A 72089-nucleotide genomic window follows, 5' to 3' on the forward strand; every position below is an offset into this window, starting at 1 on the left:
ACATTTTGGACAAGTGCCATTTGTATCTGTGCCACAGTAGATACTTGCAAATGCCACTACACCATCATGGCTAAAAACTTTCAATGACATTTTGATGTCATGGTAGCTATTACTTGTGGCACTATCAAGCGCCATTAAAAAAAGAGTTAGTGACACTTATAAGTGTCATTACACCATCAAGACTAAAACCTTTCAGTGACACTTTAATGTCATGGTAGGCACTATTCATGACGCTATCAAGTGCCATTCGTAACGATAATTCGTTGTAGAACAATTTGATCCACTCTTGCGGAGACTCGAACCGCCAACCTCCAGCACCATAAACCTTATACACCACACTTTTCCCACTATACCTCTATAGCACCACATAATTATATATGCAACATATATTATTTTTATAGTATATACATCCACATTAGCATAAAAGTATATGTATAAACATAATTATTTTATTGAACATAATTTATGTAAAATAAACTATTTACTAGAAAAATAAAAAAAAAAAAGACCACTTTTGGCAACTAAAAATATTTTTTAGTCGCCAATTTTATACTTTTGGTTACTAATTGTTTTTTAGTTGCTAAAAAACTTAACTTTTGCTGACCAAAATCGGATTTGGTTGCCAAATATGCACTTTCAGCTACCAAAATTTTGGTAGCCAAAAAATTTAATTCCTGCCTTAGAATTTTAGTTCTCCCGCACTAAAAATGACCATTTTTGGCGACTAAACTTATTTTTTAGTCACTAATTGTAGATTTTTGGCTACTAAAATTTTTTTAGTCGGTAAAACCCATATAATCAGCGACCAAACTTATTTTTAGTCGCTAATTGTAGACTTTTGGCTACTAAATTTTTTTAATCGCCAAAAAGCTTTACTTTTGGCTACTAATGCTGTTTTGGTCGCTGAAAGCTATACTTTCAACGACCAAATTTTTTTTGGTCAGGAAATTTAGTCACCGAATGTGCTTTTTCCTGTAGTGTATATTGTGTTTAATTTATTTATTTTTAATCATTTACTGCATTTTAAAAATTTAGAAAATATATTGGCATTTTTTGTTTTTTCAAAAATGCCATTATAAGCTTGGAAAGTTTTTGGCTTAGTGGCATTTCTCAAAATGCTATAAAATATTTGTTTATAACACTTTTCAGTTAAGTGCCATAAAAAGTAATTTGCACCTACCTAGTGTCCTGATATTTTTTAAAAAATGCCATTGCTACTAAAGTTTAATGGCATCTGTTGACAAATGTCAAAAATATAATTTTTTGTGCCATTATTTTATAAAATGCCATAAAATTGATGTGACATTTCTTTATTGAAATGCCACTAGAGCCTTATATGTTTGTGGTTCTATGGCATTTTTCTAAAACATTTAATGCCAATTTTTATTTTTGTGGCATTTTCTAAAAACATGCCACTAGTGTAATGTCACTAAAGTGTAAATTTGTTGTAGTGACATTTTTGTTGTAGTGAAGTGACACTTTTTTTAATTAAAATGCCACTAGAGCCTTGTATGTTTGTGGCTCTATGACATTTTTCTAAAAAATGCCACCAAATATTCTTTTTGTGACATTTTTTAAGAACATGCCACTAGTATGGTGTCACTAAAACGCGTTTTTGTTGTTGTGGGAGTTAACTATCACGATTTCATGTATAAAAATCAAAGTAAGATTTGACACAAAGTGTAAAAATACAAAGTGTAATTTACTCGCAAAAAATTTGGTTCATTTAACCATTACCGTCATATTTTTTTCTTTCCTGGCCTCTTATTAACCATATTTGATTGTCCATAATTAATATGGGTAAATTAAACACACCTCCTTTAAAATTTGAAAAAATACAGTTAAATTCATACTTTTAATATAATTATACTAATTTGTTTTTAATAAGGCTAAATTAACCGAAACTAATACTGGGTAAATAATGCAATAAACAAAGATGAATATACTTTTTAGTAGAAAAAAGTTAACAACATCATTTTTTCATTTATATAGCTAACAATTACAGATGAAAAAATGCCTAACTATTATAAGAATTAGACCTTCAAGGGAAACTAATATAATTATGTTAAAAGTGCGAGATTAACTGTATTTTTTTTTCAAATCTCAAGAGAAGTTATTGTAATTTCCCTAATTAATAAAAAAGCATTTTGTTCTTGGTTTTTTAAAAGAGGGAATCATTTTGAAACCCATCTAGTGGAAGTATAGACAGGGATGCCTAATCGTCTGATAGTACCAACAGATCATCTTCAAATCCTTTTTTAAAGCAGATTAAGTGAATTTAATTACTACTCTAATCATACAATATATATATATATATATATATGGGTTTGGTTTTTTTCAAGTTAGTTATCTCAATATGAGAAAACGTTTGGGCTTGGTAGGCTAATTTTTGGATTGATTTCGGTAATTCAAACCATTTACTCTTTTGAATTTAGTGAGTAAAATATTCATACAAAAAATAAAGACAATCAAACTTTAGTAGCTATATTTTGAATCAAATTTGTATTACAAAAACTGAATGACTATTTTTAAAATCATATTTATTGTCTATTTTTTTTTAAAACAAATATGATTTATACATATAGCTACTAATGTTTAATCATCTTAATTTTTTACATGAATATCATACTCAATATATCCTAAAAAGTGAACAATTTAGATCACCAAAATTACTCCCACAATGAATTTACCAAGCCCAAATATTTTCTCAAATTAAGACAACAACTTAAAATAAGCAAACCCTACATATATATACATATTATCTTAGGTAGCAATCACAAATGTGATCCTTGATCATGATCTTATAATAAAAAGTATATATTATATACCTATTGTTAGGTCAACTGATCATTTAAAAATTATAATGCCGACCGAATATTTAATAAAGTAAAGATCACTTAAGATCACTTAACTTTTATGCTTTGTTAAATAGATCTATTTATTATGAAAACCCTTACAAGCCAGTCTTGGCTTGAACTTGAGATTCGCTTTACTTGTCACCACAAGTGAATCAGTGATGTATCTCCCACTATGCCTAAAAGTATGATTTTTATTTTTATTTTTTATTATAAATTATACTGATCACCTTTGAACTTTAAAAAAAAATATAATAAGTGGTACGATTTTGATATAATTATATTGGTATCTCTTTCAATAATATTAAAGAGACTAAAAAATAATATATATGACATAAAGATACAAAAATACACGAGATAAAATACATATTTTAAAGTGAAAGAGATGACAATATCATTTTTTTATTCATACTACTAATTTTTTATAAAAACGGGGACTAAGTGTTATATGAATTAAAACTTTAAAAGAGTCAAATGTAATCATGTCAAACTTATGCAACTTAATATATTTTTTTAAACTTCAAAAAAATCCAATATAATTTACCTTTTTTTTTTTTTGTTCACTCGTTTCGTTACAACTTACAAAGGGATGGGATCACCCCAAATGCCCCATATGGGGCTTGAACCCACAACTTCCACTACGGGGGTTGGAGAGTGTAATCTAAAAAATTTTCTTAATTTGATTCATAATAATATGACAGGATAAGTATTAATTTATTATTTGTCACACATTCAAATATATAGGGCTCAATTCTATATCATATCATTGTAAGTGAATTTGCGAGTCAAAATTATAAATTTCTAACATTTTTACGTATTAACTAAAAAGTGTATTTTGTTAAATAAATGAAGTCAGCTCGTTTCACAAATTTATTTCTTGTGAAAAAATTCAATGCAACATTTTTAGAAAGTCATTAGAAAAACACAAAAAGTTAAATTTACCAAATAAACTAACTTTTTAATATTAATTTTTTTTTATAAACTTATTTTTAATCAATATATAAACTAAATTTTTATCTTCCGCAAAAAAGAAAGCCATTGTCAACGAAACTCAAACTCCCATGGTATTATTTTCATTTTTTGTTTTTTGTTCATTGGATACACAAAATTTGTTAGACCAAATGCTCTTTTTATTTATTTATTTATTTATTTGTTTGTTTGTTAGACCAAATGCCCTTTTTTATTTATTTATTTTTTAAAAAAATTGTGTCTAAATCTATGACTATTTTTATATTTTTGAACTTTTTATTTACTCAAGTAGGCCAATGACAGCTTCATATGATGACCATGGTTGAGCAAACTGCCCCATGAGGGATACACTGGACCTTTCAGCATTTATGCTAATTAAGTACTTTTTTTTTTTTTTTTCCTCACCAAACTGAGGTGATTTCAAAATAAATTTCTGAAATTCAAAATTTTGGAACTATTTTTTTAAACTCGTATTATTTTCAAAATACAATTTCAATCAATTTATTGTAAATTATATTTTAAAAATACTATTTTAAATTTGAAGTAATGCTTTCAAAAGATAACTCCAAAAAATAACTTGTTTTGGAAATGCACTAAGTGCATTTATTTAGATTATATCACTTATCTACTTTTCTACATATCTTTTCGTAAAAAGTCAAAAAGTATACTTAGGCTTGGTTTGGCATAACCAAAAAAAGTCAAAAAAGTCACTATCCTATTTAAATCACATCATCTTATTTCAGTCACATCACCTCTCTACCACATCACTTCAAACCTAACTCATACCCAATCCATATTTCATAAAAAGTCAAAAAGTTATCCCAAACAACAACAAACCCCAAACAATCCATTTTTGTTAAATAACTCTTTATTAAAATGATGCAAAGGCATCAATTTCATCCATAAACCACCCGACCAATCTTACAAAATACTTCAATCAAAATTGTAAATTAATCAAAGTTAAATCTTGTAATTTTCAAGTAGCATTACCTACATTAACTTTGAAAATTGGATAAACATTAGTCAAATGAGAGAGTATAATATTGTGAAATGAAAATTGATCTATATATAGAATTTTTTTTATAGAAAAATCATGGGCTAAATCCACTTCACCCTGTGTGGGTTTAGGTCATGATCATTTATACTTTACCTACCGTACTTTAATAATAAATAATAATATTATCCCTTGAAATTTTGATTCTTTAACATCAACACTTGTCTTCCAATAAAATCAAAATTCAAATTTTAACCCTACTCCCAACCCTAACTATTATATATTAATCAGTAATTAATATATTTTAGATAATGATACGCATTATAAAAATCTAAATTACAAATTAATTTAGTATTTGACTTAAGTTTAAGTTGAACTGACCTGCTATTTGATTAAGTTTGAAATTAGGTGAAGAAAGAAAGAGATTTAACAAATGAGAGGAAGAGAGTAGATAACAGTAGGAAGAAACAAAAGGGTAATTTACTCATTTAGTGTATTTCATTAACAAATGTTAATATTATATTTTAATTCAAAATCACAAGGAAACTCTATCTATTATTAAAGTACAGAGTGACAAGAGGGTAAGTAGATTTTGTTAGAAAAATCATTTATAATGATGTATCCGTGGTATTTTTAAAATTATGAACTATAACGATAAATGTTTCAATATAAAATGAAAAGACCATAAAAAAAATCATTTAATTTTGCGTAAAGTTCATTTCATTGCCACCGAAAGGAGCTCGTCAATGGGATGGCTGAAGATAGTAGATGGTCGAAAGTAGTGGCTAAGGGTGATGATTTGCGGTGATTGATGACTAGAGGAGATGAGAGAAACAGAAATAGATGAAAATTTGTTTTTAAAATAAAATGAAAACAACATTGTTTTGGTTACAATAATTTAATAAATCTTATAAATTATTTAAAATTTTAAAAATAAAATAAAAATAGAAAGTTTTTATTTATAACTTTCAAAAATTTTGTAACTGTAAAATATAATCCTTATCAAACCAACTTTTAAAATTTAAGAAATAGAAAGAGTGAAGCACAATATTCTAGAATGTTCAGTAAATACAAATCATCTCACAATAAGCATGTAACTTCTTATTTTTTTTTGATAAAAATGAACGTACATAAAATATTGAGATACACATCAATAAAGCATCACAACAAAACTCAACGATCTACAAAGCATGAACTCATGCTTTGGTGTTACATAACTTCCAAATCACAAACAAAATTTAAACAAACGGGCAAATTGCGCTGTTAGTCCTTATATTTTGATTATTATGTCATTTTTATTCTTGTAATTTCAATTTAATCAAATTTGACCTTAAATTTTTTATTTTGTCTCAAATTAGCCCAATTGATTCTACATGTGTCATACTTAGGAATAAAATTGCAAACTTGATCAATTTGTTGATTAATCTCAACTAATTGAGTGAAAATTTTTTGTCAAAAAAAATTAAATTGGACCAAATATGCAAAATATAAAAGTAAGGGTCAAAATTGAGTCAATTAAAATTATAAGGACTAAAATGACACAACTGACAAAATGTAGAAATTATTGATAATTTGCCCTAAAAAAATAAAAACAAAAAATTAAAAATAAATAAAAAATAAATTCTTCTACCAGAAGCAAGACCAAGATTTAATATTATTGTTGTTGTTTTTATTGTTGTTTGGGTTATGGAGATGAAGGAACCTCATCTTCCTAGTAGCATTGAAAAGGCCATGTTTCAGCCTGAACCAGACCATCTTCCGGACCTTCATGGTGGATCGGATCCTAACCCAGATGATCCCCTTGACCCGGAATAAAAAACCAGTAATCTTCTCTGATACACTCTTCTTCTTCCTGCAGAACTGGTAGCTCCTCAGAAACAGTTGCCTCTTCTCCATGCCTGTATGCTGATGATGATAGGGGTACACTATCTCTGTTCTGAATACTGAGCCCATACCCACTTCATTCACACCCATACTCACACACACACACACAAACATATATATAGAGAGAGAGAGAGAGAGTTGGGTAAGAGAAGAAGAAGGAAGGGAGTGGTTTTTAAAGAAGGGTTGAATTAACATGGAGCATGGAGTATGGATCTCCCAATCTTCGTTCCATTTTTTGTTTTATCCTTGTCTCCTAATCCCACGTAGTCATATATATATTAAGATAAATATTATACTAGTTATCACTATATTTTGTTTTATGTTAATTCAATCTTTGTTTTTTTTTTAATTGAATTAATATTATCCTCAAATAATTTTATATTGTATTAATTTAATTTAATTTTTAACGTTTTTTTAGAAATTCAACTGAAATAAAATAAATTATTATTGGTTTGAGAAGTGATTTTTTTTTTTGAATTAAAATACGAAATAAAAAAATTAAAGTGTTTAGAATGATTTTTTGACTTTTTACGAAATAACATGTTAAAAATAAAAATAAAAAAATTAGAAATTATTTAAAACTCCTAGAGCAATAATCTACTCTATTCATGGGATATACCAATACCTACTACTTTTGCAACACCATCCAAGAGCATTGAATAATTTCTCATAGAATGAAATATTTGACCTTTTTTGGTATGATTTTTAATTTTTTAAATAACTTTTGAGTAAATTATAAATACATTCTCTGATATTTGCTCACTACTAGAAATATGATCTTTTGCGTCTGTTTTTTTACGACCGATTGTTTGACCGTCGCAAAAAAGTGCTTTTTATATCCAAATCTCGTTCTAATTAATTAACACACAGTCGTTTCTTTAAAAAAAAAAAAATCATCCTGTATAACTTGCCCTATCCCCAAATCGGTATGAACTCTCTCTCTCTCAAAATCTCACTCTTCACTTTCTCTCGCTCTACTCTCTCTTTCAACTCACCACTCCAATTTTATTGTTCATTTGAAGATGTCGATCAATTGTTGATGAATATTTGCAGATTTTGATCGATCGTTGATGAAGATTTGAAGATTTCAATCTGCTGTTGATGAAGATTTCGATTGATTCATGATCGGTAAGTCTAATTTTTATGTATGCATCGAACTCTGTCTCTGTAATCCCTATATCTTTTTCTCAGCTCCCAAATTCTCTTTGGCTTTTCGCGACGATCAACATCAGTTCAGAGGAATTGGATTTCGAAATCAACATGAATTTTTTCCAATTCAATTTAGTTTTATCCATGCGGTGCAAACTCTGATTTGGAAATAGGTTTTTGATTTGAAAATTCATTTTATTTTTTTAATTATTAAATCTCGATTTTCTTTGGCTTTTAAATGTGGTTGAGTCTGCAAAATCATAAGTTCACAAGTAAATATTGTACTTCTTATATACCTTTTTGATGTAGGTATTCTTGGTGAAATATCTTTGACATGTATTTAAGAAGCTAAACGCACCTTATTTTTCATATCACCTTCTTATGTTAAAATTCAGTACAGAACAACATTATTTCCTTCTCCTTTTACATTTACTAATCTGGATGCACTTCTTAACTTAATGAATCACCTTCTTATGGTCCTCTAAGGCTTGAGATTAGCTAAAATTAAATGGGAGAAACTTCAAAAATTGGCGTGATCTTAAGGTGGGGCCTATTGAACTTCACATAGCCAAGTTCTAATGTTAGTAAAGTCCTATATTTGTAGTTACCTAAGCTTTTGATCAGTTTTATGTATGTTCTCCTATGATATATTTGTAAGGCTATTTTGGCATTTTTAAAATTTTTGATGGACATGGATTGTAGTGATTCCTCATGGTTGTAGTTTGAGTTTATTCTTGTTATTGGGTCTTCATATAGGGTCTATACTTTCCTGGATGTCTTTTAAAATTCAAATTCTTCAATTTCTAATTTTCGAGTTGGAGTTGGTCCTTTAAGAGTTGGGGTGTCTAAATTCTTCCAATTCAACAAACAGCAAGTTGGAGACGATTTGCTTTTCTGTTTGAATTTTTAACAATTGTACTCTTTGTCCTGTGCTACAACTCTAACCGTAGGTGTATTGCACAAGGAATGAAGGAGTGATTCCTCGATGACTTTTCTTATTCTACTCAATTAACTGTCAAAATGAGACCTTGTCAACCCTTTTCTCCTCATCCTTAAAACCCTGTTGGTAAGGCCTAACGACTGCCTACCTCATATACTCGTTATGTACGAAAGGATTCAACACGGGTACTGTTCACACAGCCCCTGAGCTTGCATTACAAAGCCTAAACCCCCATATCTCATCTACCTTCTAGCGACAAAAATTGAAAACTAGCAGTCTCAATGTCCCCTTAACAGCTTCTCTACGTCATCTGTTGTAACATTGCTTGTACAAGAGGGCTCAGCCCAGCACTTGTAACATTTTTCTTAAGGTAACAATATAAAACAAGTTTTAGTGTTTGACTTTGATACACTGTTTGACATAAAAATACGCTAAATATGCTAACAGAAGAACATGAGATTAGTTTTTCGACATTGGAAGAAAGGAAAAAGTTATATACTCTTGTTATGTAGGTTGCTGCTATTATTGTTTTTTTGTAATCAAATCTCAAACTAGCATTAATGCCCCTTCCCTTCCGGGTGTAAACTGAACCAAGCAGGTTGAGGCATTAAGATTGTCTTAATTATAAGTAGTTCTATCTGGCTTGTTAATGGTTCCTTTGATCATGCTGCAAAGCTCAAATGACCAAGCTCGAGGACCTTTTTTGTTTTGTTTTGTATGTTCTATAAGGCTAGCTCAAACAAACTATTGGTTATTCAGTTCAAATATGTATTGGTTATTAATTATGTTTGGTTATTCTTAGACATAATTTCCTATCTTATGGCTTATGCATTGTATAAGGTTTGAAATTCAGATGAGCCATATGCCTATGAAACATGAATGCACCCTACAGTTAATGATAGTTGTAGATATCCTGTCAAGGCTTGAGGTTCTGTCAAGCTTGAAGAATCCTTAAATTATGTTAAGGAGTGCCTAGATAACAGCCTTTACTTGCCATAGCTTGGTTTGGCTTGTGTACATACTTGATTTGCGGAGTACAGAATGTCACTCTTCTACGTGAAATTTCATTAATGCTTCTCTGTGGATATCTGTTTGTTTATGCTATTCTTCTTTCTCATTTTAAACCTTGATATCAATAATGGATATGAAATTCTTAATTCAATCATTCAATTCAGTCAATCACCAAAAAAGATAAACAAATAAATAAATCTCTAGCCTAGTGGTTGGCTGGATTTTAACAAAGGATTTCAATTTGAGTTATATAATTATTTATTAACTAACATAAAAATCATATGCATTGTTTAGCAAATGACATGTCCAAACCTGTACTTGGATGAACACTGCTACTTAATAATTTGAGTTATATAATTATTTATTTATTTATTTAATTTAAATTTACTCTTTGACATGGACCAACTGGATTTGTGACAAGGGTAAGCATATTCATGACGTAACAAAAATTATGGGGGTAAAGTAAAGAATCTTACCCAAAGCATATTCTTGTTATTGGGTTTCAACCCTTCATATTTGGGAAAGTTCACTTTTTCTGACAGTTTGTGGCTTCAGAGTAAGAAGAGAATCAAGTTTTTGGTGAATATTTTCAAATTTTTTATGTTGTTCCATGTAAAGTTGTATCGAATATGGACATGATAATATTAACCTCTTGTTTTCCTGAGAATTATTTTAACCATGGCCCCAATTGGTATGATGCACTTTAAGAATAGCTTTGTGACTACCCAAAGGAGATTGGGCTTTTGCCTTAAAGCTTTCGCTACTTAAGCACATTATAGCACCGCTGACTTTGAGACTGTTAGGGATATCAAAGAGAACCTTTGCTACTTAAGGTAAAGAAATAACATTATAGTTTGGTATGCTTTTTTGGGATTTGTTTCATTACAATTTATTAGATCTGTTTTCCTGCAGTTATGATTACAAAAGGGAATATCAATTGGGACTTGAGACTACCATCCTTGTTAAGAATTATACTGTAAGTTTATTCTCTTATCTATCTGTGTAATTATATAGAATCTTCCATCCTTGTTATTGTTGTACATATTTTTTTTTTTTTTTTTTGAAGAAAGAGAATTTTATTAAGGGAAGAAATGGAAAATAATGCATGAATGTTGAGATTTTTGCAAATATGTCTTTACGTTTTTGTATATAATATTTGAATATATACATATATGATTGTAGGTATTTTTTTTTGTTTTTTTTGCGACGGTAAGAAGATGGTCGCTAATACCTTGTAGGCATTTTTTAAACTCTTTTGCGACGGCAAAATAACAGTGGCTATAAGTAGGTTAGGCGGTCGCAAATAATTTGCGACTGCTGTTTTGCAGTCGCAAAAAGTTTTTGCCACCCCCACATTCGCAACCCTCATTTGCCGTCGCATGGGCCGTCGCAAAAAGTCTTTTGCGACTGTTTTTTTATTATTTGCGACGGCTTGTAGCGGTCGCAAAAAGTACTTTTTTTAGTAGTGGCTTAAAGTACAAATTGTTCCTTGTGATTTGGAAAATTACAAATACCCCATTGTTAGAATTTTTTATTTAACAAAAGTAACTAAAAAAATAAAACTCATAATTACTTTTCTATACATTAATAAAATTACTTAAATTATTAATTAAAATATATTTCTAATATCATTAAAAACTGTTAATTGACTTGATAATTTATTAATAAAATAGTCTATTTGTTATGAAATTATAAATCTCAATAGGTGGAACGCAATTTTCAAATCCATAAAAAACGATTTGTATTTTAATCAAACCTCAAGAGATATATTTGTAATTTACCCACACCTCCTTAACTTGATTGTCAAACACACCTTTAATCACTCCTCTCAATGTAATAGGCTTTTACTATACGGGGTTTATTTAATTCACACCATACTCAATTTGAATTTTTTTTTTTCTCAACTCACACTATTGATTTTCAAATAATACCAAAATATTTTTATCTTCTCCAATCTCAAACCCTAACCATAACTTCACCATCCACTGTCGCTGCCACCATCAATCGTCACCACTCTCATCTCTTTTTCTAGCCCCCATCCCTTCTACCACCTCTTCCCTTGCCCATCGCTCCATTGCCACCCTTTCCAATCCTCTCTTGCTGTCGTTATTGCTATCTTCTTTCCCAACCCAATCTATAGCCTTGTCTCCATTCTTTTGTCTCATTTTCCATTGTCACCCCCTCCCCAACCTGTCTCCATTCTCTATCATTCCTCTTTCAACCCATCTCTCACACTCGTGCCCCTTCCTTACCCACTGTCCCCTTTTCTCACTCTTGCACCATTATTCACCACTTCTACAACACTCTAGCTACAACCACCACCATCACCTTCCCAACTTCAAACCCTAGATCTAGAAGGAGGTTGAGGTTGAGGTTGAGACGAATATGAAGATGATGATGATTAGAAAGGAAACAGAAGAAAAAACTAAATAAGGGATGATCGAGTTAGGAAAGAGATGATAGCGGTGTTTATAACTGTGGCTGGTGGTGATGGTGGTGATGGTGGTGGCTAATAATATGTACTGAACGATTAGAACTTACAGTTTTGTCTAGAAGGGTAATTTGATTGAGGGATAGAATTGTAATCCAAAAATTAGCAAACGGTGTATATTAATAGAAATGGGCATGTGCAAAATCTAAATTTAAATTGTCCACTTCCTTTTGAATGGGTGGCTATCTTATCCTTGATTTATGTCTGATTTCTAGGTTGATGTTATTAATTGGACCAAATTGATAAGATATGTAAAATTAAGGATTAATTTGATACAATTGAAACAACAATGATTAAATTGACACGAGGTAAATAGTAAGGACTATAGATATAATTTGCCCAAAATATTATATAAAGTGGAATTTATAAAAAGACTCCAGCTTGTCTCCAGTCTATATTGGACCGTGTTATTTGGACCTGTGAGGCCCACTATAGGTCTTACCTCGATAATCCAAACTATTCATTTTTAAACTACAACGTGTAGATCATCCATAAATAAATCAAATCGATTTGATAATCGTAATCACATTAATTTATTTCCTATAAAAAGTATATAATTTTGTGGAAATGAATTTCTTTAATTTTCCATTCAGAAAAGCTAGTCACCCAGAAAATTTATCTAGAAACTTGTCCACAAAAGTCATATATGATGTAGATTCTAACTCTTATTATGATAGGACTTAGGCCTCGTTTGGGAACAGGCTAATTTAGTAATTTTTTAGTTATTTGGCTAAAAAGGTAGGTAAAAAAAACTTGTATGTTTGTGATGACTTTTTGGCTAATTACGAAAAGATGTGCAAAAAGTAGAGAGAAAAGAGAATCTCTGACTTTTTGGTATGGGTTGTTGGCTTTGTGGCTAATTTAGTAACTTTTTGGCTAATTGGCTAAAATAGCTTCTTGCCAAACGAGGCCTTAGTTTAAAATAAATCTCAATCACACAATATCTTTTTTATTTATAATTTTAAGTAAATTTTCTAAATTCCTACCATTATTGTTTTTCCTCTACCGTGAGAGGATATAATCAGGGAAATTTATCATGTTCGGTCATATTAGTGTTGTGCTATTTCGGGTTCATATCAAAATTATATTAATACTAATTCAACTTGTTTATTATTTCATATTATTGTATCATACCATTTTTAGTTTTTTTCGTGTCATGTCAAAAAAATTTATCCTTAATTAAAGATACAAAAAGTATGAAAAATTAAAAAATTTCTCCATGAGTAAAATTTCACAAAACTAATATCTATTAGATAAAATTATTTATAAAAATATTTGATTTTATCTCACTCTCGTTTCCATAATTTATAAAAACTATATCCTATTATTATATTTTTTTTTTACTAGAATAACTCTAAAATAATAGACAAAAATACATTATCTTAAATTAAAAGCATTAAATCTTATTTTATCTATTTTGTTTAATCAATTACATATATGATTCAAAAATTTCATCAACATTAAAATATAACTAACGTTTATTATAAATTAGGAGCAATTTATAAATAAAAAAAACTCTAAAATTTAACACTTATAACAAAATAAACTTTAAATTTTTTATTTTGTTAATTTAGACCTTAAACTTTGATTTGTTTTTAATCTAAACTAGTTGCCTATTTCGGCTAAGTAAATTTGACGATAAAATAGATATTTTAGTCATTAAACTGAATAATAATAGATATTTTAGACATTTTATGTGTATCTAAATTAAGTTTAATGACAAAAATACTATTTTTTCATTGGTTTACTTAATGAAAATAACTAAATAGTTTAGATTGAAAATAAATCAAAAATTTAAGGTTTAAATTGACAAAATTAAAGCTTCAGAATTTATTTTATTACAAAAATCAAATCCTAAGATTTTTTTATAATAATTAACCCAATAAATTATCTATATTAATTTCATACTACAAAATCATTTCAAATATATATGTGTTTGTGTCAAAAAATAATCAATACTAATTAGTGTACTAACACTAGTTATGACATTATTATTGACTCTGCTTATTATACAAATTATAAATACAAAAAATCTCTTAAATTATATTATATCATCAATTAATACATTAATTAGTATATTAATTAGTGTGTCATTATTCAAAAAATAATAAATCTAAAATTATTAATTTTGTATATGCGTCCAATCGTGTTATCATGTGTCAAAAATTCCCACCATAATAGTAGTGAGATAAGGTGTTTTTTGGACCCTCATGTGACTTTTTGTGTATTTGCTTATCCATTTGTCATTTTGCTTTGGTTTTATTGTTCTTGGTGGTTTTGAATCTCTGTTTTCTATCTTCCTTAATGGTTAGGAAATTGGGACATTGAATCATCCAACAACCGTCCACTCCACTTACTTCTCTTACTTTGGAAATTGCTCCCCATACTCACATTTTCACATACCACACACAAACAAGTGAGTACTATGGATCAAGATTATGTGTAATAGATATCTCCATAATAAAAATGAGTGGTAACTCGTGTTATCCATGGGCGTTTATAAATTTTAAAAAAAAAAAAAATCATTATAACTATTTTGAAATAATTTAATATTTTATCTTGCGGTATATATAAAATTTATAAGTTAACTTTTATATTTAAAACTTTTTAAATTATTAGTTTAAAAAAAATTAATATATATATATATATATATATATATATATATTTAGTGCAATTTTGATAATTTGTATTAAAAAAAATGAAACCTGATTAAATTAGATTAATTGAGTTATGACATACTTCTTCTTATTATGAAAATATACAAATTTAAAAGTTATAATTAAAATAAACATATAATTTTATTATTAAATATGAAGTGATGTGATATTTAACAATAATTAATATGATATTTCAATTACTAATCCAATAATTTATGTTACATTTCTTTTGATTTCAATTTCATAACTAAAAATACAATATGAATATATTACATACATAGATTTCTAGTCTTTATAAATAAGAAGGTTTCAAAATATTTTCAAACTTTTATCATTTTTTTTAAAAAAAATTATTTAATTTGATTTTAAATTTGAACAAAATTTTTGATTTGATATAAATTACTTTAACTTTTTCATTAAATTTTTATCAATTTTTAAAAGAATTTTCATTTTTATCCCAATTTTTTTTCTTTTCACTAATTTTAATGGAAAAAAATAATAATTTTCAACGTTTCATCTATTTAAATTTTTATCAAATTATAAATTGATAAAAAAAAATATATTAAGGGTTAAGGATTCTCTTAATTGGAATTATAATGAAATAATATCTTGAAATAGTCAAAGTTTGAGTATGCCGTTGGTTGAAATGTATAATTTAATTAATTTTCTTCTCATATTTGTATAAAAATTGACACTTATGACTACATCATTATAAGTTGGATTATGGGAAAAAATTTGGGATGTCAAACATTTTCCATTTGTAAATATCATACATATTAAAAAATGAAAAAAAATGAAAAAAAAAATGTGTAGCTTTTTGATATATGTTTATCAATTTTGTTTTATAGACATAAACAATTGTTGTTTCAATTTAAAAAATTAAAAAGTAACAAAAAAAGTAGATTGGTTTTTTTTTTAGATAAAAGAAACCATCAAACTCTTCTATATACTATTAAGATGGACTATTTTAATCACATAAAAAAATAGAAATTATATTTAGAGGTTATTTCTATATATTATGTTATTATATACAACTATAATGGTAACAAATTGACTATACTAGATATGAAAAGTTATATTAAGCTTTCATTTTCAATTAATTGAATTATAATTAACAAACTAACAAATAGCAGTAATAGTCTAACGGAATAAAAAGAGGATAAAAATAAAGAGCACGACGATATTTAAAATATTTGAATTTACCTAGTTATACAAAATCTAATGTTACAGTAAAATCTTAAATTCTCAATAAATTTTCACATTTTTTATAAAATAAAATAACAATAAAAAATAAAAAATTTGATACCCATATTTTTTACTTCAATTTTATGATTTTCACTAAAGAAAACAAAATCTAATCAAAATCATTGGCATGGAACGGACATAGATACTTCGATTGCAACCATAATCACCAATAATTCTTCTCTACCATGCAAACCTGTAAACAAACACATAAACCTTACTAAAACCAAAACCAAACCAACAGTAGAGAAAGAGAATCATACAGTGAAAAAATAAAATTAAAAAATAAATAAATTTATAGAGTGAGAGAATGTTACTTTCAACAGCTTAAACCTCACCTAACCCAATCCGTTAGCTCCTCTGCTAATGCCCGTGAAGTTTAGGAGTCGAGATGACTAATCAGATTATTCTTTAAATAAGACTTGAAAATTGATTAATTTGTTTCATTAAGTGATTTAAAATTTTGATATATATACATCAGAAAAATAGATAATTATATTGTTAAATCATAATTTAAATTTAGATATTGTTATATTTTTTTTAGTTCCATATATAAATTCTTATTTTTTTATTTTTGTGTGATATCTATTGAGAGGGTTTTTTTTTAATTTATTTAAAATGGAGTTATGGGTTTCTATTTTTTTTAATTTAATTTATCTGTGGTTTCTATTTGTTTTTAATTATTATTATTTAGGTAAGTTATGACGTGAGTTAAATATGTGACAGGCATGTGAGTTTTATTGATTTAAAGTATAATAGTGGAAGATATTTTCAAATTAGATTTGTTTAGATAAACTTTAAAGATTTTTAAAATTTAAAATTAGATATTGAGATGCAAAAAAAAGATTTTAACTGAATAAATAAAAATCACATTTACTAATTTTATCTGTTTGTATATCTGATTTTTATTTGTTTTTATTTTTTTGTTATGTTATAATACAATATATAAGATATAGATAGATATCTACAACTTTCGTGAAAAATATTATCTGATTTTTTGAAAAAGTGAGAAGGAAAGCAACTTTTAATACTTTTTTTTTTTTGAAATCGGTGAGAAAGATTAGGATTGAGAGATTATGAAATAGTTTTGTTATTCAATAAATAAATCAGTCAATAGTTTTTTTAATCTATTTTATAAATTAAAAAATCAATAATTTTAGAAAATTGATTAATTTGTCCCATTAAGTAAAATTGATTAATTTGTCCCATTAAGTGATTTAAAATTTCAATAGATATACATCAAAAAAATAGATAATTATACTTTATTTTTGTGTATAACCATAGTTTATGGGAGAAATTGAAAAGGATGCTGCAGTAATTATGAGAAAAGTCAAAAAGGTTTGTGGGTTGGGGGAAGTCAATAAATGTTGAGAGTTTTTTTTAAATCAAAAAACTAGAAAATTAATATTAGAATATTAGTGCTCCCACAAAACTTGTAGATTAGAAACTTCTTTTTTCCTAATATGTTATATAGATACGATAGTCTAAATTTAAATTAAAATAAAATAGCAATTGGTTTAAAAAAATTACGAAGTGTTTTAAATTCGAAAAATGCCTGGGACCTCCATAGTTGGAGACCTCCACGACTCCCAAAACGTTACGTACCAATTATGTGTTTTTGTTTTTTTGTTTTTTTTTTTCTTTTATTCCTGGACCAATTACAGGTGAGTGTGGGTTGTGAGATTGTGTTTTTTTAGGGTCTATAGCATTGTTGTTTAAATTATGTATTTTGATGAGTTATCTTATTATGATAAAAAAATACAGTGACATCATTACAAGAAAATCATAGTAGAGAATTATTATCCGTTACTAATACATGTGAATAACGTATAATGGTATCACTTATAAGTTAGATTTTATGATTATTATTTTTTAGATTATTAGCTTAACAGATTTAAAATAAGTTGAAATTTTGTTTGGTGCAACTTTTCATAATCTGTTAAAAAAAATTGAAGTTAAATAAATTGTCACATAACTTTTATGTTATGCAAATATCTAAGATAACCTCAAAAGTTATAATTAAGATAAAAGAAATGGGTCCTTTTGTCCATAATTATTTAAGGGTTTCAAATATTAAAAAAAAAAAAAAAAATTACAAATTGTAACTTAAGAAAATCTCACTTATTCGGACTAAATAAGTTAAAAAAATCAAATAAGTAATATAAAATTGCAACCAAACACCATTAATCAACTTATTTTTAATAAAATAAGTTAAATAAGTTGGTTGTGCTACTAAAGGAGACCAATGTATCATGTCATTGTGGGTTGTGAGAGGTTTTTTTTGTAAAGTCACAATCTTTTCCAATGTTTGTGACTATGCAATATTAGATTTTTCACGTAATTGAATTCTATTTTAGAGTTGGTTTAAGAATTGACTTCTTTTTAATGATTTTTTAACTTTTTATTAAACATTAAAAAAAAGTGCAAAAAAATACAGGGAATGAGTTAATTTTTTCTAATGACTTTTTAACTTTTTAGCTAAAATCTTCTCTTTCCAAACACCCCTTCAATCTCAATTTGAATTCAATTAGTGTTATCTTTAAGTTATTTAGATTCATAAATTTGAAATGAAAAAATTTGAACACTAATCATTCAAAGAGACTAATTCAAATTTAGATGAATTTATAGATTTGAAAATCAATGTAAAAGTAATTATTGAAATCATTCCCACTAAAACTTGCAGGTGTACAAAAATCATAACAAAATACATCTCTTTTAAAATACAATTTAAGGCCTACTATGAGTAAGGCAAGGTTGTATTTTTATTAAAAATTAGAAATGGTTATTCTAACCCTAGTTATTTTAATTCAAGCTTGGCTCATTAACAAACTTCAATCTTGATTTTGAGATCATTATATAATATTTCAATGAAATGAAGTCTTATCTTTTATCAATTTATAACTTCTAAAAATAAAATAAAATAATTGAGGTATTTTGATGAGTGATAGCCTCGTTTGTTAGCTAACATTTTTGTTTTTAGTTCTTAAAAAATTTGAAAATTGAAAATAAGAACACATTCAATGATTTTTTTTTTTTTTTAAATGTGGCAATAGTTTTTAAAAATTTTGGAAACAATATATATATTATTGTGCTTTTACTTTTGTTTTCAAAACAAATTTTTACTCCATTCTCTCTTCCCAACTACCTCTAGCCAGCACTACCACCCACCAATTATGGCCACCATTGCCAGCAGCCTCTGTTCACCCTCCACCACCGGTTACTACCTCTAACAACTCACCAAAAAAGCTTTAACTTATTTTCAGAATATTTATCTACACCAAATAAGGGCAAAAACTTTTTTTTTTTTGGTTAAATTTTTTACTCGTATATTTTCTTCTTCTTCTTCTTCTTCTTCTTTTCACTCAAGTCAGAGGTCCATTTCTTAAATGTCACCTATCTGTACACGTATCACCTATTTGTACTACTATCTATTCAAATGCCTTATTTTTTGTACACATGTCATCCTTATCTGTGCAATTATTTGTTCAAATATCTCACCACCTGTACACATATCACCTATCTGTTTAAATATCTAACTATTTGTTCAAATGTCTCATTATCTATACACATGTCACATATCTATTCATCTATTTGTCAATATCACCTCGCCGTCAACGACGATTTTTAAATGACTTTTTCAACTAATTTTTTAGCGACTTTTCTGATGCCAATAAATTTTTCAATAACTTTTCATCCTTCTCTCCTTGCCTTTTTTTATTATTTGGAAAAGTCGCTATAAAAATAAATTATTTTTATAGGCAAGGAGAGAAGGATGAAAAGTTATTGAAAAATTTATTGGCGACTTTTGAAAATATGAACATTTTCATCCTTCTCTCCAGTAACTTTTTTTTATTTTTTTATTTTATTTTTATAGAAGCATGTTCATATTTTCAAATTTTAAAAAATAAAATTTTTAGATTATATAATTTTATATTTTATAGCGACTTTTGAAAAATTTGAAAAATTACTGGTCCTATATATATATAAAAAATTATTTTTATAGCGACTTTTCTAAATAATAAATTTTTCAATAACTTTTCATCCTTCTCTCCTTGCGATTTTTTTAGGACCATTTTCATCCTTCTCTCCTTGCCTTTTTTCTGATGCCCATAAATATTTTTGGGCAAATTACATATACACCCCTTCAGGTTTGACAAAATTACAGATACCCCCCTGAGGTTTGAGAAATTACGAATTCCCCCCTGAATGCTATATTTGCATAAGAAATTAGGGGGTAATTTGTTATGAAATATAAACCTCAGGGGGTAAATTGTTATGAAAATACAAACCTCAGGGGGCGGGATGTAATTTCCGAAACCTCAGGGGGGTATCTGTAATTTAACCAAACCTGGAGGGGTGTATATGTAATTTGCCCTAAATTTTTCAATATATTTTGATCCCTGTTATTTATAAAAATAAAATAAAAAAATAAAAATAAAAAAAGGCAAGGAGAGAAGGATCAAAATATATATATATATAGGACCAGTCAACATTCAATGTGAGTGGTGGGCATCTCACACTTTTCTCTAAAATATAATATTGTGCATGTACTGCTGGCTGATAAATAATTAATTTTTTGTTTTAAACTTTGAGTCTTGCTACCAGAAAGAAAGAATAAAGTGAGCTTTAAATAAAAACAAACCAATTGCCTCAACATCAAGACTCAAAAGAGTGATGGGTACTCCATCTTGTAGTCCCAAAATTAAACCTTCATATGGCATAAATTAAAATGAGATTTTTTGACTAAAATAATTATAAAAAAATAAAATAAATTTTTTAATTCAATAAGATAAAATATCACATTCAAATCATAATCATTCTATTTTTTCTCTCATAAAAGTCAACAAAGCTAAAAAATCTATTCCAAACCAAACTTTTTAACCCTAAACTAAAATAGCCAAAAAACCAACCCACATCTCATTTTTTTTTAAAAAAAAAAGTTCTCAAAAAAAAAATTATGATTACCTATTGATTTTTTTTTTTCTTGCTTTCCTAAAACAACCAAAATAGAAAAAGAAACACCAAAACCGGTCGGTGCTATTATTTTTTATAAATAACAGGGATCCTCCACTTTTGGTCCGAACTATTTCTCTTCTTTGCAATCCTATTTTCGCAATCAATCATTTCTTCATAATGTCCATAGTATTTGAGGCAAAAAAATTTACAATTCGACAAAAGAGTGATTATTTTTATCTTCAAAAATATAATGATTATTTAAACATTTCAAAAAAATTCGAACATATTTCAATTTCCAAATTTAATCAAAGGTGAATGAAAGTAGAAAAGGCAAGTCACTTTAATTTAACAATCAAAGAAGCTAGATAATCTCAAGATAAATCAATGAGCAAATCCTACCCTGATGAATGGTAAAAAATAGTAGGGGTGTAACTCGGGCGGGCTCAACCCGAGTAACCCAAGCCCAGCCCGAGTTTTTTTAAGGCTTGAGCAACTATATCTTGTAATCTGGATAGACTTTGGCAGATTTTTGATGCCCGAATTGTAATTTAGGCCGGGCTTGGGCAGAATCAATGACCAACCCGAGCAACCTGAACCCGAATTGAATTGAATATATTATATAAATTATATAATATATATAAATTAAATAAAAGAGTTATTCTTAATTTTTATTTTTTATTTTTTTTTTTGGGTTAGTCTTTCACTGTTGGATTAGCATCTTTTATGTATACTCTTAGATTAAATCTAAAAAAAACCCTACTTACCTTATCTCTCTCTCTGACTTCTGCTCCCCGATAGAGTTGGAAATATGGAATTGGATTCTATTAGCCCATCTGCAAGTGAGCAGGGAAAGGATTCTATTAGCCCATCTGCTCCCCGATAGAATTGGAAATATGAAAGCACCTTTATATTCAAACTTTTGCACAGGTACTTGTTCTCATCAAAGTTCACCTTAAGAAATAAAATTTCTGGGTGCTCTTCATCTACCTACAGGTTTCTGAACTTGTGAATTTCGGGCAATTCGGGCAATTCAGACTAACCCGAGTTCAAAATACAAAGCTTGGTTCGGGCTTGGACAGCAATGCTCGGGTTCATAGTCAGGCTTAGGCGGGCTTGGGCACTACCAAATACAATTCGGGCTGGGCTTGGGCAAACCTCCAACCCGACCGAACCCGCCCGAGTTACACCCCTAAAAAATAGTACTGTCAAATTTAAATGGTTGCACCAAAAATTTGTGTAATGATGGGAACATCAGTCCAAACAAAGCAATTGCAACAGTTGCCACAATAATGTACACAATCTCAGAGAAACTTAAAGACCAAATTCAAATACACACTACTAGATCTATTATAACTGATATTCAGCACCCCCTTATGTCCAGCAAAAAAGAAAAACCAAAACCAAAAACAAAAACAAAAACAAAAAACTTCAATGCCAAAACCCTATTTTCACTTGTGATATAGTGGTCTCAAGTTAAATATAATCATGAGGCCACAGTTTGAGAACTCTTATATCTACAATACAAACGGCTAAAGAAAGGTGCAACAATCGACAAACAGACCAATAACAACAACTGTCATAACAGGGGGGGGGACACATATTTACCTACATGTACAGAGTCTAAAGTCAGCAACTTCAGTGATCGAGAGAACCAAGGGCTTCAACATGCACAAGTTAAAGAAAACCAAGACCAATACCATCAAACAACCAGGAAACTAAGGTTTCTTCAAAATGCTAGACTCCTCTTTGGAATTCTAGCCTCATTACCTAGTTCCAGGTTCTTTAGCTGCAGGAACCTTGGCAGAATAAGTGGCCATGTCTACATCAATGAGTGATAGGTCATAGGGAACATTGTGAGAATGCGAGACATCCATGAGCAAAGAAGAGTTCATTGCTTCAGAATTCTTGGTATTGTGCGTTGTACCAAGATTTTGGGGAGTAGTATTACCAGAAGAAGGAAGACTAGAAAGCTGTACATCATCCAACTTGTTCCCAAACAGATGCTTATTCTTTCTAACAGTATCCATCTCCGGACCAGTTGGAACAAAGGTCCGTGCCCGATACTTCCTTGGTCCCACCTCACCCTCACCATGGTTGTAGAGCACATAATCATGGTAGGTCGGCGCAAACTGCATGAAATAAAAACCGATCATCAGGCAGGTGGTGCGACTTAGAGGTGAAGCTTCTTACAAGCTATTAGCTGATAATTAGAAAGCAAAAATTGAAAACACCCATTCCCCTACTTCCTAATAATAAGTCTTTTTCAACTTATTTAAGTTATTTTTGCCTTGTAAGTTGAAAACAAAAGCGCACCAAATACTTTGGCACACATTTCCTAAATAAAAAAATCTACAAGCAACTCCATAAGATGCACCAAACAGAGCTAAAAAATGAGATACAGTCTCTAAGGAGCCCATGAGCAGAAGATAAGTAGAATAACTCACCTGGTGGACTGTGTCATGGTAAAAGTCATTTAACTTCAAAGCATGCGCAAGGCTCGCTGTGAACCCACGAGAGACACCAATATTGGCACCAGCATACTCTTTGTATGGAAATGCATAAAGGTGGCCCACAGCTGCAATAAGCATCTCAACACAAATTATAAAATTCTGGAATTCAGCAGCCTCCTCTGTATCCCTTATAAATCCAGATTTTGCAGCAAGAAAAACAAGAACACCCTAATGGAAGAGAAAGATAATAAGAAACATACTGGAAGTCTTACAAATCCCACATCTATATCAACGCAAAATCCAGCTACAATATGAGCAAAAAAATCAATTTTTATGCATATCCAACGGGAAACCATGCACACTGTATTATTTGTTTACACTTTACACCAATTTCCCTTGTTCAAAAAGAAACAAAGTGAAAAAAAAAAAAAAAAAGGGGGGGGGGGGGGGGGGGGGGACCCAGAAACCTGTTTGGGCCACATTCGGAAGGTATTCCAAGGTATGCATTGCTTCCAGCATTAAACATACAAGTTATTTAACTACAACTTTGGGGAGTTGGCATTCTTACAACTAATCAAGCACCAGCTGTTTTTTTAGAGAAGGAAGTGATCACAAAATTCACATCACAAACTATTTCACCTTGATTATATTTCTAGAAAAGGAAAATTACAGTGACCTCTCTTGAGGTTACAATTAGAAAAACTCTCCTGAGGTTTCTTACATTACACTTAGCTTCCCCAATGGTTTATTGACATATCAAACCACCTTCCCCCAACCCTTACAGGTTAGTAGATAAAGAATGCCAAGCGGCTCCTACATAGGCTATTTTAGTCAAAAAATAAGTATTCATGAATGTACAGGATGTCCTTCTCATCACTTATCCTCCAATTGTCTCACCACCAAACAAAAACAATCAATTACCATCTGTTTTTTTTTTCTATTCAAATATTGATCACCATAATACTGTTAATAGAGGAAAATAAAAACTAATTGGCATAGAGACAGTTTTCATTGTGGCAGCCACAAAAAAGCTATGGAAGATGAAGATGAAGATGAAATAGGATAATGGCAATAATTGCAGTGGGCACAATTGTCAGTTTTGAATCTACTACACATCAAAATGCTGATGTGTTCAGAGAGTTGCAGCAAGGTTTGACTAACTGTGGCAAGGGGTCCATCATGAGGAAATGTGAATGGTCAACAAACATGGAAAGATAAAAAAAACTGATGATAATAAGAGGTCATGGCAGCTTTCTTCCATTGTCCTCAATTCCATGTTATGAAATAATATGCTAGGTCCCATAATATATAAGTACCTTTTTGTAGGAAGATTTTATCAATTCCTTTCCATTTCTATCAAATTCCATGATTCTTTTATGATATTTTCTTAATAACATCTAATTCCTTTATTCAACAAAGGGTCCATTTGCATTCAATAATTACTTCTGGACTAATTGAATAGGTGTGGCACATCCTGGAAGCAAGTTTGTCATGGATACAAAATGTCAAAGGTTCAAATCATATAATCCCCACCACTTATTTCTCCTTCTATCAGTAACAAGGGATCAATTGAAATGGATGGACATAGCAGGTTCTAGAAAGTCATGTGGGAGGGAATGAAGAAAAATGAAACTCGAAGAAAACATAAAGAAATAGGATATTATTTATTTTGACTAAAGAGATGGACATGGTGGCAGGTTTAACTCTGCAGATGTGATGGAAATAGAGAGATAATTGATGGCGGTTCCAATACGTTGTCATGGTGGTGGCAACCATTTGTTGGATCATCTATGAACTTGATGGATGCTTTAAGGAGATAAAAGGGTCTGCAAAGACTAAAAATATTGATGGTTAAAAGTGGAGATGATAGTGTTTCATGTTGGAGCACAGTGTGAATTAAGGATAATATATTGGCTCTGGACATAAAACAAAATTGAACAATAATGTGAGTAGTGGTTCCACATGGATATTGGTTGTAGAATAGTTTTGTAAGGGCACAATAGTATTGTTATTTAGTCAAGAAATCAAATAAGAGCCAGAGTGTCATCTTAGTATTGAGAAAACTTTAATCACTAAAGCATATGTCAATAAAATAATGGTCGAATAATAGCAGGGAAGGAGAACTATAATAGGAAACAAAAAAGGAGGGAACTGTAACTTCAGAAACCACAAGAATGGTCTCTCTAATTGTCAAAAATCTCAAGGGGATAAAATGCAATTATTCTTGTAAATAATAAAATCCCAGAAAGTAGGGCATTAATATAAGGAATGCACCATTCTAGAATTAGGATTCAGAAAAGGCTAGGAATTCAATTCAGTGATAAAATAATGACAAAATTAGACAAGATCCTACCTGCCAATAGGTCAAGAAAACAACAGACTTGATTATGATAAACTTTGGAACTGGATTGAATGGCTGAAGCAAATCTCTGCACGCCACATAAAACAAGGCCAACGAATATAGCGCCACCGAGTACGATACTGTATAGACGACGGTGAGATAAAGGTATGACTGGTCCACACTGAAATTCCCATCATGATATTTCCCTTTTGCGTAAAGTATGAATGTAACTGCCACTAAAACAGGCTTGAGTATCACAAATTGCAAACAACCTTGCTTGCATCTCCGTATGAAGCGCCTGCATAGCTTTAACAGTTTCAGAAAAATGATTCATCAAACATGAACTAAGAGATGTAATCTTCAAATGTGGGATCACTTGAATGAAACTGGGGATAAAATAATCTCCACACTTGTCCTTAAAGATCTAAACTATACCCATCATATTGTCAGGCAAAAAAAAAAAACATGTACCATCCCATTCAACCATCCCAAATTTTCAAAAACATCATGGGTGACAGACAAGAATGAGGAACCTATAAGTCCAGTCAAATCATTCCAACTCAGGAATATAAAGATTGCACTATCCCTTCCAATCATTTCCAAAATTCATTAAATAAAACCTCAAATTACTTGGACCCTGAGGGTTGTCACCATGCATCAAAAACCAATCACAGTAGATGGCTGATTAATTTAAAACATACTCACCCATCTAACGGAATGGGAGAAAAGCAGCATGTCATCAGATACCAGCTTGGCTTTAGAACCCGACCACTTAAACTCAACACAACAGCTCCTGGTCCACCCACCCATGCCAAGCACAATGCCAAGAAATTATAAATGACCCATGCTTCATATCTGAAACAGTATATTAAAAATTAGCATGTTCTACCAAAAGCAGTGTAAAGCTCTTGGAAATTATAAAAAAAAAAATATAAAGTAAAGACCTCTGGTAAACCCATTGACCACATAACAAGGTGCTAAATGTGAAGATATCATATGATATATTGAATACAATTGTATATAAGAATGTAAAGAACCTAAAGACATCATTATGGCATGACAAGGCTGGCTTAATCAATGTTCTTGCATTTAAGCTGATAATCAATGTTCTTACATTTAAGCTGATAGGTTAGTAAACATAAAATTATGAATTAACAGCTGGATTACTCTTATTCTTATCTATTATGCTAGGTATTTGTTTCTTAGTGTGAAGAATGGGCATCAAACCAAGACGTGCCATAGAGTATCTGATATCTTGTCAGTGGATTACTCTTACTCTTATCAATTATGCCTGTTCAATTCAAAATTGTATTTCAAAATTCATCCATAGCATGTTTGTCTTATTCTTATCTATTATGCCTGTGCAACTTTTAGCATGAAAGTTTTCATTCTGATCATCAACATTGATCTATGAACACACTTTCACAGCATATCCCAAAATGCAGCATCTCTCAACATTAAAAAGACCAGAAACTGTTGTGTCAATAAAAAGCACAATGAATGATACCACAAGGCACAAATAAACCAATACTGTAGCCTGTAGTTTAGAATACTTGGATACTTACCACAAAAATACTAATCACTGGCCAGGCTTTACACCTTCCTTTATCTACTTCAAACTAAAACTGATTTTGACTTTTTACCCATTTACATATATAAGGAAGTGTGGAAATGTGAACATTATGGTCACTTCTTTTGAAAATCAAATTAATGGGGAGCAGACGAGCGGAAATGGATCATGAAATATAAAAGAAAAATAAAGATAAAGATAAATAATGATTATAGCAAGAACAAGAAGAGTTAAACATTAATGGAAAGTAAGTGCGCCACTTAGAATTAAACACAAAAACAGGCATGATGGTCAATACTTTCCAAAGATCAAATTAACAGGGAGCAGACATGACCGAACTCAACAATGGAACAGAAAAGAACAATAAGTTGAAGATAACAATGATTATAACAAGAACAAGCATTGTTAAACATTGATGAAAAGTAAGTCCATTTAAAATTAAACACAAAAAATAGGCATTCTTACATTTCCCGGATAGAATTAAAGTAGATTGCGCTCTCATTTAGGACGAGCGACAAGAAAGACATCAATGCATAAACCTGTCAAGGTAAAGAAGACTTACTATGGTCACTCACAGCAATACAAAGATAATTGTAATACAACATGAACTATTAGCATCAAAGTGATGCCTCTCATGGATTCGATGCGAAAAGCGGTCCAAGAATAAACGTGGGAATAAAATCAAAAAGGCAATTAAGAAAAAATAAGAAGACAGAGACACTAAACAAGAATAAAATACCACATTTCCACGAGGAGAAAAAAGAATCACATATGCAATTAGAAGTGCAAGTCCACAGTTAGAAGTATTGAACAAGAACCAAACATGCTCAGTGACAATAGAGATCATGAGAACTACAAATTTCCAAACTTTCTCTCCCCTGTATAGCACCCAAACACAAATTTACACAAGTAAACCAACACAATTGTTCCATAATCATGCTAACATGTTACAACCAATGCATATGCACTTCTACTAAATCTACATGGAACAAAGAATATAGCCAGTCTAAAATCAATTCATAACCAATGAACCCATATGTAAACTTGATCTATGAAGAGTATCACAAGCCAATAACCTTGAGGCATTCAATTGACAGAATAAGAAAGGTAACGGAACATAATGACTGTTTTTATTTCCAGCATGTGTATTCAGTTGTTGCATGAAAATGTGGGTTCCACCATAACTATTTTGTTGAAGGAAACATTTTCCCTCAAATCGTTTCCCATAAAAGTCTAGGATTATGCATCATGGGAAAGTTCAAATTGTTTTTGTACATAAACTTTTTGGTAAACTGAACCAAACCAAATCAAACTAAGCCTTATGTCCCAATCAAGTGAGGTTGGCTATATGACCTTTTTCACCGTTCTACACTGACAAGGGCTATATGCTCAGTTAAATTAAATAAATTCGTATCTTTTTTTACTACTACATCCTATATCAATTTAGGTCTTCCCCTCCTCCTTACATTTCCATTTATGATGATCATATCACCCTTCCTTAAGAGTTACATCTATAAGTTTACATTGTACATGATCAAACCATCATAAGCTTGTTCTCTCTCAACTTATTTTCAATTGATACTGCTCCTACCATTTCACGAATATATTTATTTATAATTCTATATTTCCTGATTTTACCACACATCCATTTAAATATCAACTAAACTCATTTTATGAACGCATTGTTTTGTAGTTGCCCAACATTTTGTCCCACAAAGCATCGTTGGTCTAAAGAGAGTGATAGCTTGGGACACAAACAACAAACAATAACTGGAACATATTATGTCACCAAAAATATGGCAATGAAAATATTGATTCCTACAGCATCGGAGCACCAATCATACATGCCTCTAACAATGAAACTCAAAAGTCAAATTCCTATTATTATGTTGTTTACCAAACAAATCAATGCATATTCTTATCAGCTACATAAAACCTCAAAATTTCCACTAAACTGGCCATGATTAAGAAAGCACACGTGGCCAAAGAAACTCATTGATGGATATTGTTCTGCATACTACATTCAAGTATCTCTCCACAACGCATCAACTAATGCACAAGATTCAAAAAAAAATCTTCCAAAGGCCAATGTTTAATGCAATTAAATCCCTGACAAATTATATAATTGAAAACTGTGTACAAAAATCAAAAAGAATTTTGAAAATAATAGAACTCACAGGAACCATAAATATGATGCGAACAATGTATCTCTGATAAGTGGGTTCAGTATAATTCAACAGGTGCCTGTAAATGTGGATAAGAGCTAAAGCAATGGCCCCAACTGTGCAAGGTAATGCAACAAGGAGATAGTATATCGGCGCCATTAGCTCGTCAAAGTCTCGAGCGAGACTACAATTTCATCCACCAAGCAACTTCCTGTTTTTTTGTTTTTTTCCTCTTTCCAGGAGCTGAAAAAACATAATAAATGATAGTAAACAAAAAGATAGGTAATAATATATAGAGAGAGAGATATAAAAAAAAAATGAAAAATAGATAGATCATACAAACCTCAAACACAAATGTTTCCACTGGCAGGCTCTATTACTGCTCTTCTTGGTTTTGTTTGTGATACCCAAATCCCAAAAATTGAATAACACACTCAAATTTTGGAAGTGGGTCCGATTCTTGAAAACCCTAATCCCCAAAATTGCTATTGCCCGTTACCCAGAAATATAAACTGTTACATCATTTGATTCCAAACTTTGCAATACGGAAGACAAATTACCCAAAATGGGTTCGAATATCAACAAAAAACGGAAGCTAAAACTAAAAAAAATCAAGAAATAAAGTTACAATTGATACCTAAAGCAGAACAAGACAAACCTATCCTAAATATGTGTATATATGTATCTTCCAAAGATTGTAAAAATGGGTGTGGAATTGAATTGGATTGGATTGGTTATCAATCACTGATGTGAATAGATGATAATAGAGAGAAGAGGGGAGTTGAAAAGTGACTGACCTTGAAATTGAATCGATAAGATCGGAGAAGAGAAATCGGATTGTCGGTGATGATGAAGGAAGATAGATCTATAAAGGGACGCAAATTCTGGAATCTGAATACTCTCTCTCTCTCTCTCTCTCTGTGCTGTGGCAAACAGAGAAGCGTGTGCTGTAGCTTACACGGTAGATAAACAATGATAATGGCTGCTTGCAATTCAGGCCCCCCACCTAGCAGTTTTTTAACCGAAAACACAACCAAGTTGCCACCCAACGATTAAAATAAATAAATAATATTTTCTATAGAAAATTATCTATACACATTCAAATTTTTATTATAAAAATATTCACAATAATCACTCTTATTGCTAAGACTTATTTATTTATAAGTTATATATATATTTTTAATTATTAATATTTTGAAAATATTCCCATCCTCTCTCATTCAGCACATCAATCATAATATTACTATCATCTTGCCTTTAATCACTGGAACAACCTCTAATCTCTGACGATGATTGTCAGCAGCCACCTCCGGTCGTAGCCTCTAACTACCAGCAACGACCTCCAATCTTCGATAACTTTCGACGACATTTTTTAGACCAATTTTAACAAAAACAATGTTCATCTGTACCATATTACTGCATCAACCACCTACTTAAATATAGTAACAATAATAGAGTGTAAACACCTCATTTTTTACTGTCCTTAAGACTTGGGTGCCTCCGATTGATCACCAAATAATGAATTTATACGCTGTGCAAATGTTTGATTTCCTCAGCAAGAAGTCCAAAAACCTTGCACCACTTTTGGACCAAAACAGAGTTTTTCCAAGCCTGACCACTCACAAGCCAACTAGTGGCTGGCTGGCCAGAAATTAGTGGTCGGTCATCTCCGTAGTGGTAGGTCGACCGACCAATTGTTCTGATAGAACAGATATTTTGCAGATTTGTCGGATTTGGACTCATTTATGTTTATCTATTTCACATTGCACTTGTGAAAATCAGATCAGAATCGCGGGAATCCAAACTGTAAGGGCTATTGCATCCGAAAAGAGCACGAAAAGCAAGCTACATAGAGATAGACAAAGAAAGATGAGGATAAAATCTTTACTGGAAGAATGTTTACATTAGTCTTTACTGTCATAGATCTATTGTGTGCTTTTTTTAAAAATAAAAAATAAAATAAATAAATAAATAAATTACAGACGTATTCACTCACTCACACTCACTTATTCACAAAACACCCCTCCCCCACATACATATACAAAACAAGATACACTGATAAATTTATCACTCATAAAAGAAATTTCCAGTAAATTTATTTTGAGAAATAAAGAGATAGAAGAGGGAAATGAGGGGCGAGATTTGAAAAAATACTCTTGTTTGGAGTTATTTGAAGTCAATTTTAACATTAAAACAATTAGATTAGTGTAAATCTAGAACTAAATCAATAGTTTGGTGAAGGTATTGTAGAGATTGGTGACAGTGGAGTATAAATTGGCGATGGTGGAGGTGTTTGGTAAACGTTGGTGGTGGAGCGACAATGTATGTTAGCGGCATTGGAGTGTAGATCGGTGATGGTGGAAGTAGTTGGCGAACAATAGTGGTGGATTAATTATGATGGAGTGTAGATCAATGGCAATAGCCAATAAATGGTGATAGTGGACGGTGACAATGATGGTGGCCAATGGACGGTAGTGGTTGGTGATGGCGGCAGTGGCCAGAAATAATGGTGGTATGAGGCTCTTGGAGAGAAAGAAAGTAAAGATGTAAGATCTTAATAGATGAGAATTTTAATGAAATTGTAAACGTTATTAGTATATTAAAAAAGTCAATAGAATTTATAGATATTTAAGTTTCCTTAATGGAATTAGCTGGTAGCTAATCTTAATAACAAAAGGAGTTTTCAATTCTTTTTTGTGGGTTTAATATTTTAAATAATTTTTTATTTTTTAAATCCACTAATTTAGATATATTTAAAAAGTATAAATTTTGTGAATTTCTTTTTAATAAATCAATTAAATAGAAAATAAAAAATAAAAATAAAATTCAATATATGTTTCTATTTTATTTGTGTATTTATTGAATTTTTATATATTTCTATAAATATTTTACTTTAATAAAAATAAAAATTCATTAAAATATCAAAAAATCGTTGAAGATAACAAAACATCAAGAATTTAAAATTTTATTTTTAAAAACTTAAAACCAAGCAGGTGTTGTTAGTTGAGAAAATTGGTGAAGCGACTATTTCCATGGGTGCATTGATTTCTTTTGTTTTTAAGGATAAGATAATAAAATGTTTTGTTGAAAATAATAAATTACTATTTTAAATAAATTTTCTTTTCATTTTTACCCTTATGTTGTTACACCCCACACATTACCACCGTTGAACAATCATTGATTGTAGTTGCAAGAGTTCCCAGCAATGACCGGTGGTGGCCTGCAACAGTGATGATGATTTAGACATATAGCTAGATTAGATGGGTAGATGAATGATATGCGAACAAATAAGTAAATAAATGAGTGTCGTGTGAATAGATAGATAATATTTAGATAACATGTGAATTAAGAGTACAATTTGAGTGAGTTTAGGCGAATTGAGAGGTTATCAGCTCAATTCGAGTTGTGCTGAATGTTATCTAGGCTCACCTAAATTTGAATTGTAACCCGAGATTGTATATCTAAGCTTGACCTGATTTACGCCTAAATTGCACATAAATTTGAATTATTTATTTTTTGTGTGTATAGCTAAGCTAATTAATTTGTTAAAATTAGATTCTACTAACATTGGGGGGGAATTATAGTACAGTAGGATAGAGAAAAAAAAATTAAAAACACATGTAGGGTGCAAGTTATTCTGTGGTGGAGTATAAATAAAAAATTGTGCAATTGTTACTTGCACACTTGCACCCCTTCATATTTGTGTAAAAAATAATAATAATAATTTATTTCACTAGGAGGTAATTCTCCCTTAACATTTTATTGTAAAATTATTAATAATATCAAATCAAATAACTTATATAATATGTGAGAGAGAAGAATTAAAAATCGATGCATCGCTATGATGGTCTTTACAATATTTGAATAACAAAAGAAAAAGATAAAATTTTGAGTTGTATTACTTATATATTTAACATATATTCAATATAATCTAACAATTTAAATTATTTTAATATCATCTAACGATTAATAATTTATATGTATATTTAATATTTTTATATAGTTCAGATTTTAGATTGCTCGGATTGTATGATATTTTTACTCAAACTTGTCCAAATTTTATTTAGGCTTTTAAATCTTTGTTCAAGGCTGCACCAAATGCAAAATTATTTTACTTAAATCCTAAAAAAATTCGAGCATAGTTCAAATTGTTCGGATTGAAATCGCTCAAAGTACACCCTTAATGTGAACATATGGCAATTGAATATATAATAGTAATATGATTTTCTATATTATTGTTGTCCTCGTGATTCGAAAAAGAATATAACTTTGGTTCTAATGAAAAATTATTTGGTAATCCAGAGACACCACTTGGTAATGTTTGTGACCAATCACCAAATACCAAGACCCTATTGTTTCTCGTGATTCAATACAAAATTATAATTTTCATTTCTCCATCAATCATAATACATCTGAGACACCATGTGATCATACTTTAAGATACCAAATAAATTCTCATAGTTAATGACCCAGATTTAGAAATGATCTTCTGAATTGAGTGCCTCGTTTCAATGTATGATGGCCGAAAGAGATTTTATTTGTACCCAAAAAATTATTAAATATATCCACTTTCTTAATACACTTTATTAAATTATTTAGGATTATAATTTACTCTCAATACAATTTATATTTTTTTTCGAATTATTTTTCAAAATGCACCCAAATAATAAACAAATTAAAAATTTTAAATTACACCACTTTAAAAAACACCCTTTGCAGCTGAATTGGGGTTGCAAAGCATCCCTATGGAGGGGGGACTCTCTTACCGCGGTGAAAGCTGTTACCAACACTGTAATACCCCTGTTCCGTAATGTGTTAATTGGTCCTTAATATGAGTATGATTATGTGTTTAATATGATTTTGTGTGCCATTATGTGGTCTTGGATTTCTATCTGTTCACCGTAGGAATATCTGTTTGAATAATCTGCTTTGGAAATTAAATTGAGGGCCTTATCGGCCACAGAACCCGAAATTGATCACGCCATTGTGATTAGCGTAATTTTTAGAGCCTACGGTGAAATTTAATTGAAAATTTATTCGGGTCAGATTAAACTGATTAAATTGATGAATTGAGTGCCCAATTATTTTATATTAAAATAATATGTTAATGGGGCTTGTTGTATGTTAGCACTACACTCTCCTTTAACTCTATTGAACTCAAAATCTGAGTTATACAATTGAGATTGAGAGAGAGACGGCTGTTAGAGAGAGAGAGAGGAAAGAATTGTGCATTTGTGGTTCAAGACTTGGACCTTTTGGAGATTAAGCTCAAGTATTGCTAAATTGGGGAGATTAAAGCTCCTTGGTGAGTGATTCATGCATTTATAGTCATCACCTTGTGAATTCAAGTTTAATAGATGGTCAAGAGCATGAATTAGTTTGAATGTAAGGGAATTGAGTTGCTTGTGTTCAATTGAAGGTCAATGAAAGCATGCATGTATATAATTGTTGTGGAAATGTATAATCTAGCATGTATTGAGTTGAACATGGAAATAAAGGTGTTAAATCTTACATGCAAGTATGCTTTTGTTGTATTCCATGAGAATGAACACCATTTGCATTGTTTGGGATGGAAATGAAATCAAGATTAGCATGCATGTTTGAATAATTAAGATATGAGCTTTGAAAGTATGATTTTGTTTGTATTAGAATGAGTTGATGGGGGATTGGGGCATACATGTGAATTAATTGTGAATTGGGCTCCATTGTAATGTGTTTTGGTGTTTATGGCATGTTAGCATAACTATATTTGAGATTTGAGCCATAACATGCATGTTTTGTCGGTTGAAATTCGAATTGGAGCTCAAGAACTCAATCTGGAAAACCCAGATTTTTTATGTCCGCTCGAGCAGGAAAATCGTGCTCCCAGCACTTTTTGCAGAGTTGGATGTCCGCTCGAGCGGTATATATCACGCTCGAGCGGGGAGTTTTTGTAGACAGGCCTTCTGCTCGAGCGCTCTATCCCACGCGCGAGCGTATTTTTCATGCAACCAGTACTTTTACAGGCCCTAAGGGTCCGCTCGAGCGGTGAAGTTGACGCTCGAGCGTGGACCCTGTTCCCTGAAATTTTGTATGCTCGTTCTGTGTTTCGTTTTCCGTTCTCTTTCACTTGTAAGCACTCTTAGGCATATGTTAAGCATTGTAAATGAGTTAATGAGATAAGAATAATGCCTAAAGAGGAATATGCGAATCAAAGAACGGATTGAACTGTTAGTGACCCCCTTTGTAGTCATGAAATGTGTAGGGTCAAGCTCCAGGGGAAATCCACAAGCCGATCACTGTGAGTAATATCTTAACAAAAGATGTTTGAATATGTTGTTGTCCTATTGCTTACCTCTATGTAAGTCTGTAAGTTCATTAATTTGAATGGTGGACAATGTCTGATATGAAAATTTGCAATGGGCCAGAGGCCGTTTTGACAAGAAATAATGAATGGGCCAGAGGCCGTTTTGACAAGCATGAATGAATGGGCCAGAGGCCGTTTCGATATGAATGATTGGGCCAAAGGCCAGTTTGACATGAAAGTGTGAATGGGCCAAAGGTCGTTTTGACATAAACGAATGGACCGAAGGTCGTTTTGACACAAACGAACGGACCGAAGGTCGTTTTGAGATAAATGAATGGACCGAAGGTTGTTTTGAGATAAATGAATGGATCGAAGGTCATCTTGACTTAAACGAATGGACCGAAGGTCGTTTTGACATGAACGAACGGACCGAAGGTCGTTTTGAGATAAATGAATGGACCGAAGGTCGTTTTCAGATAAATGAATGGACCGAAGGTCGTTTTGAGATAAATGAATGGACCGAAGGTCGTTTTGACATAAACGAAAGGACCGAAGGTCGTTTTGACACGAATGAATGGGCCAGAGGCCGTTTTGACACGAATGGATGGGCCAGAGGCCGTTCTGACATAAATGAAAGTATAAATGGGCCGAAGGCCAGCCTGATACGAACCACGGTCACTTGATTTAAATTGTGTATATATATATGTTAAATAGAAGTATGAATTGGGCCCAAGGCCATTTGGAGTATGTTGTTTTACATATCGTTTGTATGACTTCTTTGTTTGATATTATTCACTAGGCTATCGCTCACGCTCATTCATGTGTTTGTAGGTGAGCCAAGAGAGGTCCAAACCCAGCCTCAGTGAAGTTTGTGTGGAACAACCAAGGTTTTGAAGAGTCAGCCCTTGTGTCTCACGCACGAGACCCGTCTTCGTCCTTTTGTTATGTATTTACATTTTGTCAGGTTGGCGAAGTTTTGAATACGTCTGTATATAGTTTTCATGGGTTGACTTAGTTTGGATGATCCTGTCTGTATAGAATCTTATGTCATTACACTTTCCGTTGTGAGTTATTAACATATGTACATATGGAATGTTATGGTGTGCATATAAGCACGGCTCTATGGACAAAGTTTTAAATTTGCTTCCGTTTGGCCCCTTTTACTCTGATGAGTCTTATCTTATTTGGTTTGAGGCCGTAGGTAATCTCGTGATTACTGGTCGGTTATGGCCTTAACCCATAGGGGCGGGTTCGGGTCGTGACAAACACTGAGGAGGATTATTCTGATATTGGAGGGCTGGTGGCAGATATTCGCATTTGACCATGTTCGGTGCACTCAAAGGGGTGTGCGGTGTAGTTCGGGTGATTTGAGAGTAAAATTACAAATTGAATGACGGATTGACGGATTAACAGATTGACAAATTGCAGTTTGGGCGGTTGATGTGGACCGAAAGGTACCGCATTGAGGTCGCTTAAGTTACATTTATAGTCTTTCAATTTTGTTTATTTGGTGGAGATGATGTGTGTTGTGCATTTGTACAAATTTGGCAGAAAATACGCAAATTCAATCAAAAATGACGTGAAAGCAAATTCTCCGGCGCGAGAAGCAAAAAATCCAAGCCAACCACCTCACCGCACGTGCGGCCAAGCTTCATCGCACGTGCGGCCCTCCATCGCTCGAGCGGCCTACCTAGGGTTGCGTGCGTAAAATTTTAAGGCTCTTCTGCGGAGAATAAAAGGAAGAAGAGGGTTCGAAAATTATTCTAAGGAAAAGGAGTATAACAACCCCAACCCATGATTAACATTAATCCATGCTTAAGTATGCCTAACAAGTAATTAAGAAGAAATCCTAAGTTAATTACTTGTGCATTGCATTGTTTGTGTTTATATCTGTTAAACGTAAAAAGATCTGTTCATGTTTCCACTTTGATTTGTGAATTGAAGGCCTTATCGGCATTCAATTCATAAATTAACTTGATATATGTGTTATTCGGGATTTATAAAAATTTGTAGTAGGTTTAATTGAAATTCGATTCGGAACGATTTAAATAGATTAATTTGATGTCCATGTAATTAGCCTTAATTAGCTATCATTAGGCAAGCCTATATAAGGCACCTTTTTGTCTCCACTCATTCCTTTTTCCTTCATTCAACACACTCTTGAGCCTATACACACATAAACGTGAGAGAGGGAGAACAAAGAGGAGATTAAGCTCACCTAAGAGACTTATTAAGGAGAGATAGAATTGAACTTAGAGATTTAAGAATTAAGTCTCTAGCCCTTAATCTTGGGAAGTCTAGGTAAGGATTCAACCTTTATATTGTCTAAATATGATGTGTAGGACTTGAACTCTAAGGAATTAGGAAGGTTGATACAAGATTTGAGTTAAACTTGAAGAATTGTAACTCAAATCATGCATGTATGCATGTTTCATAGCATTTTGAAGTTGTTTTCAAAGATTTTCCATCATGCATGTTGTAATTCTAGCATGGTTTGAAGAATTCATAACATTTCTCACCATTAGACCTCCTTTGATCTTGTTTTGGGAGGTTGAAGTTTATAACAACTCATGCATGTTATGTTTCAAAGCTTTGAGTGTGAATTTTGTACAATTCACATGCTCTTGAACCTTGATTTTGCGAAACGATCCTAAACTCACTAAGTTTTCCAAGTTTACATAAGTTGTTTTAAGTTTTCCACCCAAAAGAACATGAATTTCATCATTGGATTCGAGTTTGGAGCTTGGGAGTGCAATATGGAAATTCCAGATTTTGCACTTCCGCTCGAGCGGAAGACCTTGTGCTCGAGCGGCCACCTTTGTTTTCGTATCTTCGCTCAAACGACCAGAAGTCTGCTCGAGTATGAGATGCATGCTTCCAGAAGGTTCATGTTTTACAAACAACTCGAGTGGCAAAAGTTGCACTCGAGCGAGGAGTTGAGTCTCACGCTCGAGCGACCGTCGAGCGTAAAAATCACATAACCAGTACTTTTCCAAAGTTTGCAGACCGCTCGAGCGAAGAAGGTTGAGCTCAAGCGGCCCCTCACATGTTTGCTAGTCCACTCGAGCGCGGAAAGCTACACTCGAGCGGGGACTTTATTTTCAGAAATTTCACCAAGTGTTTTCCAACGCATTTTGGCATCCTCGTTGCATCCTAAGCATTCCTAGGTCATATTTAAGACACCATAATGAGGACAAAGAAGTAAAAACACACCAAGACTAAGAAAAACTAAGTTAATGTTTCCGGGTGTGTAATTTTGTATGTATTCGTTTTGTACCCGTATAGGTCACGCGCCTCAAGAGATTTGAATTGCCTACTTTATTCGACTATTTGGAGCCATCTGTTATTTGTGAGTAATAACTCTGTAAAGTTATGTTTAAACTTTAATTAGTTTTTGATGATATGAAATGATTAATTTTCTGTAATGCTATGCTTTGTGTAAATGAATGATCGTCCAAGTTTCTGGAAAGTACTCGTAGCATTCATAGCATCATGTGATATTTTGTGTCCCTTATGAGTCATCAAGTCCCTCTGTGGGTCATCGAAATGCCTTTATAGCCATCCTTTATGGGTCATCGGATACATCTTTGTACACATGAGTCATCAGAATGCCTTATGACTGTCTCTTATGGATCATCGGAATGCCTTCACGGTCGTCCCTTTTATAGGTCATCAGATTTGTTAATGCTAATGGATGTGCCATGTACGATGATATGAAATGTATAAATTTTGATAATAAAAACGAATATGTATACGAATCTGTTTCTAATTTGAAATCTGAATATGCCTAAGACTCTGATTTCTGACTCTGTGATGGACATCATGCATTAAAACCCTTTACTTGGTTATTATTCACTGGACTCCCGCTCACTATTTATATTATGTATGTAGGTGATTAGGCGCATGACCAGGCTCAAAGTTGATGGCCTAGAATTCTGTTTTGTCAGCTATCTTTTGCACCTCCCGAGGAGGTTCCGGATTATGTCAAGTCCAGTGGCCATATTTGTTTTGTATTTCAGAATTTGGTCCTTTTGTTTTGACTATGGACAAGTCCTACTTGTATGTATAGTGTATGAAGTGATGTGTAATTACTATACCTTTGACGTCACTTGTAAGTTTATAAAAGTTTAAAATTATCTGTCCCATGTATGTTTTCACAGCTCAATGGATTATGTATGTTTATATATTTGCTTCCGCAGCTCCTAATTACATGAAATTCTGTTAAGAGGCCTTTGGTAATCCAAGGATTACTGGCCGGTTACGACGCTAAACCTATGTGAGTGGGTTTGGGTCGTGACAAAGAGGCTAGGGTTTTGAAGATTTTCCTCAAACTTCAAAGAGAACTTTCATGGGGGCTTCCACCTTTTCCATCTCTTCCACTTCTTCCACCTCTTTCCATTCCTCCATGAGTGGCTAGGTTCTTCTTTTTTAGAGTTTTGATGAAACCCTAACCATGTAATAGGATTTTTCATAAGCTTTGATTGTGAAGCGGTTTGAATCAATGTGTGGATGATTTAGAAGTTTTTAATAATTGTTCTTTTCATCTCTTCAAGTATTTTACTATCTGTGTTTGTCTAGTGCTTTCCATACATTAGTTTTCTTTGTGTTTGTATTCAAAGTACGAAACGAGTCATGCTACAAGAGACGGGTTGTGTTACTACCATAGTTTAGAGCAAATGCCTCGTGCTACTCGGGATGATTTGTGCCTGTACGTTGAATGCAACAACCCTCTTGATCAATATTTCAAACTTATAATTGTGAAATATTAGGTATTTCAAACCGGATTGTAATTATTGGCCGATGTTAAATCTCATTTATGTGGTTAGTGGTGAATTCTTTATCCTAGGATTTTTTTCCAAAAGTTTATATCTCAAACCCTAATTTTAATTGTCAATTTAATTATTCAATTTCATTTAATTCTTTTTTAGTCATAATATTCATCAATCTTTTTAATCAAAATTAATTTAGGAATCTAGATATTAAATTAGTTTAATTTCTCGTTTGTCCCTGTGGATCAATACCTGGACTTGCCATTATTTTAAAAGAATTTGGTATAGTTTAATGTTTATATTTGGGGTGTGTAACGACCGGTCAGCGGTTTTTGATGGATTGGCAGATTGAAGAATATTCTAACTAATTATCATACATTTGCATAGTATATAACACTAATTTGTATAATATTTTTTAGATATAAAACACAAAGTAATTTTATATAATATGTTTCCTGTATATAACCACTAATTTGTAACAAAGTTCATATCTTAAATCTCTCTCACACTCATTTTTACATTGATATTTTATTGGGAGTTAAAAAATATATATGTACCAACTATAGCGGAGTTGTAGCTTGGTTTTTTCGCGCCCCCTTTCGGAAGGTTTGAAATGAAGGCCTCACAGTTCAAAGTCTCACGGTTCTGAATCTAATCTCACAAGTGCAATGTGAAACTAATAAACACCAAAGAGTCCATATCCGGCAAATCTTTTTGGAAAATCAATTTTGAATCAAATAATGCCAAAATTTGACTGCTTTGCCAGATACAGAGTCGCCACCTAAATATTTTTTGTTTTGGGAAAATTTAGGAAACCTTGACTCGTGTCGAAAGCCACATGTCCATCATCACCAAAGTTGTCTCAGCTCGGGAACTTGGGTACGAGGGGGAAGGTCATGAATTGAGCCCCCTCGCTCGCCCGATCAAAGATCGTCCTCTACTAAACATGATATGATATTTTATAAAAATTATGTGCTCTTGTTCCGGTTATTAAACTAGCTTTACTATGATGCGCACAAGTAAATATAGACTAGTTTGCTCAATTTGGAACAATTCAACTCATGTTTGTTTGCGAAAATGATTTGAATTTGCCATCTCAAGTGGGCTTAAATATACAGATTTGCCACCAAACAAAGCGGGCTTAAAACATGATTTGTCACTCAACAAAGTGGGCTTAAAACTCACATTCGTTGAATTGTTCTAATTCAAACAACAAGCATTCATCCACAGGCACTCAAGCAGTTTAGCATTTAAGCACATAGCCTCATGGCAAGCATGCTAAACATGGCAACATTCACATAAATGCAAGTATACTAAAGCGCTAAAAACTCACCTAGTACTCCAAGCTAGGAAAATATGGGTTAGAAAAATATGCATGATTCCTAACTATGTTAAGTATTTAATGCAACACATGCAATATGCAATTGATAGGCTCGGCTACTAATATGGCATATGAATCGATTTGATAACATACGGTTAAACACGTATTCAAAGAAGTATTGAAATGGCAATACAATTAGAATGATGTGTCGAGCCTCGGTGCATGCAATACAAGATGAATGGATGCAAGCATGCAATATGCTAATTGAAACATATCCCTAATCTAACCATCAAAAACGATTAAATAAAAGGGAGAAAGACGCAGGGTTGGAAAACATACACACACGCACGCACGCACATTTATTATAACATTACACACTTGCGAAGGACGGTCCGAATGAATAAGAGCTAACTAGCTAGCTGATTAAACTAATCTAATTAAGCTAATTTAGACTAATTATTACAAGCCGAATGAATAACTAGCTAAGCTAATTACTAATTATTACAATACTTTGACCAACTAGCAAACTAATTAATTAATTTACAACACAAATGTACACGAACTAAACAATTAAGCCATTAAACTACGCTGCCATTGCTCCACCTCGGGAAGTGGAAGATGCACATACTCGATTTTGGCTCGAAAAGACCTCCATTTTGCTCTCGAAAGCCTCTGTTTGCAAGGTTAAGCATTGCTAGAACCTTTTTGCTCCACTTCACCAAAATTCATCTGAGGATTACATCAGTGACCTGCCGGCCATGGATGGTTGCTGCCGGCCAGGAAGGTGACCTGCCGACCAGAAATGATGCACTGCCGGCCATGGATGGTGCACTGCCGGCCACTGATGCATTGGATCACCATGCTACAGTAGAGTACAAATAGAGCAAAAATGGGGTTTTTCCAAAGGTTGTTTGCACACTTTGCCTCTCCTTTTCATGGGGAAATCGAAGAAGAGACAAATTTGGTTCATAAACCATCAATTAAGCAATTTCATTGCATCATGGCTCATAAAACCAATTGTGCAAGTTTAATAAATGCAAAATGAGACCAAAATGACCATCGCCCTATCATGCATGATCAAGGGCAATGGAGACCTAAGAAAATGGTATATTTCATCACTTTTGAGTGTGAAATGTCTCATTTTCCTTGTGCTCAAACTAACGTCCGATTTGAACACATGCAATGCAACACAAAAAGATGCTTATCTTGCCTCTTTTGCTTGTCAATTTGTTAGTTACTCATTTTAATTACCAACCATCCTTTAATCACATTAAGTCCAAATGGTGAATTGAGTCCTCTAAGTAGAAAGAAATCTCAAATCAAAGGTTGTTTTAGGCATGAAAGAGACCTCATGCCGTTGGTAATGAACCCCTAAAGGGATTAAACCATTAAGACGAAATCTCAATTTGATGTTTTAAACAAGCAAATGGTTTGAACCACTTTCAAAACAAAAATAAACCAAGAAAGAAATAGAGGTTGCAGGCATGGTTTAAGTGCTGAAAATGAGTGATAAAAGCATTAAAAACATGCAGCCAAGTCACACCAATGATGTTTAAAGCCTTAAAACAACAAGCTAGTGCTAGGACTTACACTACAACTACACAAAACAAAATTCAAATGAACCAAACAGCCCAAAACAGAGCTAAAATAGGCTATTTCAGAGGCTAAAACATGCTGGATTTAAGCTAAGTTAAGCTAGAAAAACATGCTAACATGTAAGGCTAACTAGGCATGCAAACAAGACACAAGGGGGGGAAGCTAACCCCTTCAAATTAAGACTTCAAAATGAGTTTTTTGCCATTGAAAAACCTCTGAAATTTAGTGGTTAAAAGGCCCAAAAAAGTTGGTTTGAAAGTGATGATCAAAGGTACAAAAACTTTACAAACAAAGGCGTAAGATCGGTGAACCACCCCTAACTAAAAATGGCCTCAAGCCACCACCTTTAAGCCACAAAAATAGATTTTTTTACAGTTCAAAATTAGCTCAAAAACAATTGAAAAAGATAGAAAAACAAGTGTTGAAAATAAGATAACAAGACTAGTATTCTACCTCTTGAAGCAAAGAATACTTTAGGCACAAGTTCAAGCCAAAACCACCTTCAAGAGCTCCAAGAAGGCCCCAAGGAACCTCAGCTCAAAGATAAGACGATTTGGTTTAGGAGAAGTAGGCAAAAGTGTAGAGAAACTAGGCAAACACACATAATCTTGCAAGAGAGAGAGAGAGAAATCTAGACAGAGAGAAAATTTGTATATCTCAAATTTTTCTAACCCTTACACATGAGAGAGAGGGGTCCTATATATAGAAAACACAAATTTTCCTCACAAACATCCAGCCATACACGTGTAGGAAAATGCATGAATCTGTGCAAACAGCTGGCACAACATATCACAAAATATCTGTAATATACAATGGTGGCCGGCAAGGCTTCATTGATGGTAGACAATGTACACCAATGGCCGGCAAAGGAGAAGTGGTGGCCGGTAGCCTCCAAGGATGGCCGGCAGGCCATCAGGAACTTCAGGCTGAAAAGACTCAGGCATGGTCCAAAGATGAGACAAAATGGACGTAGGGTTTGAAATGTTCAAAGTTATGGCATTCCGCTAGAGACTTCGAGCGTTCGGCAATCAAACAGACTTATTATTGGATGTACTTGCAAGAACATCCAAGTCTTAAAGGGCCGTAAAAAATAGGGTGTCTACAGGAGCGGAGTAGTTCGGTTGGCAGATTATAAATTTTAAAATTTAAACCATAATTATTAGTTAAAGCAATGTAAATTGATACAAATTAATACGATTTTAACAGATTGAACAATTTGTTGCACAGCCATATATGAAGAGCAGGGAATGAAGCAGCTCATTTATTGGCTGGAATGCCTACTCGTGTAAAGAGGTTCCAGATGTGATGGGCAACTGTTTTTGTTGATGCTTTGGCATCATCTTAATGTTTTCTCTACCAATCTAAAAAAAAATAATTTGCCAAAAAAATTTTAAAAAAATCTAAAAAAAAGAAAAGAAAAGAAAACCTTTCAAAAATCATTAATTAAATCCATCACAATTAACTGTATATAATTTGAAATATATGGCTTCCTTCGGTTTCAATTAGAATTTTCCTAAGGAAAAAAAGATGATGATGTTGATAATAATTGTGAATTTTGACAGGAGAGATTGGAATTTTGAAGTGATAAAGAATATGAATATAAAATAATTAAAACTTTAGGAAGAAAATGAAGAGAGTTGAATATGAAGAATATGTATAAGTGGTTTGAGTGTACCATGAAAAAAAATAATATTTTATTTTAAAATTTAATGTGTATTGTCCTTATTAGTAAATTTACATTAGGGTATAATAGGAACTAAAATTTAAATCTTTAGTTGGGCGTAGGGAGCTTCTATTTACACACCATAGTTTACTTCAATACACACTATTTCTAGTTCACACCTTCACACCATCTTCATTTTTTATTATTTTCTCAATTTACACCCTTTATTCCCAAAATACCCTAACCCTACCTACCCCCAACCCAGTTAGCACCAGATTTGGCGACCCATCCTCACCCCCATCCACCCTCCACAACCCATCCCGACTACCACTGTCCCTCCCCCAGACTCCTTTAACCCTTCATTGCCTTAACTCCGCCTCACTCCGACACCTTCACAACCACACCTCGCCATTATTGCAGCCTTAGTGACTGTCACCCCCAACCCTTGCGATTGACTAAGGTCGATGAATGATCAATCGACTAGAGAAAGAGAGAGCGAGCAAGCGAAGAAGAGAAGAAGAGGTCGTGATGGGAGGGGTTCGTGTCACGACCCAAACCCGGCCCTATGGGTTTAGCACCGTAACCGGCCAGTAATCCGAGATTACCGAAGGCCTGCAGAACAGTAATACAGTAAAACAGAGTACAGGGCCTGGCGGAAGCCAATACAGTAAATAAATAGTGTCCATTGAGCTGTGACAGTCTGTATGCAAAAAGGCTTTTCATACATTATACATAAACAGTACAGAACAGTATACACAATATTCACATCATTTCAACTAGGGACTCAACCCTACAGAACAGTACAGAAAACACTCGGTCTATACAGAACAGTAAAACAGTACAGAAGGGGGAAAAACAAACAAAACACCCCCAAGCCATAGCATGGCAACTCGGAACCTCGCAGTGAGGCACAAAGGCTGGCTTGACAAAACTGGAGTAACCCTGACGCCTCTAGCTGCGGTCTGGTGCCTGTACACCTACATATATATATGAGCAGTGAGCTAAAGCCCAGTGAATAACACAATATGTAAAGGGGTTAAGAATGAATGTCCTTACAGTATGAAAACAGTTCATTTCAATCAGTCATTCAGTTGTTCAGTACAGTAAACAGTCATATGTGGTACATCCATTAGCATAACAGTAACAGTAGGTCTTGAAAGACCGAACAGTAATGATGGCCATCAGTCAGTAAACAGTAGTGGTTCCACGAGGGAACCGACAGAGATCTCTGTAACAGTAACAGTAACAGTAAACAGTAGGTACTAAGGATGCCACAGTACAGTTCAGAAATAAAGGACATACATTCATTCAGTAATACCAGTTCAGTAAACAGTTCAGTTCAGTATTCAAAAGATATCAGTTGAACATATCTTTACACAATTGTTACTCACAGAGTTTGGGCTACAGTAGGCTAGAGCGTGTCTCCCCAGTTGCCAACCCTACACAGTTCACAGGTTGAACACACTAAGCTACACAGTTGGTGTAACAACCCTCGTACTGTTTACTGATTTATGACCGATTGATTACCGTTAATCACCGATTACTGTTAAACGAAAACTGATAATGACTGATAACTAACTGATAATCGAACCGAATGAAATACTGAACCGACTGACTGAAGTTGAAACTGAATTGACTGAGTATATGTTAGTTAATTGCATTCTATCTGTTTGATTGTCTGATTATCTGTTCATGCTTATATGTTTAAACTGCTAATTGAAGGCCTTATCGGCGGCCGAACTAGAAACCGATTGATGTTCCGTGACCCTCATAATTAATGTGATTTTATGGTATATTTATCTGAAAATTGATTAGGTATGATTAAAATTAGATTAAATAAGCTAATTAAAGAGTTCGGTTTATTTACCATATTGCCACCCTTAGTGGCACACTACCTAGTGATGCTAGAACCTTGCACACATTAAATCAAAACATTTCCTCAGCCTTTTTCCTTCTCATTGCCGACCAAGAGGGAGGAGAGGAGAGAGAGTGAGAGGAATTGAATTCTACCTTGGGTTTTGCTTGGAGAATTGAAGGAATTGAAGTATAGATTGCATATTTGAGCTCCTAGTCTTCTAATTCAAGCTCTAGGTAAGGATCTTATCTTCTTATTGATGCTATTGAACTAGTTCTTGCATGGTTCATGCTTCATTGTAGAACTAAGTCATGATTTGGGTCATTAATGGTGAATTGAAGCTCATTTCTTGCATGCATGGTTGAATTAATGAGTTTTGAGTTGAATTCATGGTAAATGGTTACATGCATGTCCATGTTGTAAGAGTAGACCATGTTTTCATCTTGTTTTGAAAAGAATGAGCTCATTTGAACAAGCTTTGAAGCTTTAATTTGGTTTAAAACTCATCCATGCATGTTTGAATGTTGTTCTTGAAAATGGGTTTGATTATGGTTTTAATTGACTCACCTTGGGCTTTGATTTCTTAAAATTGAGCTTTGAAACATGATATTCTATGTGTTTATAAGAGTTTTCCAGAAAATGAGCCCAAGGGGATCGGTTTTGAGTTGTTAACAACTTGGTTTTGAACTTGGAGGTGCAATCTGGGTTTTCCAGATTTTGCACTTCCGCTCGAGCGGAGGAAGTGCTGCTCGAGCGTAGAATTCGAGCATCCAGTATCTCTGCACTGTTTTACCTTACGCTCGAGCGGAGGATTGGGCGCTCGAGCGGAGTCAGGTCTCACGCTCGAGCGGGCATCGAGCGGAGATTTCACCCATCCAGTACTTTTACAGTACGCTCGAGCGGGAAAGTTTACGCTCGAGCGTGTACCTTTGTTGCATGACCGCTCGAGCGGGGAAACGTGCGCTCGAGCGGGACTCTGTTTTTCTGAAAATGCTTTTAAATGTGCATCTTTGCATCCTCATCCCGTTCTAGGCATTCTTAGGCCTAGTTTAAGGCATCTTGTTGAGGATATAGATGTAGAACACACCGAGGCATTAGGGATTAAGTTATGAGATTTCCCAACTGTGTAGCTTAGTGTGTTCAACCTGTTAACTGTGTAGGGTTGGCAACTGGGGAGACGCGCTCTAGCATACTGTAGCCCAGAACTCTGTGAGTAACAATTGTGTAAAGATATGTTCAACGGATTATCTTTTGAATACTGAACTAAACTGTTTACTGAACTGGTATTATTTACTGAATGAATGTATGTCCTTTATTTCTGAACTGTACTGTGGCATCCTTAGTACGTACTGTTTACTGTTACTGTTACTGCGACAGAATTCTCTGTCGGTTCCCTCGTGGAACCACTACTGTTTACTGACTGATGGCCATCATTACTGTTCGGTCTTTTAAGACCTACTGTTACTGTTATACTAATGGATGTACCACATATGACTGTTTACTGTACTGAACAACTGAAATACTGATTGAATTGAACTGTTTTCATTACTGTAAGGACATTCATCCTAAACCCCTTTACGCTTTATGTTATTCACTGGGCTTTAGCTCACTGCTCATATATATATGTAGGTGTACAGGCACCAGATCGGAGCTAGGAGCGTCAGGGTTAGACTCCAGTTTTGTCAAGCCAGCCTTTGTGCCTCACTACGAGGTTCCGAGTTGCCATGCTATGGCTTGGGGGTGTTTTGTTTGTTTTCCCCCTTCTGTACTGTTTTACTGTTCTGTACAGACCGGGTGTTACTGTACTGTTACCAAGGGATTAGGTCCCTGTACTGTGTGACTGTAAATTTTGTACAGACGGAATGTTTTCTGTACTGTTATGTAGGGTTGAGTCCCTAGTTTGAATGGATGTAAGTATTGTACATACTGTTCTGTACTGTTTATGTATGAATGCATGGAAAAATCTTTTGCATACAGACTGTCACAGCTCATTGGACATTGTTTAATTATTGTATTGGCTTCCGCCAGGCCCTGTACTCTATTTTACTGTATTACTGTATCTGCAGGCCTTCGGTAATCTCGGATTACTGGCCGGTTACGGTGCTAAACCCATAGGGCCGGGTTTGGGTCGTGACAGAGTGGTATCAGAGCGATACTTAACCACGAGTTATACCGCACACACGTGTCCAAATGAGCTATAGGGTGTCCTAGAAAGTGATTAGGGCATCTCATGAGCATGTTAAGTGTGTGATTATGTTATGACTGAATATCTGTTAATGTCTTAAACTATGAAACAAATGACTGCTTATGTTTAAAACTGTTATAACTGCTTATAGTGAAATGGACAATGCAAATGAACCTGAGTCCTCATCTACTGAGGCAAGAATGGAAAGAATCGAAAGAATGATAGAACTGATAACTGCTAGACTTGAACAACAACAGAACCAACCGCCCCCACCTCCTCCTCCTCCGGTACAGCCGGAACCTAATGCGAATGCGGATGATGGGGATATTATTGCTCTTACCCAGAAGTTCAGCAAAATGAAACCGCCATCCTTTCAGGGAGGCCTTGAACCGCTAAAAGCTGAAGCTTGGGTTCTGGAAACAGAGAAATTATTTGAAGTGTTTCCGTGCTCTGAAGCGAATAAAGTACTGTTAGCTACCTTCACCTTACAAGAAGAAGCTAGAAGGTGGTGGATGTTAATCCGCGAAACAAACATTGTTATGACTTGGGCTCAGTTTAAGGAGTCCTTCTTTGAAAAGTACTTCCCTCAGTGTGTTAGGGATAGGAAAGTGACTGAATTTGAACAGCTGAGGCAGGACACAATGTCCGTTGCCGAATATGAAACAAAATTTACTGAACTTGCCCGTTATGCACCGCACATGGTGGATACTGAATATAAGAAGGCCAGAAAATTTGAAGGCGGCCTTAATGTGGCAATACTTGACCGGATAAATGTTTTGAAACTACCAACTTTTGTGGGTGTTCTCGACCGGGCATTGATGGCCGAGTCGAACATTGCAGCGGTGAAACAATCTGAAATACCGACAACTGAATGGCATGGAAAAAGGCAGGGTTTCAAATTTAAGAAAGGCAAGCACAACCCAGCCAACAAGAAACAGAATACGGGGACAACAACTAGCCTCAGTCAAGGGAGTGGATTCATACCACCCTGTCCTGAGTGTGGCAAGAAGCACAAGGGAGTCTGCTACAGAATATCTGGAGCCTGTTACAGGTGTGGCAAGGTGGGCCACATAGTTAAAGACTGCCCCTCTGCTCCACAAGCCAGTGGTAAAGCTGCACCAAGCGCAGCAGCATCAAATGCTCCACCAAAGCCTAACCCCAGAGTTACGGGGAAAGAGCCTGTGAGGCAAGGCCGAGTGTTCGCACTAGTACCGGGAGATGTGCAGAATACCGAGACCGTTGTGTCAGGTATTCTCTCTATCTGTACTCAAAATGCATATGTACTGATTGATTCGGGGTCTACGCATTCATATGTATCGCATGCCTTTCCACGAAAATTGGATAGACCCTTAGAACCCATGAACTATCTGCTAGCCGTATCATCACCCGTAGGGGGATCCATGACATGTGCTTATATGTACCCCGCATGTGAAATTATTGTTGGGGATATGCATCTGTTTATTGATTTACTGCCATTGAACATTGATCATTTTGACGTAATATTGGGGATGGATTGGTTACAAAAATATCATGCCACTATTGACTGTGTGACCAAGCAAGTTGTTTTCCGTCCACCTGGTTTGCCTGAATTTGTGTTTAATGGGAGTGGAGTAGTACCTCCTCCGTATTTGATTTCGTCAGTGAAAGCTGTTAAATTAATTAGAAAGGGGTGTAAAGGATATCTGTGTTCTGTACTGACTGTGTCTACTGATGATAGTGTTAAAACTGATGTGAATTGTATTCCTATAGTCAGGGAATTTCCGGATGTTTTTCCAGATAATCTTCCAGGAGATTTGACTGATAGGGAGATTGAATTTACCGTTGATGTGATTCCCGGAACACAACCAGTTTCTAAAGCTCCTTACAGAATGGCTCCAACTGAACTGAAGGAACTGAAAGTGCAATTGCAAGAACTGTTAGATAAAAAGTTCATCAGACCTAGCACTTCGCCATGGGGTGCTCCTGTTTTGTTTGTCAAGAAGAAAGATGGCTCACTGAGACTGTGCATTGACTACCGTGAACTGAATAAGGTAACTGTAAAGAACAAATACCCTTTGCCACGCATTGATGATTTATTTGACCAGTTACAGGGTGCACAAGTGTTTTCTAAGATTGATCTCAGATCGGGGTATCATCAACTGAAGGTTAAACCGGAAGACATCGATAAAACTGCTTTTAGAACGAGGTATGGACATTATGAATTTCTAGTTATGCCTTTTGGAGTCACGAATGCACCAGCTGCTTTTATGGACCTCATGAACAGAATTTTTAAACCATACCTTGATGACTTTATTGTTGTATTTATCGATGACATATTGATTTACTCCAAAAGTATAGAACAACATGAACATCATCTGAGACTTGCCCTACAAACCTTAAGGGAACAGAAACTGTATGCTAAACTGTCTAAATGTGAATTTTGGCTTGACCATGTTATGTTTTTGGGGCATGTTGTTAGCAAAGATGGAATTTCTGTTGATCCGCAGAAAATTGAAGCTGTGGTGAACTGGCCTAGACCAACAAATGTGACTGAAGTCCGAAGCTTCTTGGGATTGGCTGGATATTACAGAAGATTTGTCAAAGATTTCTCCAAAATTGCCCTACCATTGACTCAGTTAACTCAAAAGGGGACATCATTTGACTGGACTGACCAAAGAGAATCTGCTTTCCAGGAGTTGAAAACTCGACTTGTGACTGCACCAGTTTTGACTTTACCCTCAGGTACGGATGGTTATACTGTATTTAGTGATGCTTCTCATAAGGGTTTGGGATGTGTTTTAATGCAGAATGGGAAGGTTATAGCTTATGCTTCCCGACAACTGAGACCACATGAAAAGAATTACCCGACCCATGATCTGGAACTTGCTGCAGTAGTATTTGCACTGAAAATTTGGCGTCACTACCTGTACGGGGTAACATGTGAAGTATATACCGACCACAAGAGCTTGAAGTATTTCTTCACACAGAAAGAACTGAATATGAGACAGCGGAGATGGCTAGAACTGATAAAGGATTACGACCTACAGATCTTGTACCACCCAGGAAAAGCCAATACCGTTGCCGATGCATTGAGCCGGAAATCGATTGGAAACTTAGCATGTTTGCTTACAGGACAGAAAGAGTTGCTTTGTGACCTTGAAAAATCTGAAATTGAAATTGTTTTACGGGAACAAGGTGGAACCTTAGCTGCTATTTCTGCTCAACCGGCACTGATTGAGGAAATTAAAGAGAAGCAGCAACTGGATGACTTCTTGAAGAAGATCATCGAAGAAAGAGAATCTAAACCGAGACCGGGATTCAAATTTGAGAATAATGTACTGAAATTTCAAGAAAGACTGTGTGTACCAAATGATACTGAACTGAAAAGAAGAGTTCTGCAAGAAGGCCACAATTCGAAATTGTCTATCCATCCGGGGAATACGAAAATGTACCAAGATCTGAAACAGAATTTCTGGTGGCCGGGAATGAAGAAAGAGATTGCTGATTTTGTATCCAAATGTCTTCATTGCCAACAGGTCAAAGCTGAACATCAACGACCTGCCGGACTATTGCAACCCTTACCCATACCAGAGTGGAAATGGGAGCATATCACGATGGATTTTATCGTTGGATTACCTCGCTCCAGAAAAGGTATGGATTCAATTTGGGTTATTGTTGATAGACTAACCAAATCTGCTCACTTCTTACCTGTCAAGACAATCTATAATGCGGACAAATTGGCTGTTATCTATATTGATGAAATTGTAAGACTGCATGGAGTGCCTGTGTCTATTGTTTCTGACAGGGATTCGAAGTTTACATCGAGGTTTTGGCAAAGCCTACAAACTGCACTGGGTACTGAACTGAGATTGAGTAGTGCCTATCATCCTCAGACAGATGGCCAATCAGAAAGGACCATCCAAACTCTGGAGGATTTACTGAGAATGTGTGTCCTTGATTTTCAGGGAAACTGGGAAAGTCACTTGCCCTTAGCTGAATTCGCCTACAACAACAGCTACCATTCGAGTATTGGTATGGCGCCTTTTGAGGCATTGTATGGCAGAAAATGTAGATCTCCAATTTGCTGGGCAGAAGTTGGAGATGGGCCTTTGCTTGGGCCCGAGATTGTGTATGAAACAACTGAGAAAGTGAAACTGATACAGCAAAGACTGAAAACTGCACAGAGTAGACAGAAAAGTTATGCAGATGTCAGAAGACGGGACAGAGAGTATGAAGTGGGTGATCACGTTTTTGTGAAAGTGACACCAATGAAGGGCCAGACTCGTTTTGGAGTCAAAGGCAAGTTAGCGCCAAGATACGTCGGACCATATGAGATTATTGAGAAAATCAATCCGGTGGCGTATCAAGTTGCGCTCCCTCCTGAAATGGAACACATGCATAATGTTTTCCACATTTCTATGTTAAGAGACTATCTTCGGGATCCCTTCCATGTAATAGAGCCTACCCACGTAGTGTTGAGTGATGGCTACACTTACGAGGAACGGCCTATACAGATTGTAAACCGACGGATCAAGAAACTGAGAAACAAAGAGATCCCACTAGTGAAAGTTGACTGGCAGAACCACGGTGGCATGTATGCCACGTGGGAAAGGGAAGAGGACATGGCTAAACGATATCCTGAACTGTTTCCACTGAATCCTGTTTTCTTCCAGAATGAAGGTAACTCGAGTTTAGAGGACTAAACTCTTTATAAGGAGGGGAGACTGTAACAACCCTCGTACTGTTTACTGATTTATGACCGATTGATTACCGTTAATCACCGATTACTGTTAAACGAAAACTGATAATGACTGATAACTAACTGATAATCGAACCGAATGAAATACTGAACCGACTGACTGAAGTTGAAACTGAATTGACTGAGTATATGTTAGTTAATTGCATTCTATCTGTTTGATTGTCTGATTATCTGTTCATGCTTATATGTTTAAACTGCTAATTGAAGGCCTTATCGGCGGCCGAACTAGAAACCGATTGATGTTCCGTGACCCTCATAATTAATGTGATTTTATGGTATATTTATCTGAAAATTGATTAGGTATGATTAAAATTAGATTAAATAAGCTAATTAAAGAGTTCGGTTTATTTACCATATTGCCACCCTTAGTGGCACACTACCTAGTGATGCTAGAACCTTGCACACATTAAATCAAAACATTTCCTCAGCCTTTTTCCTTCTCATTGCCGACCAAGAGGGAGGAGAGGAGAGAGAGTGAGAGGAATTGAATTCTACCTTGGGTTTTGCTTGGAGAATTGAAGGAATTGAAGTATAGATTGCATATTTGAGCTCCTAGTCTTCTAATTCAAGCTCTAGGTAAGGATCTTATCTTCTTATTGATGCTATTGAACTAGTTCTTGCATGGTTCATGCTTCATTGTAGAACTAAGTCATGATTTGGGTCATTAATGGTGAATTGAAGCTCATTTCTTGCATGCATGGTTGAATTAATGAGTTTTGAGTTGAATTCATGGTAAATGGTTACATGCATGTCCATGTTGTAAGAGTAGACCATGTTTTCATCTTGTTTTGAAAAGAATGAGCTCATTTGAACAAGCTTTGAAGCTTTAATTTGGTTTAAAACTCATCCATGCATGTTTGAATGTTGTTCTTGAAAATGGGTTTGATTATGGTTTTAATTGACTCACCTTGGGCTTTGATTTCTTAAAATTGAGCTTTGAAACATGATATTCTATGTGTTTATAAGAGTTTTCCAGAAAATGAGCCCAAGGGGATCGGTTTTGAGTTGTTAACAACTTGGTTTTGAACTTGGAGGTGCAATCTGGGTTTTCCAGATTTTGCACTTCCGCTCGAGCGGAGGAAGTGCTGCTCGAGCGTAGAATTCGAGCATCCAGTATCTCTGCACTGTTTTACCTTACGCTCGAGCGGAGGATTGGGCGCTCGAGCGGAGTCAGGTCTCACGCTCGAGCGGGCATCGAGCGGAGATTTCACCCATCCAGTACTTTTACAGTACGCTCGAGCGGGAAAGTTTACGCTCGAGCGTGTACCTTTGTTGCATGACCGCTCGAGCGGGGAAACGTGCGCTCGAGCGGGACTCTGTTTTTCTGAAAATGCTTTTAAATGTGCATCTTTGCATCCTCATCCCGTTCTAGGCATTCTTAGGCCTAGTTTAAGGCATCTTGTTGAGGATATAGATGTAGAACACACCGAGGCATTAGGGATTAAGTTATGAGATTTCCCAACTGTGTAGCTTAGTGTGTTCAACCTGTTAACTGTGTAGGGTTGGCAACTGGGGAGACGCGCTCTAGCATACTGTAGCCCAGAACTCTGTGAGTAACAATTGTGTAAAGATATGTTCAACGGATTATCTTTTAAATACTGAACTAAACTGTTTACTGAACTGGTATTATTTACTGAATGAATGTATGTCCTTTATTTCTGAACTGTACTGTGGCATCCTTAGTACGTACTGTTTACTGTTACTGTTACTGCGACAGAATTCTCTGTCGGTTCCCTCGTGGAACCACTACTGTTTACTGACTGATGGCCATCATTACTGTTCGGTCTTTTAAGACCTACTGTTACTGTTATACTAATGGATGTACCACATATGACTGTTTACTGTACTGAACAACTGAAATACTGATTGAATTGAACTGTTTTCATTACTGTAAGGACATTCATCCTAAACCCCTTTACGCTTTATGTTATTCACTGGGCTTTAGCTCACTGCTCATATATATATGTAGGTGTACAGGCACCAGATCGGAGCTAGGAGCGTCAGGGTTAGACTCCAGTTTTGTCAAGCCAGCCTTTGTGCCTCACTACGAGGTTCCGAGTTGCCATGCTATGGCTTGGGGGTGTTTTGTTTGTTTTCCCCCTTCTGTACTGTTTTACTGTTCTGTACAGACCGGGTGTTACTGTACTGTTACCAAGGGATTAGGTCCCTGTACTGTGTGACTGTAAATTTTGTACAGACGGAATGTTTTCTGTACTGTTATGTAGGGTTGAGTCCCTAGTTTGAATGGATGTAAGTATTGTACATACTGTTCTGTACTGTTTATGTATGAATGCATGGAAAAATCTTTTGCATACAGACTGTCACAGCTCATTGGACATTGTTTAATTATTGTATTGGCTTCCGCCAGGCCCTGTACTCTATTTTACTGTATTACTGTATCTGCAGGCCTTCGGTAATCTCGGATTACTGGCCGGTTACGGTGCTAAACCCATAGGGCCGGGTTTGGGTCCGGTTACGGTGCTAAACCCATATCATAACTTAATCCCTAATTTGCCTTGGTGTGTTCTACAACGATGTCCTCATCTAAATGTCTTAAACTAGGCCTAAGAATGCCTAGGATGGGATGAGGATGCAAAAATACACTTAGAAAACATTTTGCAAAGTTTGCTGAAAATAGGAGCCTCGCTCGAGCGAGACTTTCTCCGCTCGAGCGTAAGTCCAAAATCAAAGGCTTCGCTCGAGCGAGGAATCATTCGCTCGAGCGATCTGCAAAACAGTAAAAGTACTGGATGCTGAAATTTTACGCGCGATCGTCGCTCGATGGTCGCTCGAGCGGAGCCCTGGACAAAGGTGCTCGCTCGAGCGGGGAATCCTTCGCTCGAGCGAGGAAGCCAAATCTGGAATTTCCAGATCTGCCTCCCAAGCTCAAACCAAGCATTCTACCACTCCCAACTCGACCTCTTGGGCCCAAATTCTGGAAAACATCATTAAATTCAATGTATAACAAGATTCAAAGCTCAATTTATGAATTCAAGCCCCAAAGGTGAGTCAATTAAAACCATATTCAAACCCATTTTCAAGAACAACATTCAAACATGCATGAATGAGTTTTAAACCAAATTGAAGCTCCAAAGCTTGCTCAAATGAGCTCATTTCTTTCCAAAACCAGATGAAAACATGGTCTATAACAACAATATGAGCATGCATGTACCAATGTCCATGTAATCAACCTCAAGATGCAATAATACTAACATGCATGCAAGAAATGATCTTCAATCCATCATTAATGAACCAAATCATGACTTAGCTCTACAAATTAACATGAATCATGCAAGGATGAACTCAAGAACAGTAACAAGAAGATGGATGTCCTACCTTGGGTGTAGAATTAGAGGTGAGGGAGCTCAAATATACAAATACACTTCAATCTTCAAGCAATTCTACCAAGTTCCTAGCAATGCAAGATGAAACTCACTCTCTCCCTCTCAAGGTCGGCTAAAGCAAGGAAAATGGCTGATCAAAATGTGTTTTGATACAAGGTGTAATGAGGCTCAAACATGTATGTTGAGTGGGCCACTAGGGGTGGCATTATGGTCATTAAGTCCAATTCTTTAATTAGTTTAATTTAATCTAATTTAATCATACCTAATCAATTTTCAGATAATTATACCATAAAATCACATTAATTATGAGGGTCACGGAATATCAATCGGTTTCTAATTCGGCCGCCGATAAGGCCTTCAATTAGCAGTTTAAACATATAAACATGAACAGATAATCAGACAATCAAACAGATAGAATGCAATTAACTAACATATACTCAGTCAATTCAGTTTCAATTTCAGTCAGTCAGTTCAGTATTTCATTCAGTTCGATTATCAGTCAGTTATCAGTTCCGTTTAGCAGTAATCGGTGATTATCGGTAATCGATCAGTCCTTAATCAGTAAACAGTATGAGGGTTGTTACAGTCTCCCCTCCTTATAAAGAGTTTAGTCCTCTAAACTCGAGTTACCTTCATTCTGGAAGAAAACAGGATTCAGTGGAAACAGTTCAGGATATCTTTTGGCCATGTCATCTTCCCTTTCCCAAGTGGCGTACACGTCACCGTGGTTTTGCCAGTCAACTTTCACTAACGGGATCTCTTTGTTCCTCAGTTTCTTGATTCGTCGGTTTACAATCTGTATAGGCCGTTCCTCGTAAGTGTAGTCATCACTCAACACTATCCGAGTAGGCTCAATCACATGGAAGGGATCCCGGAGATAGTCTCTTAACATAGAAATGTGGAAGACGTTATGCATATGCTCCATTTCAGGAGGAAGCGCAACTTGATACGCCACCGGATTGATTTTCTCAATGATCTCATATGGTCCGACGTATCTCGGTGCTAACTTGCCTTTGACTCCAAAACGAGTCTGGCCTTTCATTGGTGTCACTTTCACAAAAACGTGATCACCCACTTCATACTCTCTGTCCTGTCTTCTGACATCTGCATAACTTTTCTGTCTACTCTGTGCAGTTTTCAGTCTTTGCCGTATCAGTTTCACTTTCTCAGTTGTTTCATACACAATCTCGGGCCCAAGCAAAGGCCCATCTCCAACTTCTGCCCAGCAAATTGGAGATCTACATTTTCTGCCATACAATGCCTCAAAAGGCGCCATACCAATACTCGAATGGTAGCTGTTGTTGTAGGCGAATTCAGCTAGTGGCAGATGACTTTCCCAGTTTCCCTGAAAATCAAGGACACACATTCTCAGTAAATCCTCCAGAGTTTGGATGGTCCTTTCTGATTGGCCATCTGTCTGAGGATGGTAGGCACTACTCAGTCTCAGTTCAGTACCCAATGCAGTCTGTAGACTTTGCCAAAACCTCGATGTAAACTTCGAATCCCTGTCAGAAACAATAGACACAGGCACTCCATGCAGTCTTACAATTTCATCAATATAGATAACAGCCAATTTATCCGCATTATAGATTGTCTTGACAGGTAAGAAGTGAGCAGATTTGGTTAGTCTATCAACAATAACCCATATTGAATCCATACCTTTCCTGGAGCGAGGTAACCCAATGATAAAATCCATCGTGATATGCTCCCATTTCCACTCTGGTATGGGTAGGGGTTGCAATAGTCCGGCAGGTCGTTGATGTTCAGCTTTGACCTGTTGGCAATGAAGACATTTGGATACAAAATCAGCAATTTCTTTCTTCATTCCCGGCCACCAGAAATTCTGTTTCAGATCTTGGTACATTTTCGTATTCCCCGGATGGATAGACAATTTCGAATTGTGGCCCTTTTGCAGAACTCTTCTTTTCAGTTCAGTATCATTTGGTACACACAATCTTTCTTGAAATTTCAGTACATTATTCTCAAATTTGAATCCCGACCTCGGTTTAGATTCTCTTTCTTCGATGATCTTCTTCAAGAAGTCATCCAGTTGCTGTTTTTCTTTAATCTCTTCAATCAGTGCCGGTTGAGCAGAAATAGCAGCTAAGGTTCCACCTTGTTCTCTCAAAACAATTTCAATTTCAGATTTTTCAAGGTCACAAAGCAACTCTTTCTGTCCTGTAAGCAAACAGGCTAAGTTTCCAATCGATTTCCGGCTCAATGCATCGGCAACGGTATTGGCTTTTCCCGGATGGTACAATATCTGTAGGTCATAGTCTTTAATCAGTTCCAGTCATCTCCGCTGTCTCATATTCAGTTCTTTCTGTGTGAAGAAATACTTTAAACTCTTGTGGTCGGTGTATACTTCACACGTCACCCCGTACAGATAGTGACGCCAAATTTTCAGTGCAAACACCACTGCAGCAAGTTCCAGATCATGGGTCGGGTAGTTCTTTTCGTGCGGTCTCAGTTGTCGGGAAGCATAAGCAATAACCTTCCCATTCTGCATTAAAACACATCCCAAACCCTTATGAGAAGCATCACTAAATACAGTATAACCATCCGTACCTGAAGGTAAGGTAAGAACCGGTGCAGTCACTAATCGAGTTTTCAACTCCCGAAAAGCAGATTCTCTTTGGTCAGTCCAGTCAAATGATGTCCCCTTCTGAGTTAACTGAGTCAATGGTAGAGCAATTTTGGAGAAATCTTTGACAAATCTTCTGTAATATCCAGCCAATCCCAAAAAGCTTCGGACTTCAGTCACATTTGTTGGTCTAGGCCAGTTCACTACAGCTTCAATTTTCTGCGAATCAACCGAAATCCCATCTTTGCTAACAACATGCCCCAAAAACATAACATGGTCAAGCCAAAATTCACATTTAGACAGTTTAGCATACAGTTTCTGTTCTCTTAAGGTTTGTAGGGCAAGTCTCAGATGATGTTCATGCTGTTCTATGCTTTTGGAGTAAATCAATATGTCATCGATAAATGCAACAATAAAGTCATCAAGGTACGGTTTAAAAATTCTGTTCATGAGGTCCATAAAAGCAGCAGGGGCATTCGTGACTCCGAATGGCATAACCAAAAATTCATAGTGTCCATACCTTGTTCTAAAAGCAGTTTTATCAATGTCTTCCGGTTTAACCTTCAGTTGATGGTATCCTGATCTGAGATCAATCTTGGAAAACACTTGTGCACCCTGTAACTGATCAAATAAATCATCAATACGTGGCAATGGGTATTTATTCTTTACAGTTACCTTATTCAGTTCACGGTAGTCAATGCACAGTCTCAGTGAGCCATCTTTCTTCTTGACAAACAAAACAGGAGCACCCCATGGCGAAGTGCTAGGTCTGATGAACTTTTTGTCTAACAGTTCTTGCAATTGCACTTTCAGTTCTTTCAGTTCAGTTGGAGCCATTCTGTAAGGAGCTTTAGAAACTGGTTGTGTTCCGGGAATCACATCAACGGTAAATTCAATCTCCCTGTCAGTCAAATCTCCTGGAAGATTATCTGGAAAAACGTCTGGAAATTCTCTGACTATAGGAATGCAATTCACATCAGTTTTAACACTATCATCAGTAGACACAGTCAGTACAGAACACAGATATCCTTTACACCCCTTTCTAATTAATTTAACAGCTTTTACTGACGAAATCAAATACGGAGGAGGTACTACTCCATTCCCATTAAACACAAATTCAGGTAAACCAGGTGGACGGAAAACAATTTGCTTGGTTACACAGTCAATAGTGGCATGATATTTTTGTAACCAATTCATCCCCAATATTACGTCAAAATGATCAATGTTCAATGGCAGTAAATCAATAAACAGATGCATATCCCCAACAATGATTTCACATGCGGGGTACATATAAGCACATGTCATGGATCCCCCTACGGGTGATGATACGGCTAGCAGATAGTTCATAGGTTCTAAGGGTCTATTCAATCTCCGTGAGAAAGCATGCGATACATAAGAATGCGTAGACCCCGAATCAATCAGTACATATGCATTTTGAGTACAGATAGAGAGAATACCTGACACAACGGTCTCGGTATTCTGCACATCTCCCGGTACTAGTGCGAATACTCGGCCTTGCCTCACAGGCTCTTTCCCGGTAGCTTTAGGATTCGGTTTTGGTGGAGCGTTTGATGCTGCTGCGCTTGGTGCAGCTTTACCACTGGCTTGTGGAGTAGAGGGGCAGTCTTTAACCATGTGGCCCACCTTACCACACCTGTAACAGGCTCCAGATATTCTGTAACAGACTCCCTTGTGCTTCTTGCCACACTCAGGACAGGGTGGTATGAATCCACTCCCTTGACTAGGGCTAGTTGTCGTCCCCGTATTCTGTTTCTTATTGGCTGGGTTGTGCTTGCCTTTCTTGAATTTGAAACCCTGCCTTTTACCATGCCATTCGGTTATTGGTGTTTCAGATTGTTTCACTGCTGCAATGTTCGACTCGGCCATTAATGCCCGGTCGAGAACACCCACAAAAGTCGGTAATTTCAAAACATTTATCCGGTCAAGTATTGCCACATTAAGGCCACCTTCAAATTTTCTGGCCTTCTTATATTCAGTATCCACCATGTGCGGCGCATAACGGGCAAATTCAGTAAATTTTGTTTCGTACTCTGCAACGGACATTGTGCCCTGCTTCAGCTGTTCAAATTCAGTCACTTTTCTATCCCTGACACACCGAGGGAAGTACTTTTCAAAGAAGGACTCCTTGAACTGAGCCCAAGTCATAACAGTATTTGTGTCACGGATTAACATCCACCACCTTCTAGCCTCTTCTTGTAGGGTGAAGGTAGCTAACAATACTTTGTTCGCTTCTGAGCACGGAAACACTTCAAATAGTTTTTCTGTCTCAAGCACCCAAGCTTCAGCCTTTAGCGGTTCCAATCCTCCCTGAAAGGATGGCGGTTTCATCTTGCTGAATTTATGGGTGAGAGCAATAATATCCCCATCATTCACATTCACATTAGGTTCCGGTTGTACCGGAGGAGGAGGAGGAGGTGGGGGCGGTTGGTTCTGTTGTTCAAGTCTAGCAGTTATCAGTTCCATCATTCTTTCCATTCTTTCCATTCTTGCCTCAGTAGATGAGGACTCAGGTTCATTTGCATTGTCCATTTCACTATAAGCAGTTATAACAGTTTTAAACATAAGCAGTCATTTGTTTAACAGTTTAACACATTAGCAGATACTCAGTCATAACATAACCACACACTTAACATGCTCATGAGATGCCCTAATAACTTTTCTAGGACACCCTATAGCTCATTTGGACACGTGTGTGCGGTATAACTCGTGGTAAGTATCGCTCTGATACCACTCTGTCACGACCCAAACCCGGCCCTATGGGTTTAGCACCGTAACCGGCCAGTAATCCGAGATTACCGAAGGCCTGCAGAACAGTAATACAGTAAAACAGAGTACAGGGCCTGGCGGAAGCCAATACAGTAAATAAATAGTGTCCATTGAGCTGTGACAGTCTGTATGCAAAAAGGCTTTTCATACATTATACATAAACAGTACAGAACAGTATACACAATATTCACATCATTTCAACTAGGGACTCAACCCTACAGAACAGTACAGAAAACACTCGGTCTATACAGAACAGTAAAACAGTACAGAAGGGGGAAAAACAAACAAAACACCCCCAAGCCATAGCATGGCAACTCGGAACCTCGCAGTGAGGCACAAAGGCTGGCTTGACAAAACTGGAGTAACCCTGACGCCTCTAGCTGCGGTCTGGTGCCTGTACACCTACATATATATATGAGCAGTGAGCTAAAGCCCAGTGAATAACACAATATGTAAAGGGGTTAAGAATGAATGTCCTTACAGTATGAAAACAGTTCATTTCAATCAGTCATTCAGTTGTTCAGTACAGTAAACAGTCATATGTGGTACATCCATTAGCATAACAGTAACAGTAGGTCTTGAAAGACCGAACAGTAATGATGGCCATCAGTCAGTAAACAGTAGTGGTTCCACGAGGGAACCGACAGAGATCTCTGTAACAGTAACAGTAACAGTAAACAGTAGGTACTAAGGATGCCACAGTACAGTTCAGAAATAAAGGACATACATTCATTCAGTAATACCAGTTCAGTAAACAGTTCAGTTCAGTATTCAAAAGATATCAGTTGAACATATCTTTACACAATTGTTACTCACAGAGTTTGGGCTACAGTAGGCTAGAGCGTGTCTCCCCAGTTGCCAACCCTACACAGTTCACAGGTTGAACACACTAAGCTACACAGTTGGGAAATATCATAACTTAATCCCTAATTTGCCTTGGTGTGTTCTACAACGATGTCCTCATCTAAATGTCTTAAACTAGGCCTAAGAATGCCTAGGATGGGATGAGGATGCAAAAATACACTTAGAAAACATTTTGCAAAGTTTGCTGAAAATAGGAGCCTCGCTCGAGCGAGACTTTCTCCGCTCGAGCGTAAGTCCAAAATCAAAGGCTTCGCTCGAGCGAGGAATCATTCGCTCGAGCGATCTGCAAAACAGTAAAAGTACTGGATGCTGAAATTTTACGCGCGATCGTCGCTCGATGGTCGCTCGAGCGGAGCCCTGGACAAAGGTGCTCGCTCGAGCGGGGAATCCTTCGCTCGAGCGAGGAAGCCAAATCTGGAATTTCCAGATCTGCCTCCCAAGCTCAAACCAAGCATTCTACCACTCCCAACTCGACCTCTTGGGCCCAAATTCTGGAAAACATCATTAAATTCAATGTATAACAAGATTCAAAGCTCAATTTATGAATTCAAGCCCCAAAGGTGAGTCAATTAAAACCATATTCAAACCCATTTTCAAGAACAACATTCAAACATGCATGAATGAGTTTTAAACCAAATTGAAGCTCCAAAGCTTGCTCAAATGAGCTCATTTCTTTCCAAAACCAGATGAAAACATGGTCTATAACAACAATATGACCATGCATGTACCAATGTCCATGTAATCAACCTCAAGATGCAATAATACTAACATGCATGCAAGAAATGATCTTCAATCCATCATTAATGAACCAAATCATGACTTAGCTCTACAAATTAACATGAATCATGCAAGGATGAACTCAAGAACAGTAACAAGAAGATGGATGTCCTACCTTGGGTGTAGAATTAGAGGTGAGGGAGCTCAAATATACAAATACACTTCAATCTTCAAGCAATTCTACCAAGTTCCTAGCAATGCAAGATGAAACTCACTCTCTCCCTCTCAAGGTCGGCTAAAGCAAGGAAAATGGCTGATCAAAATGTGTTTTGATACAAGGTGTAATGAGGCTCAAACATGTATGTTGAGTGGGCCACTAGGGGTGGCATTATGGTGATTAAGTCCAATTCTTTAATTAGTTTAATTTAATCTAATTTAATCATACCTAATCAATTTTCAGATAATTATACCATAAAATCACATTAATTATGAGGGTCACGGAACATCAATCGGTTTCTAATTCGGCCGCCGATAAGGCCTTCAATTAGCAGTTTAAACATATAAACATGAACAGATAATCAGACAATCAAACAGATAGAATGCAATTAACTAACATATACTCAGTCAATTCAGTTTCAATTTCAGTCAGTCAGTTCAGTATTTCATTCAGTTCGATTATCAGTCAGTTATCAGTTCCGTTTAGCAGTAATCGGTGATTATCGATAATCGATCAGTCCTTAATCAGTAAACAGTATGAGGGTTGTTACAGTTCGCCAAAAGGGGCGTTGGAGAGTTGTTGCAGAGGGAAAATGGTACCAGAAGTAGGGGATAGTGGGGGAGGCGATGAAAGTGGGGTAGATGGCAACTGGCAGTGAAAGTGGGGTAGATAGCAACTGACAGTGGTAGGAATGGTGCTATTAGAGATGAGGGGTGGCAACCGGTGCTGGTCGGGTTAGAGAAAGTGGTAGCCGGCGGTGGTGAGTTGAGAGAGAGGGAGGGGTGTGTAGGTAATTTAATTAAAGGATATAATGATAATTAAAAAAATTGGGATAATGGTGTGAATTAAGAGAATAAGTGGTGTGCAAATAGAAGCTCCCTTGGGCGTACTAAGTTATTATTTGAGTGCAAATAGATTCACCCTCAAACAGGTAATGGGGCAACGAACTTTGCCGCCCAATTCATTCCAAGAAAAGAAGGGACAATTTCATAGGAAGATGATCTCCTTAAGTCTAGATTTTAGATTGAAGGGTGATGCTTGGGTTCGTAGGGCCTGCTACGGGTCCCATTTCGATAATCTGAACCACTCATTTTGTTAGGCACTTTGTGTATTTCATTTACAAAAAAAATTAGGTCAATCTAGTAACTGTATCTTATTCATTTTATCGCATTTTAACCAAAATAAATTAAACAAGACACAATTATCGAATCGACCAAGTTTTTTGCGTGGATTAAATATATAAAATATCTGACAAAATGAGTCGTTCGAATCATCGAAACGGGGTCCATGGTCGACCCCATAGATCCAAACAACGCCACCCCAGTCTAAGATCTAGACTAAAGGAGATTCTCCTCCAATTGCATACGAGTAAATTTTTTTAAAATAATGATAAATTTTATTAATATTAAGAAGTAAAATCATTTAGTTTAAGTTGTTAAATATTATTTTTAGATTAGTTTTTGTTTATCTCTGTTGAATTTATTTATTTTAATTTTTTTAAATGTATTAAGAGTGGATGCACTTAAAAAAAAAAATTAACTAAACTATGAAAACAAATTTATTAAAACAAGCAAAAATTGAAACAAAAATACACATAAATTTTTTGTTCAATTTTTAATTTATTTTTAGTAATTTTTTTTTATATAATATTTTAGTCAATTTATTTGACTTGATCTACATCTAAAAAGTACACAAAATTAATTAAAATCTATAAAAAAAAATTCACTAAAAATAAACAGCAACTAATTAAAAATCATTTTTGAAAAATCAAATCAAACAAAAACATAAATATTTTCATAAACTTTTAATTATTTTTTAAAGGTAACACTAACTAACATGTAAATTCTCCCTACGAAAATAGGAAAAATTACACTTCAGTAAAGATTTTAAAATATATTTATAGATTAATGATAAATATTATAAATATTAAAAAATAAGATTATAATTTTTTGGATAAATTACACTTTGCCCCCTTTTTGTTTAGTCTTGTTTTATATATATTTTTTTATTTTAGCCATAAAGTTTTTTTTTCCCACTTTAGTCTCTCATATTTTAAATTTCTCTCACTTTACTCATAAAGTTAATTTATGTTCAAAATTAGCTTAAAAAATATCATAATAATTGTCACATAACATAAAAAAATTTATTATATTAGAGTTTAAGTTTATGTCAAAAATACGAGATATATATATATATATATATTTTTTTTTATGCCTTGTGACATCAAATTTTCTATCTAATTTTGAATATAAATTAATTTTAAAAATAAAGTGAAAAAAATGTAAAACATATAAGGTCAAAATGGAAAAAAAATAATTTTTAAAAGTTAAAGTAATAAAAATGACTAAACATAAAAATGGTGAAGTGTAATTCATCGGATTCGTTGGGAAAGTGGGTTAGTTTTTTAGTTTTTCTGACTATTTTAGCGTGGGGTTAAAAAACTAGTTTGGATCGGGCTTTTTGACATTTTAACTTTTGTTAGAGAAAAAATAAAATGATTATGATATAAATATAATATTTTATCTTATTAATTTTTTAACCTATTTTTTTTTGGAGATTTATTAGAAAATCTTTTTCAAGTGTTTGTACCTAATTAGTCCATAAGATATTCTTGTATTCTAATAAATCCTATTATTTGAACATTTGATTCACAAAATCTTAATTCTCATATTTAGAGTATTTTATGGATATTTTTACCCTTACAAATATTTTTTGAATGGCTAGCAATTTAGTGATGTGAACATTCATATTTTATAATGTGAATATTTATATTGACGTGTGAATGTTCATATTGACAATATGAACATTCACATTGACGGTGTGAACATTCACATCACAAAACATTTACACTGTAAATGTGAATATTATTAATGGTATTTTGGTAACTATGTCACTCATAGGACTTATTGAAATATAAGAAAATAATGTGAACTAAATGGAACATAAGTAAATGGAAAGGGATTTATGAAAAAGTGCCCCATTTTTTTTTTTTTTTTTTTTGTAACTATTTAAAATCGACAAAACCGCATCACGATCCTCTAGAGTGAAAACCCTTAAGTGATCTCCTAGGGTCATCCATCCAATGGCTGAAATTAAACCTCACCAAAACGACGTCATTTTGGTGAGTAATTTGAAAAACAAAAAAGCAACTTTAATTCAAAACATAAAAGGATTCCTGCAAATATGAAGCATTAGAGAGAGAGAGAGAGAGAAAGAGAGAGAGAGGCTGAGAGGAGGAGCCCTTCCCACCTTGATGCGCTACCGCTGCCACTAATTTGATGAGAGAATTGAAAGAATAAGAGAGAAACGCTTCAAAACAGAGATTTTAAATCAAACCCAAATACATTTAAGAGCTACAAATATGAATTTTTTTGTATGGATAAAGTCTGTAATTTGATAAGAGAGAGAGAGACCTGTGGAGTTTGTTTATTGATGATTCTGGTTTATTCAACAGCATTCAAAAACACAAACACAGTGTTGTTGCTATCAATGGAATGGGTTTGATTGAGTGTTTGAAGCTCCAATTGAGTAAAATTACTTAAACAACTTCGCAAACCCACTAAGAGAAGGAGAGAAGAGGAGGAGGAGGACATCGCCACCCCGCTTCGCCCCTTCCCATCCCAAATGCACTACCTCTACTGCCACACCGCTCCCCCGCTGCACCTCCCCTTCCTTCTTTTTCCTCTTCTTTTCTTTCTTTTCCTTCTAGATCTATATATAAAAATCAAAACAAACAAACATATAAAAGATAGATATGATATATATATATATATGTAAATATATAAATCAAAACAAACAAATATACAAGCCATTTTATCAAAAAAAAAAAAAAAATCACAGAGGGTCTGCCTTAAAGATGGCAATTTAAACCCGGCCCAATGGGGACCCGACCCCCCAACCCCGATTAACATGGGGTTTCCCCGACAAATACTCCTGACGGGCCGGGGACGGTATTCAAAAAAAAATTCCCGATCATTTTCGGGCCGGGGACGGTGACAAGCTCTTCCTCTTCGGCCCCAGCCCGACCCCGGCCCCATTTCTCCCCGCCTCCCTCTCCCTCTCATTTCAGATCTAACACATTTCTTTTTTTGACAGAAGATCTAATACATTTCAGATCTAATATATTATACTCATCTAATATAATATTATATCTAAAAATTATAATATATACTCATCTCTCTCTCTTATTTCATATCTCATCTCTCTCATTTCAGATCTCTCTCTCTCTCTCATCTCAGATCCTCTCTTCCTCCGCCGCTGTCTCTCGTCTCCCCGCCACCATGGTTGTGACACCCAAATTTTTCTTTTAAAATTTCAGTAAATAGAACTCAATAAATCAATCAATAATAATAATAATAAATAAATAAATAGGAAATTGGGAAGTTATCAATTAAATTGTTTGCGAGACACCACACATTAAATATTTTAGTAAGTGGTAAGTGGTAAGTGATGTTTTATAGTTTGGTAGTGAGGTTTTTAGACGTGAACCTAACTTATAATTATACGTAATTTTAGGAATCATTATGAATCACCAAAGGACTGATAACCCTTAGAATTTTATAAAGTCAAATTAATTTAAATGACTCATGATATAGGACAGGTGGCTTCACCCCTCAAATACCAACAAACTAGTAACGTGGCAGGAAAGTAGGAACAACGTGGCTGCCATTGGCACTTGGAGAAAGCATGGAAATGAAAAAAAAACTAAGGAGTGAAACAGGTGTCAATTAGGTGTTAAACTTAGAGAGATGAAGGAACGGGTGGCAATGGGAGAAATTTTCCACGTGGGTGATAAATTGCTTGGGCTTTACACATTTGCATGTATAAATAGTGAGGATAAGTGATGAGCAGATGCAAACAAAGTAGAATCAGAAGTGAAGTAGAATCAGGGAGCAAAAGACGAAGTGAAGGAGTGTAAGGAGAGCATAGTAGTGAGGCTTTGGGGCACGGGAAATAGGGATAAATTTATATCCACTACAAGAAAACATAGTAAAAAACACAGAAGAATTAGTGACGGCGCGCCTCCCGTCGCAAAAAAAGGTTTTTTTGCGACGGCAACTTCAACCGTCGCAAATAAAGCCTTTAGCGACGGCACTGTCCCGTCGGTAATAAAACTACGGGGAGGGGTCAGAAATGCGGAAGTATTAGCGACGGTTTTTTGTCCCGTCGCAAAAAATAACTTTTTTTGAGACGGCATATGTTTGCTGTCGCAAATAGTGGCCCATTTGCGACGGCAAAGTTCCGTCGCAAAAAAAGATTATTGAAATACCGCCGTTTTACGAACTACTGACTACCATTTGCGACGATCTAAAACATACCATCGCAAAAAGTAAAAATAAAAATTCCCCCGCTCTTCCCTTTCATCTTGCCGCTCAATCCTTTCCTCCAATCCCTAACTTCATCCAAATCCAAATCCCTAACTTCATTCCCCAAATTTCTCAAACGAGCTATAGGTAGCGGTGGTGCAGCGAGCAAGCCAACGGTGGTACGGCGGCGACGGCGACAGGTAGCGGTGCTCCGGCGACGACTCTCTCTCTCTCTCTCTCTCTGTATATATATATATATAGATGAATGTCTATTGATTAATAAATCTGTATATATATATGTAATTTTTTTTTATAAATCTGTATATATATATATAAATAAATGTGTATAATTTGGGGATGAAGTTATAATCTGTATATAAATCTGTATGGAATTAATAAATCTGTATATATATATATATATATATGCAAATAAATGTGTATAATTTATATATATATACATAAATCTGTAGATAACTCCCTGTAGATAAATCTGTAGATGAATTTTTTATCTACAGATTTTTTTTTTTTATCAAAAAAAATAATAAAAATCTGTAGATAATTTTTTTATAGAGACCTAAAAAGTAAATGACAAATAAATAAACTCGAATAAATAAATGTGTTTGAAAATTTGAAAGCAATTTTTTGGAGGTTTTCTTAGAAAGTGGTTTGTTAACAGAAATTTATTTTAAAAACAATTCATTAAACAAGTTTTGTATTTTTCAAAAAATGAAAACAGAAAATGATAAGAACTTCCATGGCAAATTTGATATACATATATAAAAGGGTAAGCTTTTTAGTCATTGATCAATTCAAAAACTAATTTGTATAGTTGTATGCTATGCTATGCTCCATGCTCTTTGTTTTAGTGGAAATGTTTTTGCTATTTTCTACATTTGGTATGATTGGAAAAAAAAAAGTTCGATTTGTTGTTAATAGAAATTAAGTTAATTTGAATATAAAATATTTTTCCGCCTATTTTTCACTTTAAAGGTGAAAATCAAGTTTTTTTAAAAAAAATTTAAAATCTTACAAATATTTCTACGCATAAGAAAAGCCAAACAAATTGTAAATGTAAGCGATTAATTAAAATTTTAGTTATGGAGATGTGATTAGACTTTGAAAATATTTTCACTTATTTATTCTGTTTATTATGTTTTTTTTTTTTTGTATTTTTTGACGTTTAATATGACAATTTATTTATTTGCGGAGAGGAATGATATCATTTACTTGGTTTGCGTAGGTATTATATTTAGAATTACTTTGGTGAGATATTTTTGTAGATGTGTACAGATGATGGACAAGAGTTGGATTGATTTGCCAAATAGGATGTCGAGTGAATACATTAATGGGATTGATGAATTGCTTGTGTTTGCCTACACCAATAGGGTTGAAGGTTCGATGATCAGTTGTCCGTGTAGGAAGTGTGAGAATCGATACTATTTTGTACGAGAGGGTGTACGGGAGCATCTGATTTTGAATGGTTTTTTTAAAAAATACAAACATTGGATTAATCATGGGGAATCTTACATATCTCTGTATGGTAATCGAGAGAATGAAACATTAGCTAATTTAGACATTGGGGATGATATGATTGGAATGATACAAGGGGCTATGGGAAATCCACATGCCGGTACAAGTGTTGAGGGTGATGAACCACAGGGGCCTGATCCCCATGCATCTGAACCCCAGCTCGGTCCAAATGTAGAGAGTGCAAAGTATTTCAAACTTCTTCAAGATGCACAAAGTGAATTGTATCCGGGTTGTCAGAAGTTCACATCTTTGTCATTCATTGTTCGACTTCTACATTTGAAGGTGCTTAATCAGTGGACAGACAAGTCTGTTGACATGTTGCTTGAGTTATTGAATGAGGCATTCCCATTGGGTGTGAAACTCCCGGACTCATATTATAAAGCTCAAAAGGTCACAACAGATTTGGGCTTCACGTATGAGACGTGGGATACATGTCCCAACAGTTGCATGTTGTTTCGAAATGAGGACGCCAATCTTGATAAATGTGTCATATGTAACAGTTCTAGATGGAAATCAAATGGTGATGGTGGTTCAAATGGTCCTAACACAGGTGGCAAACAAATAGCTGCAAAACAGATGAGGTATTTTCCTTTAAAGTCAAGGTTGCAGAGGTTGTTTATGTCATCCAAGACGGCCAAGTTAATGAGATGGCA

At 34.6% G+C, this 72089-nt stretch overlaps 1 protein-coding gene across 2 annotated transcripts; it reads right to left on the bottom strand.

Annotated features, from left to right (window-relative positions):
* Nucleotides 1–22471: 22471 nt before the first annotated feature.
* Nucleotides 22472–30705, bottom strand: LOC114275664 (organic solute transporter ostalpha protein (DUF300)). 2 transcript variants are annotated; one of them, XM_028217674.2, is made up of 8 exons: nucleotides 30472–30703; nucleotides 30018–30159; nucleotides 29687–29917; nucleotides 27975–28048; nucleotides 26645–26794; nucleotides 25952–26237; nucleotides 23593–23826; nucleotides 22472–23277 (listed from the first exon to the last, which is right to left on the bottom strand). In XM_028217674.2, exons 3-8 carry the CDS (start codon nucleotides 29831–29833, stop codon nucleotides 22912–22914), a joined length of 1257 nt encoding a protein of 418 aa, XP_028073475.1. In that variant the 5' UTR covers nucleotides 29834–29917; nucleotides 30018–30159; nucleotides 30472–30703; the 3' UTR covers nucleotides 22472–22911. The 2 variants fall into 2 exon arrangements, with proteins under 2 accessions (XP_028073475.1, XP_028073481.1); XM_028217680.2 differs by lacking the exon at nucleotides 30018–30159 and having other exon boundaries at nucleotides 30472–30705.
* Between the last annotated feature and the right edge of the window lie 41384 nt (nucleotides 30706–72089).

This window comes from Camellia sinensis, chromosome 5 (genome assembly GCF_055761805.1).
Source record: "Camellia sinensis isolate YWXY chromosome 5, ASM5576180v1, whole genome shotgun sequence".
Lineage (NCBI taxonomy): Eukaryota > Viridiplantae > Streptophyta > Magnoliopsida > Ericales > Theaceae > Camellia > Camellia sinensis.

What these genes read in the sequence shown, in the direction of transcription:
- LOC114275664 (XM_028217680.2), bottom strand. Translation starts at nt 29,833, where the DNA reads ATGGCGCCGATATACTATCTCCTTGTTGCATTACCTTGCACAGTTGGG. An exon ending in TCTCCCATTCCGTTAGATGG is followed by an intron (nt 26,238 to 26,644) that starts GTGAGTATGTTT and finishes AAAGCTATGCAG; the next exon opens with GCGCTTCATACGGAGATGCA. An exon ending in TTTTCTTGACCTATTGGCAG is followed by an intron (nt 23,827 to 25,951) that starts GTAGGATCTTGT and finishes CTCTTCCATTAG; the next exon opens with GGTGTTCTTGTTTTTCTTGC.